Source organism: Sphaeramia orbicularis, chromosome 20 (genome assembly GCF_902148855.1).
Source record: "Sphaeramia orbicularis chromosome 20, fSphaOr1.1, whole genome shotgun sequence".
NCBI classification, from domain to species: Eukaryota; Metazoa; Chordata; class Actinopteri; order Kurtiformes; family Apogonidae; genus Sphaeramia; species Sphaeramia orbicularis.
This window is the reverse complement of record NC_043976.1, coordinates 6,309,268-6,366,767: the sequence shown is the minus strand read 5'-3', so window position 1 is coordinate 6,366,767 and position 57,500 is coordinate 6,309,268. Positions and strand designations below refer to the sequence as shown.

The 57,500-nt window shown below is 39.5% G+C and overlaps 1 protein-coding gene across 2 annotated transcripts; it reads right to left on the bottom strand.

Moving 5' to 3' along the window:
• Positions 1 to 8,779: 8,779 nt before the first annotated feature.
• Positions 8,780 to 51,656, bottom strand: waca (WW domain containing adaptor with coiled-coil a). Of its 2 annotated transcripts, none has more exons than XM_030122885.1 (13): positions 51,415 to 51,656; positions 51,190 to 51,220; positions 50,130 to 50,322; positions 35,058 to 35,149; positions 34,448 to 34,563; positions 34,220 to 34,332; positions 31,527 to 31,778; positions 21,418 to 21,540; positions 21,026 to 21,177; positions 19,410 to 19,534; positions 14,545 to 14,740; positions 9,083 to 9,210; positions 8,780 to 8,973 (listed from the first exon to the last, which is right to left on the bottom strand). In XM_030122885.1, exons 1-13 carry the CDS (start codon positions 51,453 to 51,455, stop codon positions 8,904 to 8,906), a joined length of 1,632 nt encoding a protein of 543 aa, XP_029978745.1. In that variant the 5' UTR covers positions 51,456 to 51,656; the 3' UTR covers positions 8,780 to 8,903. The 2 variants fall into 2 exon arrangements, with proteins under 2 accessions (XP_029978745.1, XP_029978746.1); XM_030122886.1 differs by having other exon boundaries at positions 21,026 to 21,174.
• Positions 51,657 to 57,500: the final 5,844 nt, after the last annotated feature.

Genomic DNA, 57,500 nt, shown 5'->3' with positions numbered 1-57,500 from the left:
AGCATTTAATGAGTCCTAATTGGTCAAAATCGTCATGCATTGTACAGAAGTAGTTCAGAAGCTCAACATCCATTATCCAAGTGGACAAGGAATCTCACTGTGGTGACACACACTTCCTCCAACACCTCCTGACTTCCCTCTCAGTCTTTGATGTGAACTATATCAAGGTCTCTGTGAAGAAACCGAGACAGGCAGACTGTCTCCTTCCTCCTCCATGATCTGTCCCACTCACCACGAGATAATGGAACAAATATTCTCTGTGCAACATGAGAGCTTTGTAGAACCTGTATACAGATTTGTAGAAACATAAAATTGACGCAGATGGAAACTGCAGCTTTGATGTTCCACATTGTGCTACAGGCTGTGCATTCAAAAGCTTTCATGCAGACTTTATCTGGACTGCTTTGGAAATCAATGGCATTTGCTTTGGTGCCTTTACACATTTACTCTGTTGTCTTTATGATGGGCTGATGTTGGAGATAATTCGTCTGATTATCAGCAGTGAAGTACACAGAGACTGATGCTTATTAGTGTCTAAAAACATGACCAGGAATGGAAATGACTGTTGAAATTGTTGAAAATCAAACATTTTGGGTAAACATATTTATATTAACCCTCAGAGACCCAAACAGCCACTGGCATCCAAAACCATTTGAAATGTTTAATACATGTTGATCTATTATCCTATCAATACATGTAAATAATTGTGGTAAAATACAATTTGTCATCTTTTCATGGTCATCAGATATGACCCATTTAGACGTTCAGAGGCTCCATAGTGAATGTGGAGACAGTCATCTTCTACAACACTGATTCACAAGTAAAACCTACGTAGACTGACAAATGACAGTTGATGGAGACACTTAGTTTATACATTGGAAAATATTCTTGTAAAATTCCACTTTGACATAAGACAATATAAATAACAAATTCTCTTTTATATTTCACTCTTAAATGTTTCTGCCTGTCTTCCTGCACTGTTTTTTGTATTTTTGCTGCTGTAAACATTGCAATTTTCATAGCGGGATCAATAAAGTCTTATCTTAGGACATACAAGGTCAATCTCAAAATACAAACTAAAGAATGTATATTGCAGTTGTTCAGACATTAAGAGTGTAGTGTACACATAAATATGCCTTTAAAAAAGTGATTTTAGTTCTTTTTTTGTTTGTTTTTTTTAGTGAAAAAAAAAAAGGCCTTAAGAACATCATGCAATGGCCACGATTGTTGATCATGTAATATAAATAATTAAAAACATGTGAATAAATTGTGATTTGAGAAGATTTCAATAAACGTGACTAAAGAGTGGAACCATATGATTTTTAACATTAAAAACAACAGGAAAGAAAAATAATGAACAGTACTAATAACTTGATAAATTGTGATATATTATGTAGTATAGTTTTAATTTTAATGCATTTAACCCTCTAATTGGGAAAAAAAGATGTCAGACAGAAAACATAGGCATCATCTGTCAATATCTAATTAAATCTAAACCTACATCAACTCAATCTAGGATAAATCCTACAAATCATCACTAACGTTTGTCTGGGGTGTCTAAGTACATTATTGATCTTCAGAGTAATATGATTTTAATTTAATTCTAATTGCTTTATGATGACTTTCATTTGACTTTTTTTCCTGAATCAGTAAAACACTAAACCCCATTCTGTGCAAACTCATTTATCAAATCAATCACTTTTTTGGCACAACCTTAAGCTTATTCTCATACTCAGACACAATTTTCACACCTGTAGCACACTTTGCAGAACTCTACACACATTCTCACTCTCTAAAACACATTTCTCACTGTGATGCACATAAGCTACAAAATGGTGAACACAAGAGGCAAACGTTAGACACAAATACAGCACAGTTTTCAACAAGTACACACAACAACTCAGAATTGAACACACTTATTTCAAATGATGTAGTTAAACCAACTACACATGATATAAGCCAGTTCAGAGTGCACGGGCACCAACAATGGGTGGAAATAACCTGAGAGGCAGAGGATTCGGTCTATGTTGTGGTTTGGGACAATGACCAGACAAAGGAGTGGTTCAGTACCAGTCAGAGTTCCATAAATGTTTGCCTTCCACCATACAGCCCTTTCCTGAACCCAATAGGAGAATGTTTTTCTGCATGGCCATGGAAGGTGTATGACTGAACCCATATACCAGGGAAAATCTGTTAGAGGCAATGGAGATGGTCTGTTTGTTTGTTTATTTATTTATTTCGAATTAGCATTAAAACCAAACAACAAAAGGATTAAATAAAAGAAAGTCCAACACAGACGTCCGTCTGTGGTGATGTAAGTGTGGAGTGTCACTAAGGTTGGATCTGACACACCAGAGGGTGATCCCCCATTGCCTGGAAAGGGACAATATTGGCTGTGATGTGGATGAAGTCCTCAAAGACATGATGCTGAGGTAGAATGAATCTGTCATCAATTTGATTTCAAGATGTACAAGATTTTTGAGTGTTTTATAGTAATGTGATTTTCATTTAGTTTTCTTTGGTCTTTTAAGAAATGCTAAATGTATTTACAACATGTAATAAACATTATGTTCTGCATGTGCTAGATGCAGTGTTTTCCATTTTGGTGTGCAGTGTGTAATGACCGGTCTGTGGTTGTGCACGTGATCTGAAAGCACTGTATGCTTTTGAGTGCAGCTAAAACAGTTTTGAGGCAACTGTTTGCTTTTGCAAAATGAGAGAGAGATTTTGTGAATGTAGTTTGAATTCTGGGTTTTGTGTTTCCAGTTTTGAGAAAAGGGATGCAGCTTTGGAAAAATGTGTCTTAGCGAGTGTGAAAAACTAAGTTTCGTTAAAACTGTCCAGGTCTTTGTTAGGGTAAACAGAATGCAGCTGCTGCCCCCTAGAGGCTGTTTATGTGAACCAAACCAAAGGGACATGCTTTCAGTTATTAAAAGAAAAAATATTGTTCATTATCATTTTTGCTTAACTGAGTGTAGATTCTGTTGTATTATTTTCAGCCTCCAATCAGATTTAAGAGTATTTCCTGTAACTTTTTAAATATTTAGAATATTGTAGACATGGTTTTCATGGACTTCAGTGAAGAGACATAACATGCTGCACACTTAAAATACTCCTCAGGCAGAATGGACAGACAGATGGACAGACATTTGACAAAAATGATTACTATACCCCTCTGGCCAGAGTTGGCCGAGGGGTAAAAACCAAACCCACTAAATGTACAAATACATGCAAAGTTAATATCAGGCTTCAGTCATCATGAAATGTGAATTTATTGTGATTTACTTATAAAAACACATCTTGAACTTTTAAACTTAGACTACAACTTGGTGCTTGTCCACAAGTTCATCTCATTTACTCATTGCATCGACTTCAGCTTCCAATCAGGCTGAATAAAGACCTGAAGAGTCAGTGCTGTTATCCAGTAATATTTTCCTAGTAGTTCAGGTTATTAGATGGAGATGTTTTCATACATTTTCATATAATTATTCAGAACTGCAAAATAGAGGGGATAATCATCCATGTTCTTCTTCACTGTAAATATTCTGATAACTTCCATTGTGTTACTGACCTAATAAAGTGGAAGCATCTAAGCCCATCATAGATCTTTGAATTATTGATACTTAACAGGCAAACCCTCTAACTTCGATAAGACACGGTCAACTTTTTAAATAATTTGTTTTGTTTTAACTGGACGTTCTTGACAAAATCCGTGGTTAAAATGTCCTAACCTATAATAGAAAATATTGTTAAATGTAAGCAAATGAAACAATTACATTCAGAGATCATTATCAAAGTGAAAAGGTAAAGTTGATGAAGAAAATGAAATAGTTTAAAGCATTAAAGTTTGAGAAAGTGGGAAAAGTTGTAGAAGTTGAAAAAAAATTAAAGTAGAAAAATTAAAGTTAATGTACATGATGAAATCAGTTGAAGTAGAAAACGTTTAAAATGAAAAAGAAAAAAAAAGTTTAATATAAAGCTAAGACAGTTTCAATTAAGAAATCTAATTTAAGTGGAAACAATGAAGTTAAACCAGAAGGTGAAAAAATGTTAGTGTTAAATGTCTTAATTTGTAAAAAATATGAATAAAAATACTGATTGCAGATTCTGAAGAGATTATATGTGATCTGTGACAGCTGAAGTGTACTGTACCTGATCTGCTGTTGAATTGTGGCTGAATAAAATTGCTCATTTTGTTAAAATGGAGAGATGCCAAAGAAGCTAAAACAGCTTAATACAGAGATCATTGCCAAAGTGGAAATATAAGTTTAAGGACTTGAAATAGCTGACAGTAGAAAAGTTTGTGAAAGTAAAAAAAGTTGGAGAAGCTGAACAATAGTGTAAAGTATGCAGGAGTACTTAATTAAAAAACTGATGTCTGAGTCGAGGGATTTTATGGTTTATATATACACTCTTCCACCAAAATCCAGTCACACACACTATGCTTCATCGGACCTTTAGCTTTAACACATTCAGCATAGCATCTTTTATGCTACAGAATGTTTATACAGTGGCACATTTGTTTCTGTTCAGAAATGTATTGTTTAGTAATCACGTCATCCACCTCTTTTTTTCAAACATCACTCTGAACTCAGACAACATGACCTTTTTCATTGAAACAGTCCAATCTTTACATCATCAAACTGATGTTTTTTTTTTTAAGAAACAAGAAACTACTGACTGCATCAGGTAAAGGGTGAAACAACCTGTTTATAGCTGTAAATTACTGTAACTCACAGTTAATCACTGCAGTAATTATCCAATTGAAGGATCTGAACCATTTCCTCAGTTAAATCCAGGTGGAGACCATTTTTGGCTGTGTATTTTGGAACTGAATGCATACATGGAAAAAAAGATGCATACTGTACAATCCCAAACTGTATTTTTAAAGTCTGTTATTTCAGAGTTTGAGAAACACCTGAATATATAATATTATCCACTTGTTACAGATATGTGACTAAGACAACATACAGTATATATCAGGTGAAGACAGTATAGGTCCTCTCAGCAGTCGTTCTATTTCTTCTAATTCATCAACAGAAGCAAAATGATAAGATTTTGTGATTTCCTGAATTATATTTTTGTTCAAATCAGAAACTGTGTGTCAGACCAAATGGCAGTGACCTGTGGGGATCCCTCTTGCTCAGTCGTTGCATGTTGCCCCTCGGGCCAGTTAAAACGCACTAATGTGTCCTACCACAACTATGCAGACAACACAGATTTACATGTCACTGACAGTAGGTGAACATGGGCCCATGGACTCTGTCAATGCCTCCAACAGATCACTGTGTGCATGCAAAGCAACTTTCTCCATCTAAACTCTAACTAGACTGAAGTCAGTGTCTTTGGCCCACAAAAACCGAGAGAAAGTGTCAGCAGTCATCTTGAATGTCTTACTTTAAAAGCTAAACATCAGGTTAGAAATCTAGGGGTAACAATGGACTCAGAGCTAAACTTTAACAGCTGCATAAAATCAATATTGTCAGCCTTTTACCATCTCAAAAACATTGCTAGAATCCATGCATTTATCTCTAGCTGGTTAGACTAATGTAACGGCCTTCGCACTGGACTCTCTACAAAAGCTGTAAGACAGCTGCAGTACATCCAGAATGCTGCTGCTCAGGTCCTGACTAGAACCAGGAAGTACGACCATATTAATCCTGTGCTCCGATCTCTGCACTGGCCTCTTGTCGCTCAGAGAACCAACTTGAAAACAGCTAAGCTTGTATAAAAGTCTGTCCGTGATCTAGCACCAAAGTACACCTCTGACATGTTGGTCCCATATGAACCATCTTGGACCCTGAGAACCTCAGGGACTGGTCTTTTGCTGGTGCCTAGAGTCAGGACTAAACATGGTGAAGCTGTGTTTCAGTTCCATGCAGCTAAACTCTGGAACAGTCTTCCTGATGAGGTGAAACAAACATTGTCAGTGTAGACCTGGCCTAAGTCCAGGCTGAAAACAGCTCTGTTCAACTGTGCATATAACAATTAAGTATTCCATCTGCACTCTTCTCTTTTACTTCATTTTGATTATTTATGTTTTAATTATATGTTTTTATCTGGTCTCTTTTCCACTTTTGTAAAGCACTGTGAATTGCCCTGTGTATGAATTGTGCTATACAAATACATTTGCCTTGCCTATTCAGTTTCTTGTGTGAATCCTTCATTAGTTATAAAAGCTGTTTGTGCATGTTTTAGTTACATTTGTGACTGATTTTAGCTTACAAATTCCCCTGTACATTTAAACTGTTACCACAGATTAAACCAGAGAATAGACTAAAGTCTGTGCGGTTTGATGTCTCCCTACAGATGCTGAAAAAAAAAAAATGCCCTCACAAGTTGAGACTGGAGCAGAAAATGGCAGGAATCTAACCAGGAGTTATCTCTGATCTGATAAATAGTCTTCAAATGGTCACAGTTTCCACAGATGTAAAACATTAAACAAAGAAAAAAAAAATGCTATCAGCAGGGGTCACTAGAGTCCATGACATAATCAATGCTGGACATAGCAGCAAAAAAAAAAAAAAAAAATTCCACTAAACCTTGTTTACAGGGAGTTATTTCAGACCAAAAATGTAGCATTTCAACTGTAATCATTTTCCTGTTGCCGTCATTTCATGGCATATTATCGTCACTCTGCTTCACCCCATTTTCCAATCAAAGATGAAGACATGGATTAATGCTTTTTTTGGTCACTGTCCTTTGAAGAATCCAAGAACAACATGGCCCTGGAGAGGCATATTTTATTTCATTTGTTCATATACTTCAGGAAACAATATACAAAGCAATGCTGTGGTCACCTTTACTGAATGTGTGATGCAGTTCAGTTATAGACTCAATAGATAGAATAGTTGGCGGGGAGGGAGGGGGCACAGGCCTTTGCAGCTCAGGACCCTGCTCTTCAACAGGTGGGAAACAAAACGAAAGACGGACCGTGCTGGAGAAAAAAGAACCCTGAAGCATGACATGCTTGCTGATTTGTTTTTCTTGTGTTGGTCAAACAGAGGAGGAAAGCAGGGAAATGAAGTGATGAGACTTTAAGACTTTCAACAAGGCACTAGCGAATGAACCAAACCTAACACTCCAATAAAATAACCAGTGCTCACTTGAGTTTAACATGTTTATTACAATACATACATTTCACATTTGACCTTGTGACCTCTTGTTGCCCTGCTCTGACTTGTAGAGGTGCTCTGCCCAAACCTGCCACATAAATAAAAGTGTGGATATCATATTGTGACTGACTAAAACCATTTGGAAAAGCTTAGACTTTTTTTTTTTACCATGTGTCTTCTTTCTAAAACTCCACGGTTGTTTTGCAACTGTACAAAGGAATGAACCCAGTGATACCACCTCAGCGTGAAGTACAGCTCGTCACAAAAATTTGGGAAAAAAAAGGAGAAAAAACCCCGAAAGAAACAGAAACTATGACGGGGTTGTGACGTGTTGGTTGCTGTGTCAGGAGCCAACGTGGCAGGGCAAGGCCGAGGCCAGGGGAGGGTTAAAGTGGGAATGGTCCAAAGCTTCACGCCATCAAATCTCTTTCAATTTTTTTTCTTTTTTTTCTTTTTTTTTTTTTTTAAATCACTCACTCCAGCACACCACCAGGCACTGTATTTTTTTCAGACTGGGAAATGCAGGGCCATCAGAAGCTGCAAAGAGAACACTGAACCAGTTGTGAGCGGTGACGGTGGACCTGACGGGAAAGGAGGATGTTTCTTGTGCCTGAGTACATGTTAGGGTTCTGAATTTATGCCGCGTTTCAACTATGTGGATCCGGCTTAACTCGAATTGGGTACCAGGTACTATTCGTGGAGACTGTTTCCATTACAGGATACTACAGACTTTAGAATACCTGAATGTCATAGCGACACTGCGCCTAACTTCCGTGACGTTCGCTCAGAGAGTTGCTGATAAAATCGCTCGTTGCACGTTGTCCCATCAAGCTCACGCTGAATTTTTTCATCGGCCACCAAGGACAGAAATGTCTGAATCTCCTGAACCATGGTGTACTTCTGCGGGCTGCCATCATGTGGATTAACTTACCGGTATATTTACTGTAAACTTCTGCATCTGTTTTTTTTTTTTAAATGGTAGGTCGCACACTGCTAACGCAATGACGCAGAGACAACTCTCTGACCAATCTGTGGTCACGTTTTACTAAGTCTTCCTCCTTTTGGAACCTCGGCGGAGTACATACCAAAAAACTAGTACTGGGTACCAGATTCCAGGTTCTTTTATTTAATGGAAACGCAAAAATGCCGAGCCAAGCCGGTACCACTTGGTGGAAACGTGGCATTAGACACCAGCTTACCAGTATATGAAGGGAGAACGACATTGACACCAGTGTGTTCTACTTATTTTTTTGTGAAGACATGGCTTAAAACATCCTCCTCCACTAACATGTTGGTCACAACACGTGCCCGCTGGTTCAATGATCTACTGACAAAATGAAGCTTTAACTGCAGACAAGTTAACATGAAGGAGAGGCTAGCTAATGAATGTAGCCGCCTAGGCGTCGATTAGTTTGGATGTCAAAAGCTTTGATAGGCATGGCTTTCCATGGCTTCAATCTACAAAACATATTTACAACATAGATAATAACATCTACAAGAAATCTACATTTTTTTCCGCCATAGGCTTTTACAAAACCGAGTCTTGTAAATCACCCCCCACCCCCTCAACAAGACGGCCCACCAACAGCTCTTTGTTTCTCCCTCCTGGTTTTTCCTAGCCCGACGGTCCGACCAGCCCAACCCAACTGCAGCTCCTGTGTGTGTTAAGACCGGGCTCAGGAGGAACTGCTCTCCCTCCAAGCTTCCACCTATGTGCAATGGGTTTTTTCTGCTTTCTCACCCCTCACCCACACCCCGATGCTCACTTCAACTCGCAACCAGAAGTTCTCAGACCATGAAGGAATTCTGATTCTTCAACTTTTCAAGTTCTTTGATTTGCTGTCTCAGAAACAGTATCCTGTGGAGGACAGAGAGTGTAGAGCAGGAGTTAGTCTGGCTCTGAATTGTACACATGTTCACCTTTATTTCAATAGGTGCCTGTTTCTCAGCTACAAGCACAAGCTTACCTCTGCTCGCGCAATGTTGCTTGTATTTCACAGACTCTGACAAGGGATCTGAGGTTTTTGAGCTCAGTGCAGTTCTCAGACATGCAGATGCTCCCCATGGTGTGAGCTTCTTCACGTAGCCTTGATGCCTTTAAGAACAAGTACAGATGATTAAAGTTCATCCTTACTGTGCAACTACATTCTACCACAAGTATAGCACACTGCCCTTTACCCAAAAAAAAAAAAAGATCAGTGCTTGATGGCTTGATGTGATGCGTGGGACTGCAGCAGTGTTTGGACAAAAACAAGTTGGACAAAAAATTCAAAAGACATTTTTCAGTTTCATGGATGATGAACAATTTCAATGTATGTCAACTAAAGAAAAACTAAATTTTCCACAAATTTTCAATAAAGCACTACTTTCACACAATGACCTGGGAACCACACTCACAATTGGGTCATTCCATCCCAAATCAACCAGATTTCAGAAAGTGCCCCATATGACCCCCTCAGAAAATTCTGAAAAAAAAAAAAAAAATCACACTTGTTCACCTACCAAATAAACATACGCATCCAAAATTTTAATGTCATATCTGTAATAGTTTAGGAAATACAGCCCTTTGAATTTTTTTTTTTTTTAAATTTGCTTTTCGGCCAACTTTGAGGAGCTATATCTCCTTAGGTATTCAAGCCACACTGCTGAAACTTACTGTCTGGGGTGAAATCCCCCTGAAAAGACCATATTTTGCATCAAAATAATTGGAGGTGCCTTCATGTTTGGTCCATGAGGCCTTGAAATCAGGCAAAAAGGCTAATTCTTCAAAATGTCCTCTCTCTTCAGACTTGCACTGTGCCATAATGGATGAATATCGAGACCAGGTTTTTTTTTTTGCATGGATTCTTATGGTCAAGATGCAAAAATATACTGCAAAAAGACTACATTACAATGAAAAGTGTTGCTGTGAGGCAATGAATAAAATGGGTCAATTTCAATTTTTCACAAAATACTCTTTATTTGAGCACCCAAATTACCATGTGGCCAGTTAATGAAAATTTTGAAATTTTTACCATGTCTTCATATATATTTCAAGATGTTCTGCACAAAATTTTAGCTTTGGGATAGAACTGGTTCTATTTTTAATTTTTTTTTTTTACTGCATGACTATATTTTCTTCAAATTGTATCCAAACATAGGTGTAAATGGCATTTTTAACAGTATAATGGCATTGATTATTGCACAAGTTATGATAATACTTGGGATATTTGAACTAGAGTGTGGAAGCGCATGATGGTTCAGACAGCATAATTACAGATTTCCCAGAACTGGCTCAGGTTGATGCCTGTAGTAGAGACTTCTTGGAAATTGGATGGAGCTGGTTAGTTGACCCAGTTTCACCAGGGTCAATGACATAAATGTAGCTAAGATTTCCCAGAATTTTTATGATGCTGGCCAGCCTAATTTTGGGAATTCTATTCATAATCCTGAACAAACTTATTCATCATGGAGGAAAAATGTGTTGTTGGATTGATCTTAAAGGATGAATGTCACAGAAAGACATTATCAAGACAAACAGGCTTTCTGAAAATTGGTGATCTCAGTGAGGATAATAAGGGAGTGATACAGTTGAGATGTGGACTTTCTTTGCAAAATGCAGACACCATCGACCTGAGCCAGTTCTGGGAAATCTATAATTATTCTATCGGAACCATCATGCAGTTCCACACCCTAGTTCAAATATCTCAAGTATTATCATAGCTTGTGCAATAATTAATACCATTATACTGTTAAAAAAGCCATTTAGACCTACGTTTGTAAACAATTTGAAGAAAATATAGACATGCAGTAAAAAAACATTAAAAATAGAACCAGTTCTATCCCAAAGCTAAAATTTTGTGCAGAATATCTTGAAACATATATGAAGACATGGTAAAAATTTCAAAATTTTCATTAACTGGCCACATGGTAATTTGGGTGCTCAAATAAAGAGAATTTTTGTGAAAAATTGAAATCGACCCATTTTATTCATTGCCTCACAGTAACACTTTTCATTGAAATGTAGTCTTTTTGCAGTATATTGTTGCATCTTGATCATAAGAATCCATGCGAAAAAAAAAAAAATTGGTCTCTACATTCATCCATTATGGCACAGTGCAAGCCTGGAGAGGACATTTTGAAGAATTAGCCTTTTCGCCTGATTTCAAGGCCTAATGGACCAAACATGAAGGCACCTCCAATTATTTTGATGCAAAATATGGTCTTTCAGGTTGATTTCACCCCAGACAGTTTCAGCAGTGTGGCTTGAATACCTAAGGAGATATACACTATATTGCCAAAAGTATTCACTCACCCATCCAAATAATCAGAATCAGGTGTTCCAATCACTTCCATGGCCACAGGTGTATAAAATCAAGCACCTAGGCATGCAGACTGCTTTTACAAACATTTGGCAGACGGCCATCCTCCAGGAGTCTGGGTCTGCTCGAGGTTTCTGCCTGTTAAAGGGAAGTTTTTCCCCATCACTGTCACCAGTGTTTGCTCCTGAGGATTCTGTTGGGTTTCTGTAAATTGGCTTAGAGTCTGGTTTTGACCAACTCTATATATAAAGTGTCATGAGACAACTTTTTTGTTGTGATCTGGCACTATATAAATAAAATTTGATTGATTGAGTGATTTGATTGGTTTTCCCCTGTAAGTCGCTTTGGAAAAAAGCGTCTGCCAAATGCATAAACACAAACATAAACATCTGTGAAAGAATGGGTCGCTCTCAGGAGCTCACTGAATTCCAGGGTGGAACTGTGATAAGATGCCACCTGTGCAACAAATCCAGTCATGAAATTTCCTCGCTCCTAAATATTCCACAGTCAACTGTCAGCTGTATTATAAGAAAGTGGAAGTGTTTCGGAACAACAGCAACTCAGCCACAAAGTGGTAGGCCACGTAAACTGACAGAGCGGGGTCAGTGGATGCTGAGAAGCATAGTGCTAAGAGGTCGCCAACTTTCTGCAGAGTCAATCGCTACAGACCTCCAAACTTCATGTGGCCTTCAGATTAACTCAAGAACAGTGCGCAGAGAGCTTCATGGAATGGGTTTCCATGGCCGAGCACCTGTATCCAAGCCATACATCACCAAGTGCAATGGAAAGCGCCAGATGCAGTGGTGTAAAGCACGCCGCCACTGGATTCTAGAGCAGTGGAGGCACCTTCTCTGGAGTGACGAATCGCGCTTCTCCATCTAGCAATCTGATGGATGGGTCTGGGTTTGGTGGTTGCCAGGAGAACGATACTTGTCGGACTGCATTGTGCCAAGTGTAAAGTTTGGTGGAGGGGGGATTATGGTGTGGGGCTGTTTTTCAGGAGCTGGGCTTGGCCCCTTAGTTCCAGTGAAAGGAACTGTGAATGCTTCAGCATACCAAGACATTTTGGACAATTCCATGCTCCCAACTTTGTGGGAACAGTTTGGAGCTGGCCCATTCCTCTTCCAACATGACTGTGTACCAATGCACAAAGCAAGGTCCATAAAGACATGGATGACAGAGTCTGGTGTGGATGAACTTGACTGGCCTGCACAGAGTCCTGACCTCAACCCGAAAGAACACCTTTGGGATGAATTAGAGCAGAGACTGAGAGCCAGGCCTTCTCGTCCAACATCAGTGTGTGACCTCACAAATGCGCTTCTGAAAGAATGGTCAAAAATTCCCATGAACACACTCTTAAACCTTGTGGACAGCCTACCCAGAAGAGTTGAAGCTGTTATAGCTGCAAAGGGTGGACCAACATCATATTGAACCCCATAGACTAGGAATGGGATGTCACTGAAATTCACATGCGAGTCAAGGCAGGTGAGCAAATACTTTTGGCAATATAGTGTAGCTCCTCAAAGTTGGCTGAAAAGCAAATTTGCAAAATAAAAAAAAACAAACATTAATTTTCAAAGGGCTGTATCTCCTAAACCAGGCATGCCCAAAGTCCGGCCCGGGGGCCAATCACGGCCCGCGGTCAGATTTTATACGGCCCACAGCTTCAGTTTTATAATGTATTATTTATGGCCTGCTTGGACTGTTGAACCGAGTACATGAATCCTAAAAGGTTCAAAATGCAGTTTCTCCTTTCACCTCATGGTGGCAGCACCACTCTAACTCTATCTGGCTCTGTGACCTTACCGTGAACCCTTTTTCGCTAATTTCTAACCACGGCGCCTGTAAATAAAAAAACGAAAGTTGACAGTGAGGGCCGCCGCTTCCAGGAGAGATGGGAATTACAATTTTTTTTCACTGAAAATTGAGGCAATTATGTTTGCCTAATTTGTCAAGAGACTGTTGCCTTGTTTAAGGAATTCAATGTAAAGAGACACGAGCAGACAAAACATGCTAACGCATACGACAAGCTAGCAGGGAGTAAGCGTTCCGAAAAAGTGAAGCAAATTCAAGCTGCTTTAAACTCACAACAGTGACTTTTCATGTGAACCTGGGAGTTCAATGAATTCGCCACCAAGGCAGGCTACCAAGTTGCCAGGTTAGTTGCCTCTAACTGCTGGTGTTATGTACTTATAGATGTGACACAAAATATTACTTTCTGAATGTTTTTTTCAAAGAGTAAGAGTCATTTGTTTTAATCTTAAACGTTAACAGACTTTACATTACTGAGTAATATATGAGTAATGATTACTCATATAAGTCATGTTTAAAATGAATGTGGGGTTAAGATTTTTATCAACTTGGATGTTTAAGATACGCTGTACAGTTTGTTCTATGTTATCTGACTCCAGATGTGAAAGGAAGGCAGAATTGTTTTTTTTTTTTTTCTATTTGTTCACACCTGAGTGGCTTAGATTTGGTTACATTGCCATTTAAAAAAACAATATTGTGACAATGAAAATAAAATTGTTGTAGAACAGCGCATTTATATGTAATTTTTACTGTTTAAAAAATGTCTGAAGGGACCACTGGCCCCTGGCAATGTCCACATTATCAGATCTGGCCCTCTGGACAAAAAGTTTGGACACCCCTGTCCTAAACTATTACAGATATGACATTAAAATTTGGATGTGTTCGTTTATCTGGTAGGTGAACAAGTGTGAATTTTTTCAGAATTTTCTGAGGGGGGCATTTGGGGACCATTGGTTGAATTGCAATGGAAAGACCCAATTGATTTATTACAATCAACAGGTTACAGATTATATTTTTGTTGAGCAAAAAACATTTCCAGAGAAAACAAATACAATTGTAAGTTGATATATTACCCCGCCCTATTTGGAGATCTGATCCTTTTTTTTTCTAAAACATGTTTGGTAATTCATTATTAAACACATACACATATTGTGATGGTTCAGGTTATCCAGAAAAAGGAAACAATTTATGCATCACAGGGGTACAGCTGTTAGCATTATTATAAGATTAAGGTAAATGCATGAAATTATATCATAGTCGTTATGATGGTTATCATACTGTTACGACCTTAGCGGTGAAACGTCGGTGGTACAGACCTGTTTCTCTGCATGTTCAGCAGGCCATCCCTGGACATGTTTGATTAGATTCTCATTAAAGTGAGCAGCGAGGGTGGGGGTGAAGGAGCATGGTGGCCGGGTTGCTGAGGCGGAAGGAGGTGCAGAGGTGGAGTTGGAGGTGTTGTTGCTGCTGGAGGAGACGTGGTTGGGACCCGGTGAAGGACTCCTCTGACTACTGCAATAAAAATTGTTCACACAAGGACAGAGACATTGCAAATGTCAAGTACATGAAGAGACACTGTAAAAAGCAGTAGACAAGGATCGACATGAGGCCAACATCATTCTTCTACAGCTCAATCACTGCAGAGATAGAGCGATCTGATCAAAGGTCTGAGTGGAGCGGGTCAGCATTATCAAGGTGTGTGCATCTCCAAAGGAGACTGTGACAGTATCATGTTAAGTCTACTACGTACATGTGATCTGTCTAGTAACAGTAGTATTGACAAACCCTCCAATACATCCTGTCCACACTGATCTAGTAAGTAAGCCCATGGAGGTAGAGGAAATGGCTAAAACATTTTGAGTGGCATTTAGAGATGCACTGAATGGTCTAAGTAAGTGATCATGAATATTTATGTCACAATTGCATGAGAACAGTCGTGTGCAAACCCTCTTCTAAATTTGACACAACCAGCATCACCCCTTAAGTGCATACATTTAACATTTAAAGCTGCAGGAGGCAGAACTTGGAAAAAACACTAGAGCAAATTAGGGGTGAAACGATTTCTTGAGTAATTTGAGTACCTCGATTACAAAAAATGATAGAGGAATTTTCTCTGCCTCGAGGAATCACTTATTTAATTTAAAATATTTAATAATATTTAATTTACAGCTCAAAGCACGGCATTTTGCACAGACTATCGAATGGGGAACAACGCACTTACGTCACTCATGCAAAGGAAGATGATGGAGGACGCGGAAGTGTTTGGATGAAGCAGCCTGGAGATGGATGAGGCGAGTGAATACAACAATGATAACAAAAGACAAAAAAAAACAAACAAAAAAAAAAAACCCACAATAAAAAAGACGGAAAATGTCGAAAGTGTGGAATCATTTCAGACTGAACAGCAAGGTAAACACCGTGGCATGTATCCGTTGTAACACTGCCCTTCCATACTACAACAGCACATCTCCGATGTAGCATCTTCTCCGAAGACACCCAGAATGGAGCACAGGACCCGAGATAAAATAAAATTAACGTAGCGCAAATCAATGAGATTAACGTTAATGTACCTTACTAACATAACGTTAGCCCTGCGGAGGGCTAGATTTCTGTTAATTGTAGCTACTGTCGAATGTGTGGCTAGTTTATTACAATTGTGACAAGCACAGATTTAGGCAGCGAGTTAATTTCCCAAAAGCAAGGCCAAAAATGGTGCACAGCTTGCTGAAAGTTTTCTCTTACCTTGTCACGGCCAAATTTTGGCAAAATCCAACTACTTTTTGCTAAAATGAAGCGAATCATCAATTAACTGGATGTGTTTGTGTGTGCATGTGTGTGTATGTGTGGGGTGGGGGTTATAGGTTATGAGACAGACAAGGTGGGGTAGCCATTGCCTTGATTCTCCTGAATATAGCAGAAATGTGTAAAACTGTTCATGCATGGACTTGTTCCAAGTTCCCATTCAAATGTTCTTGCCTCTTTTATGCCACAACGAATTCCTGTTATGTCTAAATTGTAAATTCTGAAACTGACAGCTGCTAAAGTTAAGTTGCATGACAAAAAGTCACCTATTTTTAAAAATTTATTAATGCATTATGTTTTTGATACTTACAAGAAATATTAAATTGAAAGTAATTAAATTTTATGTATTTTTATTTGTATTTGCAATTGCCTCTCTGAAAATGTTTCTAGTCAAAAAATTACATTTTGTTGCGTCTGCACAATATGAATTTAACAAATAAAACTGTTAATTATTAAAAAACAGGAAACCAATTGGTCCTTCATTATTAAGTGAAATACCTTATTTCTTCTTGTGTATTTATAATTGCTCTTTAACCAAGCAAAAATAAGTTTTATTCGATTAATCGAAGGAATTTTCTGTAGAATACTCGAAAACTAAAATATTCAATAGCTGCAGCCCTAGAGCAAATACAGTACATGTCTCCACCTACAGCTCCCTTCTCTCTGTCAAATCTCAAGACTAAACATAAACGGCCTGACATTTCATGCGGTTACAGAAAAGTCCATGTTGTTCCTGTGTCACAGTAGTAGAGCCATAGAGCCAGACAGAAGCTTGAACGTTTTCTGTAACTAAATCTGTTAATCAGATATTTAACTCATCACCTCTTGTAAAACAACTGTGACCAGCCATTTACACACAATCCTGTGATGGAGGATCTCATGGTACATATTGTCTACATCTATAACTGCAAACAGAGTGAAAGGGAGGTGCACAAGTCTCCCTCCCTCTGAGACCACTTCAGTTATGATGTACTGAAAGGAAAGTATATCATTTTTGCCCAATGACACCAAAAGTAAAAAGTATTCAAGAAGCTGTAATTGGCTCTTTATTTAATGTAAGCAATTAAATAATTTATGATCAGCATTTTTCAGCATCAGTCAGTGTTTATTTCACAAGGCCAGTGAACAAAAAATGAATGGTGACATGTTTTTCAGAGTGGATGCTGTGGGATGATAGTGCTTATGCTCTTATAAGTGCACTTATGTAGATCTAGTGTGCATAGAGCACACAAGACTTATGCAAACCAAGACCACGCAGACATAATACTAGGGGTGTGCCAATACTTCGATTATTAGATTCATTGCAATGTGACGTGATGATTCGATAACGATTCATATTTGTTCAAAAACTATTATTTTTCTTAATAACTAAATGACAGGAACAAAACCGCAGCGCGTGGCAGAAAAATAAAAGTGGCGCATGCCACCACGACACCTTAAAGAATGGACCAGGGGGAACACAGTAAAACCAATTCTAACTCTTTGGCTACAGTTACAGAGTGTGAGATTCACCCAACGGGTTTAAAAGCTAGCGTTTTGGAAGCAGGGCTGTTGTGCTCTGATGCAGATGCCGGATCACAGATATACCGTAAACTTCCGAACCAAAAGTATTTTGCCCAGAAAGCAGTTCCCAAACTGTACAATGAGACCAAAATCAAAGTAGTGGAATCACTGAGGTAAGCATGTAGGATAGCTCCGACATGTGATGCATGCTTTGATTGTGGATAGCGAAATCTTTCGTTTGTTGTGGGATTAATGCTGCTCATTGAGGATTTTGTTTAGATATCATTTATTATGTCCTTGTGTTGGCTCAGATTAAATTAGCTGTTTTATACAGTTTTCCACAGAAGCATGTGTGTGGGGAGGGTCTGAGAGTTTGAGTGGGTTCCTGGGGAGCTTTGTGGGGCCAGAAAAACTAAATAAGCAATTATTATCATTTTTTAATTAGACTAGTACAGAAATCTGTGAGAACCACTTTTGATTGAAATAAGTCTTACTTATTTCTAAAGACACTTTGTTATTTGTTTTCCTGAACAAATGTGGACTTCATTCCACCAAAGTTATTTTTGTATGGTTAATAGGTATATATTTTTGAAAAGTACTGCTTTTGATACCGCAAATGTTTTGCAGGTAACTGGAAATCTTTATTTGTGAATAAGAGCAGTTTTTGCAGTACATGCCACTGCTACCTTTTTGCGGTTGGTTCCCTGGTGGAATATAAGTTGAATCATTCAGTGGTTTGACACAAATAAAAGATAATGGAAGCAAATTTGTTTGATTACTTGAATTTACAGATACTGACAAATATACCTCATTTAAAAGTATGAAGTAGCCACAGAGCGAGAAAAAAATCCTGAATGGGGAAAAAAGATGCATCAAAAATCATCATAATCATTATTATCATGATAATTGATTAATTGAATCGTAGCACCCTGAATCGTAATTGAATCAAATCGTGAGGTGCCTTAGATGGCACACCCTATATAATACTGTTAAATAAATCTTCATTTAAGGTATACAAAAACAGAATGGCAATATATCTTGCCACTCTTCTCTCAAACTGCTTTTGGCTGAAAAATCCTTATCAGTCAACCACTAATATTTATAGTACACCTATTACAAAAAGAGACTTCAGACATGGAGGTTAATTACTGCTAAATGTAGATCTGAACTCTTTCTTAAAAAGCAGTACAGAAACTTTTCATTATTATTGTTATTATTATTTTTTTTAACACTCATTTGGATTAATTTAGTTCCCTAAAGATGCTGAACTCAGGGAAGCCTTTCCCATTGACCTGGCTAAAAGTCCTGTGATATCACTGCTCGACTCTTGACAGCCCTTCTTCCCTCAGCTGTTGAGAAGAAGATACACCAACACACAGTCAGAGGGATGGGAACACCTCAACCAGCTACTCTAATGTCCAACCATTAAATTGCATTTTCTTTTCAGCTGCAGTAATGTTCTTCATTGATCCATCTTTCTCCCTTTGAAATACAATATTTTGTACATAGAGAAATGACTTCAAGGATTCTAAGACATGAATAAATGACCAGTAACTATTCCATTAATGCCCACTAGATGGTGCAACAACATTACACTACCCTGGTCAATTGTGTGGTTTAAACAAACTAGATATACACATCGTTAGCCTCATAAGCATAATTGCCCGATTCATATTTTTGGCCAAGTTGAGATATCTGTGCAATTTAAGTCTTTGAACACTGCTGCTTCATTTTATGCAGATACCACTATTTGGCTAAAAATATGACTTGGCAATTATGCTATCAGGGTATCAAAATGCAAGCACATGTACAGGTTATTATATATTTACACCATGTTTAAGGCAGGCTGTCATCATTCTGCTGAGGCTGTACCTACCCTTGACGCTGGAGGGTGCGTGGGGAGGAAGTGGTGGCATCATAACTGTGCTGCTTTTCACTGGAAAGGGGCTGCTGGGAAGTGGGCTGAGAGTGAGATGCCTGTTTCACTGCTGGCGTACTCGCCTAGGTTTAAAAAATACAAAAAAAATAAATAACAAGCAGATTTGCCCATCAGAGGTTCTTTCATTCATCCACACAAGCATCAGTTACTTATGCTCCCAAGTAACAATATACATATATATCTATATGAAACACAGGAGACCATTTGCACCAAATTTGCATTTAGTAGAATTCATTAACCATAAGAAATGCTGTCATATTATACTGCAGTGTGCTCAAGTATATGACCTTCAGACACATATTATTATCAGTGTAACGCAGTAGAATTCACTGCCAGAAGTTTCATCTCCACATAATGAGGTATCACTGCAATGGATGCTGGATTACAAGGATTTGTAGTTTTAACACTGCCTACAGGGTTTTTTCTGCCAGTGTTAAGAGTTACGATGGCGATCCACTACCAAGCGTTGCGAACCCCGCACCGCAGTACCCCTGTTCATTTCTATGGGATATGTCCGACGCTTCTGCAAAGCATTCGGATTTGCGGTGTGACCAAATCAATGCTTCCATTGCATCAAAAAGTTGAGCAATGCCCAATTTTATGCAAATGAATCCCTCCAACGTGAGGTGAGTATTCAATAGCAGAATAACAACGCAGGGGAGGTCCGTCACGACACAGGACAACAACGCTGCACTTTCCAGATGTAGCGCTGACCATGCCAAGATGAACAACGAAAAAATAATAATAGCAGTGTCTAGTTTCCCTTGCTTGCATAATGTCATGCTTGAGTCCTACAGGGATACGTTTATGTGTAACAATGCATGGAAGAGTGTCGGAAATTTTTGGTGTCGATGGTGGGTGTTATGAATTTATAGAAATAAAGTGTTTAACTGATTAGACTCCTCCTCAGGTATAGCAGCACTGCAATGAGCCTTTGCTTCATGATTAAATTTACTGTCCAAATAATACCAAGCTGTTTTATAGAAGTGACTTTCCCTTCAAAATTTTGAAATCGAAGAGGGAAAGGTTTACCAGCCACCTTTTGCCACTTCTGTCACACCCATCTACAAATGGAAACTCCTATAACAACTGTCCTGGAGGAAGGCAGTGGTGTGATTCAGTACTGCGGTGCGGAGTTTGCGACGCTTGCTAGGCCCAGCACCGAGGCCGCTCAAGACTTAAAAATGACTTTTTCCAGATGGAATGGTTGTAAAACTAAATTTTCTAGTGAAAAGACTGCCCAACCCCAATACTTATGACCTCAAAGCTTTCTATATGTTTAGAAACAACACTACAACCCAAACATGCAAGGCCTCTGAAAATCTACAGAAAATTCTGTAAAAAGCATGACTTTTTTAATGTTATCCATTCAACTGGTCAATCAGACCCTTACTTCAAAAATTAATCAAAAGCTTCCATTTTTGTTGATGCATGCCTATTGCAAACCTTATTTGCCCTTGGCGATAATTTTTTTCCCTGGTGGAAAGATCCCACATTATTCTTCCATGCAACAAGGTACTTAGTTGAGAACAATGTTGAATTTTGAGGCTTACTTTTGGCTGTGAGATGACAGGTTGCGTGCTGAGGAGGGGTTTCAGAGGACCAGCATTGGTCTGTGGTGTGCTGATCCTTGGAGAAACATATGACCTGGGCGATGATGCGTCTGATGTTAATGACATTGGTGACTGGTTTGATTGCTGAGCTGCTAGAGAACCACATGAAAAAAGAATGACAAACTAAGTTTACTGCAGAAAAACTTAACATGAGGAATGACACTAGTGTCTGCCTAAAAAGAACAGAAATTCAAGGCTGGTATAAAGAAAAATAACAGAATAGATAGAAACAGAAACCCTTGAGGGTTCTGCTGGTTCCATTACATACACACATAACTGAAGTAATAGTAGTACATTTGCATTTGTACACATGCTTGGATATGTTCATTTACCTTGGTTGGAAAGTTGAGCAGCTTGAGAAAGGATAGTAGTGATATTGAAAGCTGATGGTCCAGCGGTGAGGATCTTATGGAGCATTGACTGTAATGAAGCTTGTGTGACGGCAGCTGTGAGAACTAAAAGGAACACATACACAGTGTTAGCATTGGTAGATACAGTAATTCAGGTTTTCTGCCCTGCATCACACTATTTTTACAATTTAAAACATATAGGATTACGATGCATTATTATTCCACTTTCTATCCCATAGAGTAGAGCAGTAAAATGATGAAGCCCAACATATTTAAATTTATTAATTAACATACTTGAAATAGTACAGAATTTTAATTCAGTGATAATGATCACACTTGCACAACTACACACATTGGCTGCGGAGCACTTGAAGTACACACAGACAATCTGAACTTGCTGTTTTGATTGCACTCCAAATCCAGCAGTAATGAATGGTAAAGATCAATGTCCTGCATTACTCTGCTTTGGTGCAGAGGTCGCGTTAACCGAAAATATTCCGTCATTGACGGATTTTTTTCAAAAATGACGGAAAATTCTGAAGGCCATCTGTCATTTTGACAGATTAAAATACTGACAGTAATCTACTGTTAACCTTTCCTGCTCGGCTCGTCCGACCGTAGTCAGCGAGCAAAGAGCAGATTTCCTCCAGGGCCGATGTCGGAGTTAACTCCTTTGCCAGTAGTGGAAGACAGCAGCTTTTATTTTATGCACAGTATATCGATGTTAGAACACTTTTTCCTTCTGTCCCTCTTACACACTCATACTCAAAACTGCCGCTCCCTCACCTTGCTCGACCACTCACACAATACGCACACACATGCGCCACACACCACTCTTGCATTTAAAGGAACACACACACACACACACACACACCAATCTCATAACACTACCAAAGAAAGTTTTCACACAACACTGAACAGAACCTGCTCGCAGAATCGCTGGTCTGTCTGTCTCTTAACCAGTTATCAAACAGTCCATAACACATCCTACCTGTATAGAACCAACAGCACCACTGTTCACAACTACACTGAATACAACAGCGGTACTACAGTCAAATGACTCACTGTTAGTTCACCTGTAGTAGACCACCTGTCCAGTTAGTCCACCTGTAGTAGACCCCCTGTCCAGTTGGTGCCAGTGTGCATATTAATCAGTCAGTGTCAAGTCTTGTGTTGTTGTTTTGCTGACTTTAGCCAAAATTAGATGCTACTTTGCTAGCGCAAACTGTGAAGACAGCCGAGTCTCCTTATTTTAGAAAGCCCAGTAAATGTGATAGCATTAATAAACGCGGTGAAAAAAAGAGGGACTGATACGGTGAAGGATGACGGACAAGCAAGGAATACACCAGTTCTTATGGCATTTGGTGTGTTATATATACGCATTTCCTACCTTTCATGTGTTATTTGATGGCATTTAAATTTGTGCGTAGATCTCTGGTTCACATAACCCGAACCCTAACCCTCAGTGCATGATAACACACCAATAAAAGTGGTGTATATAATTATGTGAGTCGTGATATCACGTTGGTTTATCAGCCAGCAGCAACTACAGTTGCTGCATCATTGAGATGTTTTTGAACATTAAATACTACTAAATATATCTCTTTATCATTAAAAAATAAAAATTTGAAATGACGGATAATAATATGTTTTGACGGAATTTTTACGACCCTGTCCATCAAAATGACGGACAATAAAAATGTCTAACGCATCCTCTGCTTTGGCATAGATATCCTGGTACTGGTTCAAGGGGGGTTGAAGTGAGTACTGTTAGATCATGAGCAGTGAATGAAACAATGCAACTGACTTCCCTAGAATACAAGATTTACTTTATACAAAACAGAACAAATGGATTCCATGGTATTTTGAACAGTTACTTCTATATGCGAGATAGATAAAGGAATATGTAGGGATAGATAATCATCCATGACTTATTATGGGAAGTGCAAAGTTTTATGTTGAATTTAATCTAAAAGTTGACAAGAATTTAATTTGTTCTGCAAATATTAACTGCTTTCAAATTTTTGCTATTGGTCTTCCAATTACCAATGACTGGTATCAATATTGGCCCTGGAAAACCAATCGTCAAATGTTGAAACATTCCTCAAAAGGCAACAGTTTTCCAGCAAAGCACATCCTGCCAACCTGACTATGTGTTGACAGTCCACATTCTCCTCCCTTTCACTATGTTATGGAATCTCCTCCTTGTTACACAAAAAGAGTAATCTCAGAGATCCAACTACGCACTACAATGGCAAGGATATAGAAACGCATCTTCTGTAGTGCATTCCTTTGCTTGAAATGACTAATTCAAATACCATTGGCTTGCTTCTCTAAGTGCAAATGTTCCACTAGTTCTCCCCTGACACTATCTTGCAAAGGCACTGTCACTGCACTCTGCACCACACCAGACAAGTGTGATTAGTCAAAAGAAATACAAACAAACCACATAACCTAGTGCCTATTTTCCTTTCTTTCAGAATAATAGAGGATGACCTACGCTATGTGAGACTTGTCAATGCCTAAAAGGACATTTACACAATGAAATGCTTAGCTGTATTGCCATCCAGTAGCAGCTGTTTAAGACACTATATTCTGTCGCACTGCAAGAACGAATTGACTAAATCGATCCAAATCAATTCTTAAGGGTTGGCAACAAATTCGGCAGTCGATTCGTTGGGTCTTGAGCACGTTAGTATTGAGGCATGCCCGCACGCTGTGTAGTATAACAGAGGAAAACACAGAGCAGTATGGCTGAGGGTTCAGATGGTCCAGATTATTGAAACTAGGTTTACATCATGTTCACAGTGGCTATGGCAGCCCTGTTTGCCCGAAATGATGTGCACCGTTTATGTAACAAAACTTAAATATGGAGAAAAAAATGGCCAAAATCCCACGCCGCAATAGGTTTCAGGCAAATAGGGCTGCCGTGGCCACCATGAACATAATGTAAACCTATCTTAAGATAACCTATGTCTCGTGATTACTTTGGCCCATTAGCTAGTTAGACACTATCGTCATAATTATAATGTTTTCACCCATCTCCGTTTAGCAGGCCACCAGACTAACGTTACCTATTGTTGACTGGAACTAATACGTACAATGCAAGTTTGATAGCCTATAACCAGAGCTGGTTGAAGAGTATAGCTTGCTAATCTCTAGCCATAACAAGTGTAGGTAGCGGGCTAGTGCTCTCTAACTGTACATAAAGCTATTGCAGGGATGTAATCATTAGTGACTTGTCTGCAGCCTATATTACTTTGGGTTAAATACAGATCTTTGAGAATTGAGTCTTTTGTGTGCATCCGATGAATTGATTAGTCATTAAAATAATCTACAGATTGTTTGTTAAAATTATCGTTAGTTGCAGCCCCAATATTCTGGTTAACAGACTACAAGGCAAAAGCTCTATCTTCATATTCCCTGAGGGTTGTTCAACTGTGGACAGATTATCACTGCCATGATAAGATTTTATTCTGCATAGATGTGACAAAATTTGCCAGAAAAGCTCTGTATATCTTTCCACATCATACTAAATGTCTAAGTGCAAATGGCTTAAGGTTTGTTGTGTAGATATATGGTTCTGTCAAGTCTTCCCATAACAATCACATCATAATCATTCAGTATTGCTGGGTTTATTAATTGTTATGGTTGGGCTTGGTCTCACAATGTCTTGGGTCTAAAACACTGACTCTGGGTGCAGCGTGAGCTGTGACTAAAACACATAAGAGCTTGAAATGGTCACCTCTTATGTTGACTGATTTCACACAAAGTTCGCCTCTTTATTCATTTTAGGGATGTCCCGATTGAATCTAAAGATCGGTATCGGCTGCTGATCTGGCATTTTTTAGAAGATCAGATCTGATTTAGTCACGTTATCAAGCCGATCTAGTTTTCACACGACTTTGCAGAGTCATTTCGCTTACCGGCTGCCGTAAATAAAACAAAACGTCATGCAACATGTCTGCTGTGTGGGAATACTTTTCTCTGGAAAGCAATGAAAGTCAAGCAGCAACTTGTAAGATATGTAAAATGGCAGCTGCGCGAGGAGGGAGCATCAAGGCTCACTTTAATACAACAAATTTGATTCGTCACTTATAAAAGTATCACACAACCGAGTATGAGAAATACAAGACTAATCTCATGAAATAGCGTTGTATGTCACGCTACTTCTTATGACATTTGGCGTGCTATTTGTACGCATTGTCGACCTTTTGTGTGTTATTCAGCGCCATTTGATTGCGTGTCAATTTACGCCAAGATCTCCGGTTCACATAACCCTAATCCCTAACCCGAACCCTTAGTCCGTGGTATTTGACACATCAATTAGAGGTGTGTATATTTACATGAGTCATGATACCACAGTGGAACTGTAAGGCTGCCGCAAAGCGGAATGTAGAGGGAATGCTGAATGTACACTGAATGTAGATCTCATTGAATTAAAAATGTATTTAATTATTTTTTTATATTCAAAATCTTATTTTAAAAGGTTTTTTTTTTTTTAGAGATTGGACTTTGTTCTTTACATGACCTAACTTAGTATAGGTTTGTAAAATAAATAAATAAATAAATAAAAAAATGTTGGTTATGTTATGAAACAAAATAAAAACCTGTGGGTAATACTTTGATTGCATTTAATTTTAATGCTGAGAAGAGCTATTTTGATGTTGGCTATATATCAGAAATTCATGTTTGTTATAAAATCTAAATTTAATAGTAAAAAGTATCGGTATCAGATTGGTATAAGTAAAACTAATCATAAAAAAATCGGATTGGACGCAAAAAATCCAGATCAAGACATCACAAATTTCTTTCCCATTTGGAATTTAGGATCTGGGCTGGATGTTTTGCTATTCTCACAGCAGCCCTCAGAAAACCACACATACCCACTGTGACCACTCAGTCCACACTGTTCCTATTAGGGGCTGGGCGACTTTATCGATTCTGGAATATTTATCGATATTTTGTTTCCCCAGAAAGTATTGATTTTTCAGCTGCGAGGATCAATACATTAAGCCCCATTCAAATCCCCCATGTTACGTCTGGCACTCTGCTCGCTGCCCATTTCCCCCGTTCACTTTGCCGCTTTGCAGGAAGAGCGATTAGGTCAGCCAGCCACTACTGTCACTGTAGAGCATTTCTAGCAACTTACCCGTCTACTCTCTTTACTCAGACACCGGCATCTTTTTCTCCCTGTTTACACAGTCAAAGCTAAGATGATTCAGGAGAATGGTGGCGAATATAAATCCAGCACCTTCATACTTAAAAGCAGATGTGTGGGAGTACTTTGGGTTTAGAAAGAAGGAAAGGGACGCAGCACCGCAGCAAAATCATTGCTGCCACACTATTGAGGACTTGCAGCTGACGTCACTGGTCATGTGATTGTTGTTTACACCGCCATATTGGTAGGCACGCTATCTGGATCCAGAAAGTCAGAACTGTTGCTTTATATCGTGTTTTTCTTTGGACTCGTGTTTGTGTGTTTTGTTATTTGAGAGTATGTCTGCTTGTGATAAAGGCACCATAGATGAGTTTCAATGTTTACTAACAAAAGTGATGCACGCGCAACTCTGAGGCAAAAACACGAGTACCAGCTACCAGCCGGCTCACATCAGCCACATACACCCCCTGGCTCTGCCCCGGAACTTGTGAACGAGCCGATATGTTAGCTCTAAAACGGTCCATTAACTGTCTCTGTCCAAAAGCTGATCCCATCTTCTCTTTCATGGCTGTATAATTTGACTTGACCGCATCGGGAAGGCTGTCCCATAGTAGAAAAGCAGACTTGCACAGTAGAGCCCGACCGATATGGGATTTTTGGGGCCGATGCTGATACCGATATTGGGGGCTAAAAAAAGCCAATATCCAATATTGGCCGATAACCGATATATTGGCCGATATATGAAATAAGAACACTGATCTACACAGGATATAATAATCTTATATTAGATAATTGTGGACAGGTGGATAAACAGTTGCATAAATCTTTGTTTATCTCACAAATATAATTTGCACAACTTTCAAATGCAAAGTATGCAATCACAAAAATAATTAGAGCAAAAAATATGACTTACCACATAATTATTTTTTCACTCACAAATTTTGATGTGTCTGCCTCACAGCACTACAACTTCTTATGTGGACTAAGGACTAAACTGAGCATCTGCAGAGTGAATTAGGTGAGTCCTAAATTGCTCCTGATTGGAGCAATTGCAAGAGTTGCAACTGACTCGTGTTACAACTGTCCCCGGTCTCCCCTACACTATTAACACCCAGAATGAAACTGTAAGTTAGACAGGAAGTGCACGGACATGGGTGTGTGTGGGGGGGGTGAATACTTCAAAATCATCTCCACATAAATGAGCGATAAGTTTCACTTTCACTTCTGCAGGTGGCATGGTCCGCATCACCTTGTATCCCATAGTATTATAAGTAGGAAACTGGCCGAGCCCTGCCTGCCCCCCCGACCGGCTGAACCACTCACGCGTGTACCCCCCCACCCACAGTTGAACAGCGCCCCCCACCCCCCACCCAGGCCACAGCAACAGATCAATTCCACAGGAAACACTATGTCAGTTTTGTTCACTTGTGATTCTGCACTTTTCTTTTTCTTTTGTTTTTACTGAAGCAAAAGACACACAACATCTTCCAGTCACATGAATCTGTTCCATATTCCTCACAGTGTACATACCTAAAAACACATTCCCCATCAATCAAGGTACAGTAAGGTTAATACATTTCTGGTTGTCTCTGTCCCACTTTCTTAGGGATTAGAACAGATTCTTTTTTTTTTCTTCCAACATCCAGAGAGAGAACAGCATGGCCTTATCTAGCTTTGTATAATATTCAATAGAAATGAAAAATTATGAGCGATATTAACACAGAATGAAAATAAAAGTAAGTAATGCATGCGTGTGCGTTTCGTTGGTGTGTGTGTGGGGGTGTTACTTGGCCGTACGCGCGCCAGGGGATGCGTGCATACGTCACTTTCTGTCCTAATTATAATGCAGTGCAGTCTGTGCCCCCGCAGAAGTGAAAGTGAAACTTCGCTCATTTACCTTTGCTCTACCTCCTGAAGCTTCGCAAACTTTAATTTGCCCCCCCCCCACACACACACACACACTTTTTCTCATGTCCACCGGGGTGACTGCAGGACATAATGTTCAGCATACCTCTGTCCCAGATCAGGAGTCTTGAGGATGTTTTTAACTTCTGTTTCACTGACCGTGGACTAGACCAACCTCCAGGGAAAACGCTCTGATACCGACCCCGCATTTGTGCGTGTATTTAGGTAGGGGTGCACCGCTCCCACAAACAGACAGCCAGTCTGTGTTTGGCTCCATCATGTCCATAAAGCCATTCTAACTCATCAGCACCATGATCCGGTTCGATGACCTGCTATCTCAGCCTCAGCAGCCTTCGGACAGGTGTGGACAAGGGCAATTAACTGACAATTCTTCTTCTTATTATTATTAATTGATAGTCGATTAACTGATTACATCCCTAATTAATTGTATTGCTTTATTGATGTCAGACCAGTGGCTGTGTACACCCTGACAGTCCCAGAATAGGAGATAATGATGGGCCAACTGACAGCTAGAGTTTGTCCAACACTGACTATTTACAAGGGAAAAGTGTGCACTCTGACATGGGGTTATGAAAAAGTTAGGGATGCACCGATTCCGATACCAGTATTGGGCATTGGCTCCAATACTCAGTGTGTGTACTTGTACTCGTACTAGTAATCAGATACATCTGCACCAATACCACTTACGGCCGCGTGACATTCACAGTTCAGTGTAGCAGGTATGTGGCGGAGGAATAATGTGTGGGGAGTGTGAAGAGTGTGGAGATTTTTCAAAATAAATGACTGATAAAAGTAACGCTGACTGCAAGAGACAGACGGATACGGACAGAGCGTTCTGTCCGTCCTCTGCGTACATTCCATCTGTTTTCCAGGTGCTCGTGGATGTGTACCCAGACGGAGAATACCAGCGGGAACTGTGGAGGTAGAGGATCTGTTCAAAGAGCGACTGTGGGAGTTAGAGAAAAACTAGTGACATATTTATGACCACTACCCAGGGCTGGGCCGGTTTCCGTCCTACTTATAATACTATGGGGGTACAAAGCAGTGCAGTCCGCCGCCATCGGAAGTGAAAACGAAACTTATTGCTCATGTATCTTTTCCCTACCTGCTGAAGCTTCGCTTTTAAACCTTACCAGCGAAAACGCTGCAACATTAGTGTTACCTCTGTTGTCTCCATGTTTGTTACTACTGACTTTCTTCTTCCCATAAAACTTTACTGTTCTTCATGGTATTTGGCCAGTATGATTAATTAAGACCAGCGCCCCCTGGTGGATTAATTGAGAAATGCTCAGTCCAACACAATAAATGCCAGTAGCAACACTTTGTTCTAGTCAGACTAATGACAATGGCAATAAAGCACATTTACAAAAGGAACTAAGAACTGGAATGGGATTATTAAGTACTTGTATCGGTACTCGGTATCAGCAAGTACTCAAATGTAAGTACTTGTACTCGGTCTGGAAAAAAGTGGTATCGGTGCATCCCTAGAAAAAGCCTGATATGATTTTACAACAATATTCTTTCCACATATGAGATCTTGTTATTACAAATCCACCTTCCTTTTCCCATTTTCCTTTAATGTATTCGGTGGAATGATTATTAAGATTTGAAATATTCTGTGAAATTATCGCTCTTGGGAGTTCTGATTTGTATGCTTTTATAAAAAGTTTAATAAGGGGGTTAGAGATATTGCACTTTTCAAAGACTTGTAAGCCACAGTTTGCACTGTTTCGATAACTCAAACTAATTTTCTCATCACATCTTTGATTAATTTTGTCCAGCATTTGCAAGCTATACATTCTCTGTCCAGTCAGATCCATATACTATGTAATTGATCGATGGTTGCAGTTTTCAGTTCAATTAATTCAATCCAAGTCAATGGAACACTCACAAGATGTCACCTAAATCACTCTGTCCCTTTAAAATCTTTCAGAAAATGATGCAAATATATCGAATCGTATCGAATCATATCATTGGCCGAATATCACGATATATATCGTACCATGTGCTGAATATCGTGTATTGCGTCATACTGTGAGATTAGTGTATCGCTACAGCCCTAGCTCCTATGCACTAAGTCGGGTCATGTCCCATCTGTAGAGGTAGTTCTGCATTTAGTCGTATGGGATACATCCTGAGTTGCTTTCAATGTCATTCTCACTCTGACTGGCTTTCTCACACAGGTGTGAACATTTTAGCTATGCTGGTTGCCTGCTCCAAATGTCAAAGTCCTCTGTCTCCAGAAAAAAAAAAACACTCTGCTTGGATGATCAATTTATTTTAAGAAATACAGAAAATTCTATTTAAAAAAATGAAGACAGTAATCTAGAAATACTTTTCATCCCCATTACTCCTATCACATTTCATACTGTACTGAGAACTATGCATTCCAAATGTAAGAAGGGAAAGTGTTTAAAAAAACAAAAAAAACCATACAGCCAGATTTGGTCTGAATCCTGCCTTAATCTCTTTCCACAATAGATTTAACCTTAGAAAATGATCTAATTAAGCAAATACCTACACATGAAAAAGGCACTCGCGTACAAAATTCTAAGCAGTCCTCAACTTTGCCTATCTAACAGTAATCATTAATGATACATCAACATGTGCATCAAGCATACCAACTATGACATGGTTATGTCAAGATGCACAAGGTGTAAAATCTTCTGCTTAGTGATGGTTCAGCATTCTTTGAGAGGACCATTATTCACATGGCTCACAATAAGCAGCACAATCGAAGGCATAAATAATGATGACATTCAGTTGGTAATATGAACACAATAAGCATTCTGTTATGTCAGGTAAGGAAATTCAATAAGGAGACTCAATATGTCCAACCTAACATTCAGGTCTCCACCAGTTAGCACATTTCATAGCCTCCAACACTGAGCTGTCAGACCAGATGTAGCACAAACTTAAAAGCATCTGTGTACAACTAAAGCTTATAAACATGCAAATACCAGCCTAATGGACAATGGGTGGCTCGTAAAGAAATATTTCTCACCTTCATTAATTTTCGACATGTCCACACTGGCATTGTTGATTTGCAGGGCGGTCTGAAGTGCTGGGAGAAACTGGCGAAGCAAGGTAGGGTCTTGGAGTAGTGGGGGGGCAGGGGACTGCAGAACCGGGGACACAGGGACTGTTGAGGCTGATGATCCAGGAGGACCTGATGATTGATTCAAGCTCCCTGAGCCTGAGGAAGAAGACTGGGACTGGGGTAGGGTTGCTGTAGGTTTTTCCACCTGGACTAACTCTACAAGAAGTACAAAAGAGGAAGCCATGATGGCAATTAAACAGTTTCACAAATCCACTGGCTCCAAACAAGCTAGCAGTGTCTTTCCTTGTTTTAGTTCAATTTCACAAACTGCATAAACTACCAAGCTGCACAAACTACCCATGGCATTCCTACCTAAAAAAACACATCATGTCAAATGATTATCATTTAAAGCTATACCTACCGATGTGGCATTTCTCACAGCACTTAGTAAAAGTTTGAACATGAACAACCCGCCTCCCTCCAAAGCCCCGCCCCCTTCCTTCTGCCTGAGCTCTGAGGCTCCTCCTCCTCTCTCCTCTCATCTGATACGCGATGGAAATGGGGGAGGAAGCAGAGGCGGAGGTCCGGTCCGTTTTGGCGTGTCCGCAGACCCCTCCCTCAGTAATCAGATGCATCATCCACCTGCAGCGGGCCCGCGGCTCCTGTTCCATCAGTAGACCTGGTCTGTGCAGTACTGGGTCAGTGTCTTCACTGCAGTGCCCAGGGGATGGGCGCATGCACTGTGAACGCGCGGCCTCCGCGAATTTTCCGTGGACATTTGAAGTTTCATAGTCCATACAATTATCATCCTACATCATCTTACAGTGTGTGACACCATGTACATGTACCTGTATGAGTCCCACCGTCATAAAAGCTGAGCTTTATGCAGACCTGTTCAGTCCAGTACAGCTGACTTCCGGACTTTTATCTCCATCCTTCATTCATCAGACTCCAATTTGTGCACCTCAGTTGTTGTTTCTGTTCATAAATCAGTTTAATCCCTTCCACATGTGCATGTCAGTTCTATCCAAACACATCCTAGGCAGTAGACTGTGGTCAGTGACAGGAGAAGCAGCGCGAATGAAGCGTCAGATTCAGAGGGACACATATGGGATGTGAGACGGCAATAATGAATCGGATGCTGGACGGCTGTAATGGATGATTGACAGGAGGCTCAGCCAGGTTCGGCCAATTATTTTATTCGGACCGACTAAAATGATTGGTCAGACTTTTATTAGAAATATATGAGAATTAAACATTTTTGAGTTTCAATACCTGGCGGATTTCTTTTACATTTTAGTTTGACACACACTTATTAGGAGCATTTTAAGATGACAAAAGAAAAGTGTAAAAATGCCACATCATACGGTATAGCTTTAAATGTAGTGATCTGCACAAGGCAAAAAACAGGCTGTTACAATTGTTTTAATGCATTTTGTTTCAGAAAGCATCCACTATTTCAGATTACCAACTCTAACGTTACAGCAGCCAGATATCAAAATGTTTGGTGTAAACCCTATGGACTACCCTGATACACCCATACCTGTGATAAATATTTATACAATATACACCACCTAAAACTACAACTCGATGCTCTATATCCAGTCTAAATGATGCACGTCCACGCTGAATTACACACTATCATTATGATAGTAACCGACCTCGTGCATTACTATGGTCACTAATGTACATTTACTTGAGGCAACCAGTAAATGACAGCTGAACTGAACGAACAAACATAAAATAATGCAGAATGTGAAACATGATTATTGAAAATTAGTACATTCATATTTTAGTGTGCCAAACAAAAACAACTTATCTGACAGACGACAACAGTGTTGGTCAAGGAAGCATGAGGTGAACCTGTTACAGTTGGCAAAGTGACGGAAAAACACAGAAACCTTCCTCTACAACCAAGCTGAGAGAGAATCTCACTGCACAGCATTATCATCGTGGATGTGTTTGGTGGCAACTGATACAAACTGTGACACTAGGTATGTCAGGTATAATGGCCTAGAGAAGAAAAAGCAAGTTAAACCTGCAGCGGACTTACATCTGGGAGATTAGGATCCCACATGAATTAATGTTCCAAGCTATATGAAGAATTGCAACTATGGATATGGGAATGTGAAGACCTGGTTGTTATGATCAGAGTGGCCCTTGTGACAGAAAAATCTGTGTCCATCTCTAAACCTGTACATAGAGGTATATGGTAGTCAAATACTCTGGTAAGCACATACTAATGACGCTCAACTAAGGACCATACAGTAACCAGACAAACAGTTCTGGTACTTAACAGCACCATCTCTATTTTGACACATGGCTCAAAATGACTTAAACCTGTGGTTGTTAAAAGTTGTTAAAATGTAAGAACAGTATGCCTGTTTTTCAAATATGCCTTAAGGAACAACTAGGAATGTTAATGTTACATAAAAAAGTTCTTAAGCGCTCATCAGCCAAAGGTCGGCTCGACAACAGTATATACACTGATTACACAATAACAGTAAGCGAAAAGCCTTCGAGCAGTTAAGTATAAATACAGAGACAATAATAGAAAGTATTCATCCCTTTTATAAAGCCAAATAACAGAAGAAGAAATACTAGACATGTAGATATGTATACAGAGCATGTACAATGACATACAGGATCACACTTACTAGCACCAAAGCTGGGGGCTGCCGTCGCCTGCATCGCCTCCCTTCTGTAGTCCCTGTCTTTGGGGAAACTGTTGACAACTGCAGTCTTTGTTGCCTCTTTTTGTCTGTGTTCTCTGTCAAACACAAATCAAACATGTACGCAGTGCAATGAGCCATTTAGTTGACTTTTATGTCACATTTAATGATGTTTCAATCATAGACCAGAGTGGGTAAAGAGATTATTGCTACCTTTCAAGCCACTCTTTGGGCTTCTCCCACTGGGACACCTCTGTCCTACAATTGTAATAGTATTTCTTTCCGGACGAGCTGATGTGCTCTGACCAGTCGTCACCAGGTTCATAAGGCTGAGGAGAGGAGCAAATGTTTACGAACACAAAGCTACCAGACACATGGCAACTGTGTGAGTGAGTGTGTATGCGTGTGCAGACAGAGGGTCTGATGCAAGAGCTTGCAATGCCATTTGAAATGTACAATAGGTGCTGGTAGAGAGGGAAGATACCCATATCAAGACTGTTTTTAGAGAAGATTTTTTAAGTAGGAGGAAAGGATTATTTCAGAGACAGCTGAAGATTACTGAGATACAGCTGCTTAAGAACTGTTGTAATGTGATGCGTTCTGTAGTGTAGTGTTTTCATTACTTAAAACTCAACTTTCATTGTAGTGATGTAAAGTAATGTTCAGCTTTACTTTTTAAATCAAGATATGACAGTACCAAATATCAAAACAGTATACTAAAGAATACTAGCTCCTGATAAAGAATTTGCATACTGCACTAAAAATGTGATGTTTAGTCAATTTTCCTCCACAATGCTAAGGAGGAGGAAGAGGCAATACTCACTGTGTCTGAGGTCTTGCTGGGGTTAGTATGCGAATTGGAACTATGAAGGGAACTGTGGTTGTGAGAATTTTCTGGTGGAGAATAACTGGTCCCTGTAACACAACAAAAGACACAGATACCATCAGTGAGAATCAATAGCAGTCATAGATCAAGATCATAGACATACAGTACAAGTGCAACCTTGAATACAGCTATGTTCACTGTTGCCTCAGAGGGATTAAAGCAAAAAAAGCACTTAAAGAAAGACGTAGATTTTCCTGAAGTTTTAGACATACAAGTACTGACACTTTTCCTTCAACAGTGAGGGAAAAAAATACAAAGAAACAGCAATGCACCACAACAAACTGCACTACACTACTACAACAGCCTCAGTTAATTATTTTTCCATCTTGAAAATCTTAACAAGTAGGGATGCACCAATCCTGAAGTTATGGGCTGATGCTAATATACCAATGCTGATGCATGTTTTTCCAGTTTGTTTCCTCATGTTGCTTATTTTGTTCCTAACCTAACCTAGCACACTAAATTTACTTTTTACATCACACACAATTAAGCATGCAATGTGGGCCCTGGAGATTCAGTCAGGACACAAACTACTTGGTAGTGGAAGTGCGGAATTTTCTTGATTGTAAGATGCACCGTGATGCAGACTTCTGCAGCGTTGCAGTAAATCAATAACCAAGGGTATGCAGCCTACATTAAAAGTATACAATACCAACACTCATTGTTGGGCAGACACTGAAGTTGTAAAGTTACTTCACCATCATGCATTGAATTGTGGGTTAACTTCATGCTGATGTTACTTCTGTGTTGAGATTTGGGTGAAGGGAGGCGGAGACCCACATCAGGTGGTAAACAATACACCTATCATTTTAAAAGTAGCACAATATAGATTTAACAAACTTGCTGGGAAGCAAGAACTGGCTAAAACCCCACATTATGCCACCTGTGGAGCTATAGTATACACTCCTATCACAAGGTCACTCTACAGAAATAGCAAACGTTACACCTGCATTTTAAAATTAAACTAAAGCACGCATGTTGGAATGTAATTTGTACTGTTTAATTCCATTAAGTGTTGTGCCTTTTCTTGGAGCAGCTAGGTGGAAACGAGCTAAATTTCTTTCAGTTATAGCTGTACTGTTCATTTCTGTTGTGTTTTTGTGATGTTACTTTGTTCACACTGATACTGCCATGGAAAATAATGCCTATTCATATAATAGTCTGTAGAGTCTAATTTTTTAAAAGCCTTTCTAAATGAAATAGCTAAAATTTACCTGACTGTTGGCATCAAAGGATAAAAAAGTAGTCATGTCCAGTAGTACAGAGAATCAAGGATGCAACATCAATATGCATCCTGAATTACTGACAGGTGAATCATAACTGAATAGAATTGTGAGGTCTGTGATGACTCACATTCCTACTTGGTAGGCCTTCACTTCATCACAAATATTACAGTTAGCCACAATTATCATGCTTTTCTGAATATTCTTGTGCCCCTTAATCTCAAGGCACTTCAATTCTATTGGTATGCCTTTATTAGTCATTTTTGTGTATGTCAGTAATAATATATTTAAGTTTTTGGTGTCACTTTGTCCCTGTGATATTTGTTTGTAGATCCAAAAAGGTAAAGACAATTCTAATTTACATTTATGGCCTCCAGTGTTACAAATAGGGCTGGGTAAAAAAATTTATTTAATTGATCTGAGGTCGATCTCATTTTAATTTTGCATGATTGATTAATAGTGGATGAGATTGATTTTTTAGAGCAAGACCGGGAGTACGCGGAACGGTGGGCAGCTCTGTCTTGCGAACCCCTGGGGAAGACCGTCTCGCTCGTGACAGCTCGACCAACATTCACGGAGCGTGCGCACCCCTCAGCCCCACTCCCCTCTGACCAACAACCACGGAGCGCACCTCCCCCCCCCCACCCAGTGAGTAGAAGCCTCCAGTCATAAAACAGAAAAAGAAAAGCACTCAGAGCGCAGACCTCCACCTAGACAGATCTGCCCCCCCCCCACCCCCACACACACACCAAAATTTAATCATTTCTTCCATGTGCCAGTATCAACATTTCCTGAAAATTTCATGAAAATCCATCCACAAATTTTTGAGTTATCCTGCTAACAAACAAACATGCAAACACACAAAGCAAAGCGATCACAATACCTCCTGCTGGAGGTAATACAGATGATGAAGAAGTCTTTTCTGAGCCTCTGTAGAAACATGGCAATGTTCTTGTCCTGTTCATTATTTAAGAACACACTCAGCAATTTACTGCTGAATTGTCATATTTATTTCCTTTCTAATATCAATATTGATACCAGAATTGATGTGTTGCATGACTGCAGTACTCAAATAAGCAGGTTACAACTCAAAATTGTACTTTGGTATCACTAAATTATTCTGAATCAATCAATTAATACTGCATCAAATTGATATCGAATCAAACTGTGATTAATTGATTCAGAACCTTATGAATTGAAATTGAATCAGTTATGGAAATTGGCCATGATACCCAGCCCTAGTTACAAATGCCAGTAAGTGGTTCTTCAGCAGGTGAGTTGTATGTATATAAATAGACATGGTTAGGCTTACTGAAATCAAATCACTTTTAGTTACAGTGCCATTCATTAAACACAGCACTTCACACATTAAAGACAAGAGCTTTAAAGAACTATGCAGAGGAAAACCCCAAAAAACCTGAGGTCAAGCCCAGGGTTAAAGATAAAATGATCTGCAAAAGACAATCAATTTGCTCATCCCAATTATTTTGGGTAACAATCATCAGGAAAGAATTTCCTCATCATGACAGCCCAACTACTTGGTAGCAGATTGAACTACATGACTGAGACAGAACTGAAAAAATTGAGGCTGCCGTCAGATGCTGAGGTCCAGCTATCAAGTCAAACAGTGAGCCTGAATGTCATCTTACTAGGGCTGGGTAAAAAAATCGATTTAATCGATCTTAGATCAATCTCATTTTAATTTTGCGTAATCGATTAATAGTGGATGAGATCGATTTTTCAGAGCAGGACCGGGAGTACGCGGAACTGCGGGCGGCTCTGTCTTGCGAACCCCTGGGGAAAACTTGGTCTTGTTCGCGAAAAAGACATGGAAAAGAGGCAGAAGGGAAAACCCCCTCCGCTGGAGGTCCTCCAGCTTCAAACTCGAACCCGCAGTGTGAAGGAACTGGCTGCCTGGCGAGTCGTGGAAGCCGATCGTTCTAGGAATGATAACTTAGAACGCACTGTCCTTGGTTATGGCACCCCCTGCTGGTGGATATATGTGCATTTTTGTGTCTGAGGTACGTGCAGGGGTCTGGACCAACCCTCCAAATTGCACCGCCCTACCATGTATGGTTTAGGCTGCAGTAACAGTTTTATCAACAGAAAAATTAAAAAAATAATAAGGCGAATAATAAAAATCCGTACAAAAACAATAGGGTTCCACAGCACCGCTGAAACTGTGGAACGCGTATGCCAGCATACGCGTCCCACAGTCCCAACAGGCTTGGCCCCCTAATAATAATAATAAGGTGAAGAATAATAAAAATCCGTACAAAAAACAACAGGGTTCCACGGCACCGCTGGAACTGTGGAACGCGTATGCCGACATACATGTCCCACAGTCCCCGCGAGCTTGGCCCCCTAAATAGTCACTTTTAGTAAGGAACAAAATAGGTCTTGCCAAAGTTGAGGTACTGCAAAGTAATTAAAAGCCACATCATAAAAAATGCATCTGTATCATGTGTTCTGGCAGTGCCTAAAGGAGAAATCAAACTATGATCTACAACTAAAAAGAGAAGTTCTAAGTATTTCTGGCTGGTTGCTCATGCGACAGGTCACTCATGCTGACCATATACCAGGCCTTGGTGTAAAAGGATTTGCTTTGTAGAGCAAACGGGGTTTCATACTGTACTTGAACTATGTGAGCTCTTACTCTTTTGCCCCAGGAAAATGGGTTATTGTTGTTCACCATGAGCATATAACGAAGTCATGCTGAACAGTTAATTATGGCAACAGTTCATCTGCGAGTCATAGAAACATGTTGACTCAACATGATAAATGATGAAAAAGAATAGCAATAAAGGTTTGCCTATATTTAAAAAGAATCTATATCTAGTTGTGTTAGATTACACTTAGGTTAAGAAGCAGAGGTTCTATGACTAAACTCTAAGCGCACTTATTATTCAGCATTAATTTAAGATTAGGGATGTTTTCCAAACACATGACAATAAGCACTATGTGCTCTGCAATATTTACATCACACTAATACTATAGAAAAGCTATAATAATAATAACAATAATAATAATAATAATAATCATGGATTAAATTTCTATAGCGCTTTTCAAGGCACCCAAAGCACTTTACATTGTTGATCAATAATTCATTTGCTCTTACATTCTCCCTCTAGTGGTGGTAAACCACATTTGTAGCCACAGCTGCCCTGGGGCAGGCTGATGGAAGCGTGGCTGCCAATTTGCACCAAACGGTCCCTCCGACCACCACCAAAGATTTGCACGCATACATACACCAGTGTGACTGACACTGGAGGCAAGGTGGGTGAAGCATCTTGCCCAAGGACACAATGGCACATGACTGGGACAGAGTGACATTTGAACCATTAACCCTTCGGATATTAGACGACCTGCTCTATCTTCTGAGCCATACTCTGCAATTTTACCTTTTCAAGAAAACCTGAAGCTGAACCATCAAGTTTCAAGGTGTAATCATGCAACAGCATTACATATTGTTGTCATTGGTGATGTCCCAATCTGGATTTTTTTTGCTTCCGATCCAATTTTTTTTTTAGGTTTAGTTTTGCCGATACTGATCCAATCTGAAACTGACTTTTTACAATGAAATTTTGATTTAAATTTGGAGTCATTATTTATATGTTATTATGCTATTATTTTACTTTGGATCACAATTGGGCTGAATGTGTAGCCTGAACTAAAACAAGTATGACACCTTTGACTCTTAGTAACTCAGGCCAGTTTTGGCCCGTGGGCTGTATGTTTGCCCCTGCAGTAGTACGTCTATGGACAGGTCCGTCCAGGTATTATTTTGGGGGGGGGGGGGGGTCCATGCCGTACTTTACTCGTGGGTTGGGTTGGGTCAAAAGAATGTCAGTTAATTTGCAGGGCAGGCTGGGTTGGGTCAAATAATTCCACAAAAGCCCCGCAGGTTGAAAAAAACCCAACTCGCTAGGGGTGTGCCAATACATCAATTATTAGATTAATCACATTGTGACACATGACAATTCAATAACAATTCATAAATGTTCAAAAACGATTATTTTTCATAATTACTAAATAACAGGAACACAATCGCGGCAGGAAAACAAAAGTGGCGCATGCCGCCTGGATGCCTTAAAGAGCCGACCAGGGGGAACACAGTAACACCTACTCTGTTTGGCTACAAGTACAGAGCCTGAGATTCACCCAACGGGTTTAAAAGCTTGCGTATGAAAGCAGGGCTGTTGTGCTCTGATGCGGACACAGGAGCATAGATACAAACTTCCGAACCGAAAGTATTTAGCCCAGAAAGTAGTTCCCGAACTGTACAATGAGACCAAAACCAAAGTAGTGGAACTACTGAAGTAAGCATGTAGGATAGCGCCCACGTGTGATGCATGCTTTGTGAACAGCAAAATCTTTCATTTCTTATGGGATTTCTGCCGCTCATTAAGGATTTTTTTGGATATCATTTATTATGCCTGAATAGGCTAGCTTTTGTGTTGGTTCAGAATGACTAAGCTGTTTTATACAGTTTTCTGCATACATACATAACAGAAGCATGTATGTGGGGAGGGTCTGAGAGTTTGAGTGGGTTCCTGGGGATCTTTTGAGGGGCCAGAAAAACTAAAAAGGCAATTATTATTATTTTTTAATTAGACTAGTACACAAATCTGTGAAAACCACTTTTGATTGAAATAAGTCTTATTTATTTCTAGGGACATTTTGATTTTTGATTTCCTAAAAAAATGTGGATTTTTTTTTTGTACTATTAATAGAGAAATATATACTTTTGAAAAGTACTGCTTTTGATACCGCAAGTGTTTTGCAGGTAACTGGAAATCTTTATTTGTGAATACGGGCAGCTTTTACTGTATATGCCATTGCTACCTTTTTCCTGTTGGTTCCCTGATGGAAAATATGTTGGATCATTCAGTAGTTTGACACAAATAAAAGATAATTGAGGCATATTTGTTTGATTACTTAACTTTATGGAACTTAACTAATAATGACAAATATATCTTGTTTAAAAGTATGAAGTAGCCACAGAGCAATAAAAAAAATCCTGAATGAGGAAAAAAGATGAATCGAAAATCATTATAATCATTATCATCGTGATAATCATTGATTAATCGAATAGCAGCACTCTGAATCGAATGGAAAAGTGTCTTAGATGGGACACCCCTACGACTCGCGCATCACTACCGGACTGTAAAGTGAAACATACACGCTGTACTAATTCATCTAAACCTCCCACTGTTGTGCAGCTAATTTTCCTTTTCCCTACCTTGGGAAACTTTAATTTGAGGGGGCAGGACGTTTGTTTACACCCTCCTCCACCCCCCAGAACTGGGCCAGAATCAGCTCGATCTCGTGACTAAGTCCGATCCAATCTAATCTTCTAAAAAATGCCAGATCGGCAGCCAATGCCATTCTTTAAATTGGATCAGGACACCCCTAGTTGTCATACAAGTTTGTAAAGTAAAACCAGAAAGAAATTTAAGTCTATATGCTCCCCTGCCTGCCTCCCCTTACACTGAATGACAGGACCAGCATAACTACATAAGACTGTGTTGCATTCTGATGGTAAGACCAACCCTGCTTCTCTATCCAATCATCACTACGCTGCTCAACTATTATTAGATGCTTTTAGTGTGAGCACTTCAGGATATTTTGACATTTGTAACATTTTTTAAATTGCTGTATGGATATAATTATATGTTAGAATGCAAGGCACCCTGGAATCAAAGGTCTCTGTTAACAGTGTTCGCATGCACAGCAGAAGGAGCACCAGAAAAAGCATCATTCAGACATTTTACACTAGTTATTTTTTCTTTCCACTGAATATTCCAAATATTTATATTTTAGTTTATTCTCACTTTTTGCATCGTTTGTCATTAAATGAAGGCAGCTAACAGCACTGTCCAGACTTTCCTATTCTACCTGGGTTCAATTTAAATGACCCAATGAAAGTGGAATTGAGTATTTTACAGAGCATTTGAAATGAAGTGTCAGTTAAGTATTTGTTTTAAAGTGGGGCTGTATGACATACCTGTCCATAGTCAGTGTTTACCTGCACCCTGTCCTCGGTGATGCAGTGCTTTACCTCCATGCTCTCCCATCTCCCTCTCTGAAACACAGTTGTGCTATGATCTCTTACAGGTAACACGTAGACTAAAGATAAGTACACTGCCTGACTAAAAAACAAAGTTGCACATGCAATATTTCACTGTACCACCTTTGATTTTGATTACAGGAGACACTGACTGTGACATCTTTTTTGCCACATAATGCAATGTAGTGTCACAGTTAGGTTCATAATAGTTTTTCCATCCATAGTTGCATTAATTTTTTATTTTTGATGATGGAGAATCAGACTGCTGCATCAAGTCTTTATCACATCCCAAATTAGAATCTGGACTTTATGGTGGCTAATTCATGTATGAAAATGATGTCTCATTCTCTCTGAATCATTCTGTCACAAGCCTGACGACCTTGATTAATCCTAGCATTGTCCAATGTTTTTGACATTAAAGACATGAGACACTACTTACTGCATCAGTTAGAGTTAAATAACCTGTTACAGCTCAAACATTATTAACCACTGCAGTACTTACCGATGGGAGGATCTAGGGCTGCACGATTTTGGCCCCAAAAAAAAAAAAATCCTGATTTTTTTCCTCTAAAAACTCAATTTTCAATTTCGATTTTTGGGTATAACTAGAAAAGACAACAGAAGTCAGCATGTCGTTTTCCTGAGCAGCCCACAATGCAAGCCACTGCTCCGACCTCAAAGCTGTGATGGTATCATGTGATGAACCCACAGTTTTGTTTTGTTTTTTCTCATTAAATCTTTGAAATGAAGTAGAGTACACAAACAATGTATACAACAAGAAAATAACATAAGTTTGTCAGGGGGAATACACTATAATAAAATGTCCAAATCAGAGCAAATACCTATGTTTTTTATAGCCTTTTTGTTTCCACATTTATCCAACAGCTTTAAATAAAGTTCAACATCTTACAAAACATAAATAATATTTGGGTTTTTTGTTAAAGAACTTACATTTGTGAATGAAAAAATTAGCAAGTAAGAGGACTAAATTAATTATTAAAAAAAAAAAGTTTTTTCTTCTGTTTTTTTTTTTCTTTTCTGGGTATCTGGGCCCACAGAAGTGATACCAGTGTAAGTCAGTGACAGGCATCAGTCATGTGTGCGTGCGTGGACCACGTTAGTATGAGGGATCCACATGTGGTTCTATTTAAACTGGGGGATCCGTGCGTGGAACAGACCGACCCAGGACACACTGGAGGGATTCTATCCCTGTAGCTGGTGGATGTGTGTGGGCACAGGGCTGTCTGGGCTCCTCTGCTCAGGCTGATGACCCCGAGACCCGGACCCAGTTCGGAAGAAGACAGTATGGTACGGATCCGGACAACGGAAGATGAATGATCCCCATGCCGCTATATTTCAATTGCGGGATCCGTGCGTGAAGCCACGGCTTATATTGCTATAAGTACATTCACAGTTCATTAACAGACTTAACATCCGTGGTCATTACACGGACTTCTGTGACAGACCGCTGTCACAGGAGGAGCCTACGGTAGCCCGCGGGGGCGCACGGCTCGGAGGCATGAGAAAGATGAAATCGATTTTACAATTTCCCTTTTTTAAAAATCGTCCTAATTAAAAAATCCGATTTCGATTTAAAATCGATTAATCGTGCAGCCCTAGGAGGATCTGAAGTATTTGCTTAGTTAAATCCAGGCAGTTACATTTTTTTTGTCCAGGCTATTGAACTGATTCTAACTGCAGCAAGTACCCTCTCATTTCTTAAAAGTCAAAAAGACTGGACAATGCCAGGATTCATCAAGGTCATCAGGCTTGTGACAGAATGGTTCAAGGAGAATGAGACATTTTCACACATGGATTGGCCACCATAAAGTCCAGACTGTAATTTGGGATGTGCTGTCCAATTCTCCATCATCAATAATCAAAAATTAATACAATTATGGATGGAAAAAATATTATGAACCTTATTGTGACACTACATAAGCATTATGTGGCAAGAAAGATGTCACAGTGAATGTCTCCTGTAATCAAAACGAAAGGTGGTGCTGTGAAATATGGCATGTGCGACTTTTTCTTTTTTTTTTTTTTTTTATAGGCCAGGCAGTGTATGTCATACAGCCACAAACTGTGTTTCCAGGGGATTTGCAACATTACTGTTGCTAGAAGCCAAAGATTTTACTTAAAATTCTTTGTAGTCATTCAGTAGGTGTAATCGCTAAAACTTTCAGTTAGTCCCTTTTGAGTCACTTTTATCGGCTAGAGATTGCATAATGCGTTTTCTGGTGCTACTGCTGTAATATGGTCGTGATGACTTCAAACACCAAATAATCACAGTGACATCAAGCCTTCTTGCAGCAAGGCTGTCCTTACAAAGATGCTTTGCTCAAGTAAGAGTGCACAATAATGTTGTTATGAGAAGTGTGAAAATATTTTGGTTCCTTGTGAAACTGGTGAGACAAATTGGACTATGGCAATATGCCACAGTCTGGGTAAACGGCTAACACTGCAAGGTGTCACAGAATGTATGACACACAGATCGGGAGGATGAGACCATAACTGTTCAGTGAGCATATTTGTTTGTGGGTTCTTTAAGTTATTGTCCAAGAATGAAATAATACTGGTCCAAAATGTGGACAAATGCAGAGTTTTTAGACAAATAACTGGAGGTATTTGGTTGTAACAAGCTTAAATTTCACAGGTGGCGAGAAAAATTGTGATTCAGACTGGATAGTCATTAGGGATGTAAACAATTAATCGACTAACAATTAACTGTCGATAAGAATTTGCCTGATTAAATTATTGTCAGTTAATTGCCCTTTTCTGCCCGTCCACACCTGTCTGAAGGGTGCCGGTTTGCCCATGCTGTGACGCCACGGCTGGGATAGTCGGTCATTGAACCGGATCATGGTGTTGATGAGTTAGAATGTCTTTATGGACAGGGTGGAGCCAAACACAGACCGACCCGTCTGTTTGTGGGAGCGGTACACCTCCTACTAAATACACGCACAAATGTGGGGTCGGTGTCGGAGCGTTTTCCCTGGAGGTTGGTCTAGTCCATGCTCAGTGAGACAGAAGTTGAAAATATCCTCCAGGTTCCTGATTCGGGCCACAGGTATGTTGAGGATTTGCGAAGCTTCAGGAGGTAGGGAAAAGATCAATGAGCAAAAAGTTTCACTTTCACTTCTGCGGGGGCACGGACTGCACCGTACTGTAATGTATTAGAAGTAGGACGGAAAGTGATGCACGCACATGTGCGATTACCAACCAACATGCACGCATCCCCCAGCCGTACTGCGCGTGCGAGTCCCCCCCCCCCCCCCCCCCGAAACACACGCATGCACCCAACCACCCACCGGTGAAACGCACACACGTGAAACCCCCCCCCCCATTACACACCACCACATCAACAGATGAATCCCACAGGAAACACTGACTGTATCCAATGGTTCAGTAAATCAATCATTACGGCATATGACATGTTTTTTTCATGAAGTATATAAACAATATTTAGCTTTTATTCTTATAGACCGTATTGAAAGAGAAATTCAGGTTCTCAGGAAAATCGCTGCTTATCAATTAATCGTTAATCGATCGATAAGGGCAACCAACTAACGATTAATGAATAAATCGATAATTTGCATCCCTAATAGTGATTCTAACTCAAAAGATTGTAATATGATATTTTTGGCCAGATCACCCAGTCCCATTATCATTTTTATGTTATGAGAAAATTATGAAGGCTTTTCGGAGCCAAACTGCTGAGGCCAAACCCAGTGTGATTAGTATCAGCCCCTGTATATAAAGCCTGATCCATTTTAACCCTGAGCCGCATGGGAAGCAGCACACTGTCATTTCACATGTCTGTTACACATGTGCAGTCAGTGTAATTCACATAATGTATCAATCTTCATCAAATCTTGTAGGTATATTGACTGATGATCTACAAGTGATTAAAGCATCCAAAAGAAGTTTTTTTTCTTGATACAAGAAACTGGTATTTTTCCATAAGCAGAATTTGCATGCAGTCTCGGATGCATTTCATTCATCCTTTATGTTTCTCTGACAGCTGCCAAAAAACGCTGTAGCACACATCATTTGAAAACACTGGAAGCACAGAGCTACATGTGTCCCTTGAGTGTACACAATATAAACAAACAAAAGCCAGCAGTTTTAATGAACTTAACGTCAGTGTGTCAGTAAGTGATGATAGCAAAACATCATTTATGTGCTGTGTATCAGACCTCAGGTGTTCCATGGGTAACAGCATTTCACATCTTGAAACTGGTCAAATAAATAATGTTTAGAATCTGACACAGTATACAATGTAAATGTACTTATATAAAACCCTACATGATGGTAACCTCATGCATGTCCAACATGTGTGCACTAGTGCAGCACCCAGTTTGGGACCCCATTCTTCAAAAGTTCATGTACTTCTCACCTCCCAGGGCTCCATGAAACTGGTTCTCTGTCATCAATGAAATGAACTGTAAGGCTTGCAAAGAAAGAACAGAATTATCTATAGATTTATCATTAGAAATAACACCATTTATTAACTGAGCCAAATGTTCTCACAACAAATGGCTCATCTGAGCTCTAGATTTTAAGATAGAATTGTTCTTGCTATTCTAAAAATGATAGGGTTGGAACCAATTGGTCACAATGTGCAGATACCTGATGGGGGACAAATCAAACGAGATGGGCAAACTTCAAAATGAGGGTAATGGTAAAGCATTCTGTCACTTGGCCCAACTTATGAAACAACTGCCAAAAAGCAAGGTAAAAAAAAAAATACTAAAGAATGTTTAATCATTAAACTGGCTACAATGCCAATCTATTCTTGTTTTCTTTATGTCAATTGTCCTTACAGGAATAACTTCTACCTCATAAGATGATGGCACAACATTTTAGAAAATTTACTGGATGCTGTGTAAACCCAAACATGTAAAACCCCTTACATCAAAATATTCTGCTGTTACATAGCATTTGTGACTGAGCAAATGTTACTTGGTTCCAGTGTATTAGGCTGAAATAGTAGATCAGAGTGTGTAAAAAAAAAAAAAAAACAAACAGTATGTAATATTCCGGGTGCTTAGAGAGATGGTGATAAACTCACTCATTGCGTGTTGCCCCGTCAAGCTCACACTGAATTTTTTCATCAGCCACCAAGGACAGAAATGTCTGAACCTCCTCGACCGACCACAATGTCATTTTGCTGTCATCATGGATTAGCCCACTGTTATATTTACTGAGAATTTCCGGATGTTTTTTTTTCCCCCAAATGGCTGGTCACAACTTGATGACACAATAACAAGTCTCTGACCAATCAGTGGTCTGCAGTGTTATCACGTCACATTTTAGTGTCTTTTCACCCATTTTGGAATCTCGGCCAAGCAAATACGGAAAAAATTGTATCGAGTATCAGATTCCACGTTCTTTTACATAATGGATATGCAAAAAAGCCGTGTCGAGCCGGTACCACGTAGCAGAAACGTGGCATAATAGTCCAACCGCTTGCATTTTGACATGGCAATACCCGTGACAAGGTAAGGCAACAATATATCGATAATTAGCATGACTTTGAGCAAGCCGTGCACCATTTTTTTGGCCGTGCTTTTTGAAAATGAACCGTGCAAATCACGGGTGCACGGCTCACTGCCTAATACACTGTTTGGTTCAGCCTTTGACACTAAATCAATCTCACACAGTATCACGTACTGTAAACAAGTTCTATTAGGCTCATTTTTATTCCTCAAACATATGGTCACTAGACTTTCAACTCTACTACATCATCAGGCTTCTCTTCATTCTACGAAGTTCCTCTACCTGCATTAAAACTCTGATGAAGCTGTAAGTACCTTTGGGGAAAACAAAACACAAATGACCTTCAAAATGTTTTTACAGTACCCATTTACTAAACCCCTTTTTCTTAAAACTGTTAAACCACACCTTAACCATTCCATTAATGTATCACTCCACAAATGCTAAAACAAATACATCCAATATCTCAAACACCTTAGTTAAGCATGTTGCTGTAAAACTAATTTTTCACCTGCACTTAATAATTCTGGGTAACTCATAGTCCTTGTTTACCTTCTTGGTGCGATTCATTCATTCATTTGAAGGGAACCTAACTAATCCCACTTGAGTGTGTACCACAACAGCCGCACCAAGGCCCTCAAACCTGTTGAGTTGTTGTCATGGTTCCTACAAATTAAATTTAAGACTTTTTAAGACCTTTTTAAGACTAGTTAGAACACTCATGTCAACCAGGTTGAGAGTGATCTTTTCTCCAACCTGGCATCATTAAATTTGCACTTCCCCATGCTTACTTTTCACTTGTGAGAGCCGTTCCTTAAAGTTCCCTAAGTAAGCTTTCTCAGGCGCCTGCGTGACTAATGGCTGCACGTGTGTTGGGCTGAATGTTATGTGATAATTGGTTCCTAATTTCAAAATAAATTGTCAGGTTGGAATGGATGGAACTGAGTAGACCAAAATTCCTTCATTTGCAGCTTGGACTTTCCCAGACACATTTAAACACAACACAGTGAACAAGTTTATGGCAACATAACTTAAGACCTACTGTATTAAATTTGATACCTTTAACAGACTTTTTTTTTTAAAGAAGGTACTAAATGCAGATTCGTAAATTCAAGACTTTTAAGACTTTTTAAGACCCTGCGGGGAACCCAGTCTGAAATTATCTAGCCCAACAACCAAATGTACTCTGCAAGTTTGAGTTAAATCGCTCCTGCTGCTGGACGCTGAAGACGGAATGTCTTTTGCAAAACGTGAAGCACCATAGTATTCTCATAGATGTGTCCATCAAGTGCATTTGGACTTCTGCTTTGGCTGGCATCATGTCCAGGTAATTACATTGAATACGAGCAAACACCAAATCGGCTCTTGCTCCGTGTTAAACTGCATAGCGATGCAGTGATACTTCTTAAACTCATATGTTATTTCTGTCCAAAACAAATCTGACCAATTAATAGAACATTGGTCAAAGTTCTCAAATGCTCTATACTACTTATTTTGATATGCTTGGATATTTCTGTGTGAAAAGTAATAGAACTGAGGGGAAGTCCTTTGAACCTAGATAAATCAAATTTCTTCACTACCCATGAATCAGACACTTTAAATGCAGAAATATTTGATTCAACTGTGTTCACATAATCTTGGAGGAAGAAACAAGGAAAGATTTTTACGAGTTTTAAATTACTTCTCGTTCATATTTAAAAATATTTGGGCCTTGTTGACAAAAAGCACTTCTAACATCATCTGATGGTAGTGTCGGTGAAAATGGTAAGAAACAGCCAGCTCACACAACGAGAGGCACCAGATATAGTAGCCAAACAAGTTCAACAATATCTTACTTAAAGGATACAAATGGTTTAACATTCATTACAGTCACCAACAAAACTAATATGAACTCACAACAAAGTCTAATCTTACTAGCTAATGAAATGTGCAGTTTAATCACCTTTAAAATTAAATGCTAAAAACACAAAGTTGATACATTGGTACTAGATATGTCACAGCTTTCATATCTATAACAAGCTGGTCTGCTCCAAAGCTACAAGTAATGAAAAACCTACGTACAAACACAAGCAAAAAAATAGCTACTGACTTTTAGTGCTAAAGATTACAGACATAAAATGGTACACTAAAACCACAAGTGACTGTGGGACAGCAATGACATGTAGCATAATAGAGATCTATGAGTTTCTTTTTTAACCTTAACATGTTTACTCTCACCTCCATCCCTGTCTCTGGCCCGGTGTGTATGGACAGCCTTTCCTCTGCTGTGCCCTGTGCTGTCGATGTGTTTGTTTTCAGGGCTGTCAGACCTCCTGAGCATTTTGCAAGGAGGGGTGACATCTGAGTCAGTGCGCATCTTTTCATGACGGTGGTCCCCTCCTGGATGGGTCTTGGACGAGTACTTGAGAGTCTGCAAACACAAAGTATATAATTCACTATACCCTAGAATCTAGTACAACCAGTATTCATTGTGCAAACACACTTTACAATCAAACCGCTGAAGTGAGTGTTATCCTTCTGTCTACCACTTTATTTGACTATTCAAACTACTACCATGTCAAACTACGTATGTATGAAGGCTTTAATATTTCAGAAGTTGATCTGCTAAGTCAATTGCCTTGCATGTAGCCACTGACTTATTTGAGAGGAGCAAATTAATCTCGGTCATATCCTCCTACTGCAGTGTTACTGTACAGCTGTAGGGGCTATGCTGATGACAAAACATCACCTGGGCTATTCCTAATTAGGTAATGACATATTTACGGATCAATATTTCAATATTCTTAATTTGGACTGAGAAAACAGTACATGTTAGCTCTCCGACGGGTACGCTTACTTTATTGCTTAAAATATACATTCTGAAACATATATACTGGCGTGCAATAAATATATCGAGCACTTTGATGTACTGAGGGCTTAACTGGCTATATTCTTAAAATGACAGATTGCGGTCAGGCCCTACTCGGACTGGCTGGCAAGGAAGCTAAAGCTAATAGGCTATCATTAGCTGTGAGCTGCAATAAAAGTCGTCAGTGCCGTTCCCAAAACTGTTGAATTCGACGAATTCAGTAAACGAATATGCTCTTTAACTGTCGCTGTTTATGTTAGCCAATCTTTACGGCGCTCTGAGTGGTATTTGCGGCATAAGCCTTTACTTTTCACTTTATTTTCCGCACTGAGTGGGGCCTGTTGTGCTCTCCAGAAGCCTGAACTAGAGTGTCCATTTTAATCTTATTTGCTGCTAGCAAGCTAACTGGCTACTGGTTGCTACAAGTACCTGATAGGGCTGAGAATCTCTTCGGTCGCACCTGCAAATATAAACAAAATAGTTGTGAATATGACGACTGAAATGTCAACGTAGACAAACAGTTGAAAGTGCTGCAACAGCTGAACGTGCAAGTTTCCAGACACTTATTTTGGTTTCAGTAAAAATGGCGGATTGTCAAAGCGTAGCTACGGAGAACGAGAAAATCTGAATAAGTAACGTTAAAAAGATGTTTACCCATCGCCGAGTCTCGGTTGTTTCCTTGCATACATTACCATCAATGCCGTGTTAGTGTGATTGGAGTGGGATGTGAAAGACTGGTAACGGTACTATGTTTTTCTGGTTGATTCAGCGACCTGAAATTCGTCAATTATTTCAGCCTAGCTTGTGGGTATTTCAGTGCTATCAGGTTCACTGGTCGAAAGAGCGCCCTCACTCAGTCCATCTCCCACTCCGACACACAGCCGTGTCTCTATCTACCCAGAAAACGTAGCAGTAGAGCTGCGCGCTGGGTTGCCAGGTTTGAAACTGTCCCCAGATTAGGAAAACCCAAACGAAGTCTGGATCGGTGTGGCAGCTGGAAAAACTCCCATAGTCATATCAGTATCAGCACAGTGATATGATATTAACATAGTCTCTTTGTATACGTATACATATACGGTGGATCTATAATTTCGATATACTTTGTTTTCATTCAGATGCTTCGGAACATGTTAGAGAATTGTTTAAATGTCCAGAAAACTGAATGAAGTACCAAATACCTACTTCATGCTCACAGAAAGCATATTAGTATGCTTTATCGCTAATTGTAATTACTCAAAATAACTTATTGCAAATGCATCCATCAATTGACAAAGGTGGAGTTGTGCATTAGCTGGCAACCCTGACTCATCTCCACCTCCCCCTTCCGATGGCAACATCCGGGACACAAACTGGCTAGACACGGATGGAATAAAAAAAAAACAACAACAACTTGTAAGCCCTTTTACATGTGCGTACCGGTGCAAAGTATTGTCATACTGTACCCACTTGTGCTGTTTAAACGTTTATAACAAATTATTCAAACAGGTCTTTGGATCATAACTGCTTAAATGTGTCATACGATTTCTTTGGCGTCTCTGGAGCTGCAGCATACAGTGTCCTGGTCTCTTCTGTCATCTAGTGGCTGGTTTATGACATTGCAGTGTTTATCTGAAGCAATAACAGCAATAGAACCTACTCATTTAAATGTTTCTAATGTTTCTCATTTATATTCATATTCAATCAATATGTAGAAATGGAAATATGTACATATCAAGACAGGTTGTTTTAGCATTTTACTGTCTTAAGTTAAATAAAAACAATTGCTAATGCTAATAATTTAAGAACAACTGTAAACATGCTACAAGGAAATATAGTAATATAATATTGGCTAAATTAAAAAGATACACCTCCATATATGAGACAATTTAGTATTTCATTACTGTGCCACAGGTAACAAGTCCCGTGAGGAGCATGACGAGAACAATTGTGATCACTTAGAAGTCTACACATATGCCTTTGTCATCCAGCGGGATGGACCCCCCATGTGTCCACCCTACTGCATCCTTGCAGACTAGAACTACATCTGCAAATGGACGTCCATCAGTCCTGGTGCATCTATAGCCTGTCCGTCCATTGGAGTGGATCTCTCCTTCACTGTGGTTCTCCCCGAGGTTTCTCCCTTTTCCCACTGGGTTTTGAGTTTTTCCTTGCCAAGAAGGAGGGTCTAAGGATGGGGGATGCCCTGGACACTACTCATTTTCTTGCTGTTTATTTGACTGTTGTTTACTCCAACTGACTCTGTAAAGCCCTTTGAGATAACCTTGTTGTGATATTGGGCTATACAAATAAAGTTGAATTGAATTGAATTGAATTCAATTGAAAACTGATACAGTGGATGCATGCAAAGCAGCAAATTTCATGGCTTTTACCAGGTTGTATTAATGTTTCGGAGTGAATAATCGCCAGTAGGCGACTGCAGGGTTCTATTGTTCCCAGACAATAAATTCCAAATCATATCCGGGACTGAGGACAAAAGAAGCCACGGTTCAGCATTTTGGGACACAACCTATTTTAATGTGGGGACAAGAGGGCACAAAGGGGCATGCTTCTGTTGTTAGCATATTTCTAGAACTTGTTCACACGCAAAGAGCACAGCGTTTCTGAACATGTATTGTTTAAAAACTTTGACAAAGTATGTCATGTTTCAGTCTTGGGAGGTTTTTTTTTTTTTTTTTAGATCTTCAAAACTGTGTGAATCATTGTTTTCAGTAGTTATACACAGTGTGACAAAATTTACATATTTGTTAATTCATTCTAGTTAAAAAAAAAAAAAAAAAAAAAAAACTTCAGGCAAGGTTCTCTTAAAACCTTCAAGCGTGTATTTTCTCATTCCTGAATATTTGTTGCGGTATTCGGTAGTATGGCCTGTAGGGGGAGTAATGAAACTACTTTTATATCTTGAAGCGCCCCATTGCTCGGGATACATTTTAAATCACAATAAAGTGTAATTAAAATAAGAACCTGAATTTATAATTGATAAGTTAACCAGTGAGGAAAATTAAGCAACAGACAACAACATAAATAAATAATAAAAAGCAGGTGCATATGAACTTGGGTGAATATGTGGATATATGTATATGTGTGTGTGTAAGTTCTGTTGACAAATCAAAACGAGCAGAAACAGAAAATAGGAAGCTCTACAACTAAATGAGCACTATAAAATCATAAACAAATCATATATTTTACTGATTTGACAAGTGACAAACATACATAACAGGGAGGTTTTATAAGAAGCACAATCATTAGTATAGGGGTCTATAAAAAATAAAATAAAACTAAATACAATTCAGTTAAAGTCCACAAAAGAATGACAGTGTCCAAGTGCAATTGTTCTGTTTTCTTTTGTGGGCAGTGAGGCGGATTTACCCCGAAAGCATTGCTTTATGATTGACAATACATCAAACCTATAAGAACCTAGACCCCAGCCACTCAGTGCGTCTCAATAGTAAACTGACCAATGAACAGACAAACTGGGCGGAGACTGCAGCGAAACGCCGTACGGTACAGATCTCAGAACAGCTTTGTGCCCTCACATAATTACGTTTAACACACTCACACTGTTTTCAGATCAGCTCCTAGATAGGCTACTTTCTCTGTCTTTGAGAATGGCACAGCGAGGCGTAACATTTTGAAAGGTTGTGTTCGGTACAGAGCCACAGAAAGTGGAGATGAGATAAGGAGGTTTTTGAGGAACAAATCACGTTATCAAGAGTGGAAACTGAAACGTTTTGCCGTCTGAAGAACGTTTGGAATAGGCGGTGACCAGCGAGATTCAACCTCGACCTCACGTGCAAAGTGAGTACCAACATATTTCATCTGGCTAAAAAACTTATTCACAATTGTCAAGTCAGTGGAAACAAAACTGCGGTTTGATAGGTATGTTTCGAATTAACAGACTCGAGCATTTTGCAGATCTGTAATATCACCGATAGAGTAAATTTTGCAGAATCCTAATATTAGAAACTTGGCAAGTTGTGCTCAGTAATAAAGTAACCTAACGCTGACTAGTGATACTAACCTTTCACAGCGAGGTGCATGATGTAGAATTCAGCCTCTTTACGGGCCGGACCACTGCTGTAATCCGAAGTGTTCAGTCCAAACCAGTTTTAATGAGCAGATAGACCGCCAAAATGTGCACCAATAAAATGATTGCTCGTGAATTAAACCTTTTTTTATTGTCAGAGGAGGTTCACCTGATAGCTGTGAATATATCCGAGGGAACGTGACCGCAGCTTTAATGCAAGGTGAACATAATATTCTAAACGGTATTGTGATATTGCAGTAATAAGAGCTGTAAAAACTACTTAAAACATGTAATAATAGTCTAGGTATGCTGACATAGTTTGTTCAAACCTTAATGACTGAATTTCCACGTGACGAAACCCACAACTTCCACAAAAACGAGACATAAACACACCCACAGTCCCTACTCTACAGGAAGTACAGTGAGCCATGTTGCAGTGCCGTAGGGAATACAGAGCCCTTATGCCCTGCAAAGTCAAGTGTGGTGACACGGAACTCGACGCTGGCTGACAGCGCCAAGCCTCTGAGCTAGCAGCCGATTGGAAGACTCAAAACTTGGTTAACTTCCACTACATCCCAGCTTGGCCATCGGTTTGATTTCTTCATGATGATACCCAAAACCATATGTTTTGGTCCAACACCCTTTCTTCTTAACCAACAGTTGCATGTAGACATTGCATTTCAGTCAGAGATCTGTCTTTTACCACTGTATAGGACATTATTTGCACCGTGTCCCATTATTCATCAGGTTTATTTCTGTTTCACTGTTGCTGGTCTGGTGTTCTGGAAGTAAGGACCATGGTAAGAGGATGACTTTCTTTTGCTTGTATTTGAATGTCACAGAGGAGAATCTCTAGAGAGCTGGCATATCTCTTTGTAAACTCTGAAACCTCAGGGGTTTATCTACAGATTTGGCTGTCTTCATTACTCTCACTGGGGTAAACCTAGTTCTTCTTTTAAATCCTGCCTAAAAAAGGTGGGAGCCCTTTAGTTTCCACTCTGAATGGGCAGCGACACTTTCTCAAGAGACTTTAAGTATTTTAGTCCAGTTCATTACAAGTCTTACACTTGTACTAGGTCAATAGCCTTCGCATAACATAAGTGTGTCATGGCTTCATTATGTTCTGTTTTACAAGGTATTTGAGGTTTCAAGTGTTACAAGAGTTAATGCAGTTTACCACCTGCAAGTCATCCTGGCTTGGCTGGCCTGTGTGAACGCTCCTGACCTAAAACAAATCTTTATTTGTTGATACTTCTGTTGCGTATATGTGGAGGCAGAGAGGGTCAGGGTGGGGTCAAGTGTGGCAGCCCAGACTCAGCCCCAGCGTAGAAAGGTTTGCCCTGTGTTGGTTGTCTGAACAGGTGTCTTAGAGATGCAGCTCAGCATAGCTCACATTCCCAGGGTTTTGTTCCTGGCGTGGAGGGTCAGCGAGTAAAGGGAGGGAGGAGGTGTGGGAACTAAGAATGCTATGCGGACAAGGCTGAACTCCCAGAATTCAACTGGGCAACCTGCTGATTGACACAAATGCTTCTTGTTAGCCACAGTCTGACTTGTGTTGATCAGAAACCTTTCAGCAGCCTGTTGTGCCGTTCATAGCCAGGGACAATGCTGTGAGCTGGCTTCCATAACTGTGTGTCAGCAGCAAGGCTATTTTCTTGGGGCTTAAGGCTGGCTAGAATACAGTCGCTTAAGACTCTTAATCCTGGCATTAGTTTGGATCACTATCAGCTCACTCAGAATCATAGGAAAGTGCCTAGTCAGTTCACTCATCATCCTCAGTTTCACTGAATGTTTCCCTTTCTGTACAATTCTGAAAACCTGTGAGGATCATTTATTTTAATGTATCATGATATATAATGGCCACCCTCTTAGTGAGTAAAAATAAGGCTGTACAATATATTATTTCAGCATCATCATCATACTGTCCACATGTGTTATGCATGCAGGGAGTCTTCCATGTTCCACTGCCATGTTTCTATCTATATTATAAAAGCCAAGTGGCCTATATGTGCATGCGTGTGTGTGTGTATGTGTGTCTTGGGATTCACACAAAATCCAGAAAGAGCTGACTGCTGCAGTTCGGCATACATTATGTATTTTTGGTCAAAGAACAGTCTAGTGAAAAGGGCAAGTTGATAGGACCAGTATTTTGGGAGATATTAGTCATTTTGGAATACAATAGCCTTACAATTACATGTTGCTCTACCCACAACACTTTGACGGTGACTGCTGGATAAATGCGGTACAGCACACATGAGTACACAACAGTAGGAGTGTAATGTTGCAGAAAAATTTCAGTTCGGTACATTTTCGGTGCAGAGCTCTTTGATTCGATACAGTGAAGGAGACCAGTGAAGGGGGGGGTGCGGCGGGCGCACCGTAACTACCTGCTGGCTAGCTACCTACATTTCTACAAAATATTGTTCAGTCATTTGTGCATTAACATGCACCCCACATGTTATGTATTTTTAAATTTTTAATGTTCAATGTTTGTTTATGGCAAACACTGTAATTTCCTGAGTGTTTTTGAATGCCTCACAGTATTACCTGAGGTGCTGTGAATGTGACTTCACAGTAACACTGCAACAGAGGCATGAATGAGAAGTTGAGCAACTTCACTTGATTTTGCTGAGTTAAAAAATGCAATCCTTTTTGCTGTAAGGGAACCCGTGGACTCTTTTGTGCCACAAAGCTGCAACATGTCGAAGACTGAAAG

What these genes read in the sequence shown, in the direction of transcription:
- waca (XM_030122885.1), bottom strand. Translation starts at nt 51,455, where the DNA reads ATGGTAATGTATGCAAGGAAACAACCGAGACTCGGCGATGG. An exon ending in CCCAAAGAGTGGCTTGAAAG is followed by an intron (nt 34,333 to 34,447) that starts GTAGCAATAATC and finishes TGTGTTTGACAG; the next exon opens with AGAACACAGACAAAAAGAGG. An exon ending in CATGTCGAAAATTAATGAAG is followed by an intron (nt 21,541 to 31,526) that starts GTGAGAAATATT and finishes TGTTCCTTTTAG; the next exon opens with TTCTCACAGCTGCCGTCACA.